Source organism: Aotus nancymaae, unplaced genomic scaffold (assembly GCF_030222135.1).
Source record: "Aotus nancymaae isolate 86718 unplaced genomic scaffold, 86718_ANA_hifiasm-v0.15.2.pri h1tg000057l, whole genome shotgun sequence".
Classification (NCBI taxonomy): domain Eukaryota; kingdom Metazoa; phylum Chordata; class Mammalia; order Primates; family Aotidae; genus Aotus; species Aotus nancymaae.
The window spans coordinates 61,226,922-61,299,010 of NW_026988471.1; the positions used below are offsets into that span (position 1 = coordinate 61,226,922).

Consider the following 72,089-nt stretch of genomic DNA (forward strand, 5'->3'; position numbering starts at 1 on the left):
GCCTCCAAAACAGCTGAAACTACTGGCATGTGCCACCATGACTGGCTAATATTTTTATTTTTTGTAGACACAGGGTCTCAATATGTTGCCCAGGCTGGTCTCTAACTCCTGAACTCAGGAGATCCTTTCACTTTGGCCTCCCAAAGTGCTGAGATTATGGCATGAGCAGCAAGTCTGATATATTTTAAAGCCTTATTATAAATATTGAAGTATAAACACTGAGGAAGACTTAGTAATTTCTCATATTTTAAAGCTTACAATTTTAAAACACTTTGGATCATAGATTCAGAGGGCTGTAAAGGAGTCAAGAAGTTATGAGTTTGTGGCAATGGTTTTCTTATTTTTTAATCTTAATAAACAGAGAAACAAAAAAGTATGTGGGTATCTTAACTGGTATAGAGCAAGCAGAGACTCAAATGGCGTGGTGGCTCATGCCTGTAATCCCAGCACTTTGGGAGGCCAAGGCAGATGGATCATCTGAGGAGTTTGAGACCAGCCTGACCAACATAGGTGAGACCCTGTCTCTACTAAAAATGCAAAAATATTAGCCGGTGGTATGTGCCTATAATCCCAGCTACTCAGGAGGCTGAGGTAGGAGAATTGCTTGAACCCAGGAGGCAGAGGTTTCAGTGAGCTGAGATGGTGGCACTGCACTCCAGTCTGGACAAGAGAGCGAGACTCCATCTCGAAAAACAGACAAACAAACAAACAAACATAAAAGCCTCTTGAGTGCAGGAACAGTATCTTACTCATCATAGAATCCCCTGTGCCTGCCATGCAATAGAACCTCAATTAGCTGGGCATGCTGGAGTGTGCCTGCAGTCCCAGACACTTGCAAGGCTGAGGCAGGAGGATCGCTTAAGCTCAGGAGTTCTGGGCTGTAGTGCACTATGCCAATCAGGTGTCCACACTAAGTTTGGCATCAATATGGTGACCTTCTGGAGCGGGAGACACCAGGTTGCCTAAGGAAATGTAAATCAGCCCAGGTTGGAAATGGAGCATGTCAAAAAATCCCATGCTGATCAGCAGTGGGATCACTCTGCACTCCAGCCTGGGCAACACAGCAAGACCCTGTCTCTATTAAAAAAAAAAAAAAAAAAAAAAAACCCTCAATTGATTTGTAGAACTGAGCTGTGTAGGAAAGCTTTGGAATTAGACATGCCTCGATTTGAGTCCCAGTTCTGCCAATTACCAGCTAGATGATCTTCGTTAACTTATTAGAATATTCCATTTTTCTCATTTTAAAAATGGGAAATGGTATTATAATGTTAATATAATATACAAGTATTATAATACCTTAGAGTAGTAAATAAGATAGCACATAAAAGCACTTAGCATTTCACAAGGACCTACTTCAGCAAATGGTAATCTTTTAAATTAGTCTACCAAAGGGTTTTCCCATTCAAAAAAATTTATCAAATATACATCTCTTTAACTGCCAGTCAGCTTTGATCAACATGAAATGACTGAGGATAATGCTCTGAGTTAGGGAAATTCCAACCAAAGGCAAAGAAACCCTCAGACTTTTTAGTTTGCTTGCTGGGTCTTTCCATAGGTAAACATAGAATTAGATTTTTTAAAAATGGGAGGGGATGAGTGTGGTGGCTCACATCTGTAATCCTAGCACTTTGGGAGGCCAAGGCAGGCATATCATGATGGTCAAGGGATCAAGACCATCCTGGCCAACACTGTGAAACCCCGTCTCTACTAAAAATACAAAAATTAGCTGGGCATTGTGGCGTGCGCCTGTAGTCCCAGCTACTCAGGAGGTTGAGGCAGGAGAATTGCTTGAACCTGGGAGGTGGAGGTTGCAGTGAGCCAAGATCGTGCCTTTGCACTCCAGCCTGGTGACAGAGTGAGACTCCGTCTCAAAAACAAACAAAAAACAATGAGAGTAGCTTTTGGACCTTTTTTTTTTTGCCACTTTCCTTGGCCCCTGAAGTCTGAGGGTCCAAGGCTGAGCAATGTTTCTGCTTTGGCTTCTAGATTGAACAGGTCTAAATCAACCTAAATGTATCTTTAGAGTATGTATTTAGAGAGAGGGAGCACTGCAGAGTAAAAAAGCATGATCTTTGGAGTCAGACAAGGTTAGGTCTAAATCTTGTCTTCTGGTTACTTGTTGTGTGACCCTGAGCAAGTTCCTTAACTTTTCTGGAGTTTTAGCTTCTGTAAAATGGGAATAAGATCTGCCTTACAGAGTTGTCAGGAGAATCGAATGGGATATTGATAAAGTCCCAGCATACCACCTGGCACATAGCAGGCATTTAATTAAATGGTGGCTGTTACTTGCATGAATTTTAAGGATCCAGCAAAATTTGAACATGTATCTTAATATAAAAGTGGTTATTGGTTTTAAGATTAGGATTCTGTTTCATGCCACAAAGATTCAAATATGAGTAAATGTGGCATTTTTATTTTGTAGAAAGTTTATGAAACAAACTACTGTGTATTAAGAACAGGAGGCAGGAACTCTGAGTTCTAACAGCTTGCTTACTCCTTCATCTGTGCAAATTCAGTCAACATTACTACGTGCATAAGCACTGTCATATGCACTGGTGATACCATGAATAAGAGTGGTCCCTGTCCTCAAGATGCTCAGTGGTGATTGTAGGAGAAACAATCAGATTTCCATAGAAGATATGATAGTTGAGCCAGGCATTAAAAAATAAGTGGAGTTTCACCACATGGATAAGATTACTTAAGGCAGACAGAGCAGTTTGAAGGGAAAGTCTGCAGGCAAAACCCAGAATGGTGCACTGGAAGAACTGTAGCTTGGAGTGGGGAATAGCAAGATGAGGTCAGGCAGGTGGAAGGAGGTCTTATATGCCAGGCTAGGGAGTTTGGGTGTTATTCTGCAGGAAATGAGAGTCCTTTTTTGTTTGTTTGTTTTCTTTTTGATACAGGCTCTTACTCTTGCCCAGACTCGAGTGCAGTGGTGTGATCACAACTCACTGCAGTATCAACCACCAGGCTCAAGCAATCCTTCCATCTCAGCCTCCTGAGTGGCTAGGACTACAGGCACACACCATGCCTAACTATTTTTTCTACTTTTTGTAGAGACAGGGTGTCACTATGTTGCCCAGACTGGTCTCAAACTTCTGGGCTCAAGCAGTGCTCCTGCCTTGGCCTTGCAAAGTTTTAAGATTACAGGCATGAGCCACCATGCCCAGCCTGGAAATGAGAGCCTTGACCAGTTTTAAGGAGAGTAGCATCATGATTAGATTTGGTTTCAGATTTCTTGATAAAAATCATAGGGCTGCTATGGTAAGGTTGAGGAGACATTACTACCACACATGAAAGAGCACAGTGAGATTGCTACCCTCTGTGATCTGGTCATTATATTTCTATTAACATATGCCTATCATCTCCTAAGACCACCCAGCTGTTTTTACTTGAAAAATAGCACAGAAATTATGTACTAGTGAACTGACTTTTTGAAAAGTACGTATTGGAGGAGGCTGTGTGTGTGTGTGAGTGTGTGTGTGTGTGTGTGTGTGTGTGTAAAATGTATTTGGGTTTAGCATTTTAGCCTGTTAGGAGATTCTTTTGAAATGTGACTGTATCATCTACCAAATTAGCTCTCCCTCTCAGCTATGATTTTCAAATGTGGCAACAATGACTTATAATGCTGTTTAAATATAGATAGACCATTCATTGCTTACAGCATAAAGTTCAAACTCTTTATAATAATCTATTATTTAAAAGACTGATAACTTCCTGATGCCAGTCTTTTCAGCTCATCTCAACTCCTTCTCTTTTACACACCTTATATTTTAATGACACACAACTACTTTTGGTTCTGTTCAGGCCTTATATTTTCAAATGTTTATACCTTTGCCCATGCTGTTCCATCTGTTGAAAGCCTATCTTACCTTCTAGGCAGGATTCATCACCTAGTTTCATCTTTTACGTAGCTGTATTACAATATTATCATAAGGAATTGTGGTTACCTTAAATTTGTCTCCTCTGCTAGATGGCTGGAAGGGCAAGGACTTAATCTTATTTATCTTTTTCATCCTGGAGTGTCAAAGCATAGTGGATGACATATTGTAGCTAACTAAATTGTTTACTTTGCAGAACAAAAAAAACATAGCGTACTAAAACTACAGAGCATGTCTTTTGCTGATCTGCTTTGTAAAGTACCAAACAACCAATAGTTAAATCTCCAGCCTTCTTTAGCAAGGCCTTATTGACCATAGGGAGCAATAGCTTTTAGGATAGCAAAAATTTTGATTCTTAATAAGCTCTCATTCTTCTTAGGAAAACTATTGAAGCAAAGTCCTAAAACTTCTACTTTCTCTAATGGTCATTTTAGTATTTCTAGGTATTAATGAATCAAGCATTTAAAAATAATTTTTAAATGTGCATATAACTTTAATATCAAATATTCTTTTATTTTATGCTCTAATATTGAGCAGTGTCTCTAATGTGTTTTGAATTAGAATATAAATAACTCAAGATCAGGAACTAAAAACCTTTAAAAATAAATCAATAATACCACTTTTCTACCAGCCAAATATAGTGCTATTAGAGTTCTGAAAAATTAAAGACAAAGCCATCCTTCGTTGATTATTGTTTTTAAAAGTCTACATTTTTAATGTAGTTGAGTGCTAAACACTTAGGGCTGTGGAACAATACATACATTGTGATTGTACACCTTACTAGATTAAAAAGCTCTTTTCAGACAAGGATGTTCAGCTGTGGAATATGTTTAGATAAAGCGTGTTGATAAGATAAATTTCCAAATGTCTTTGGCTTTTCATAGAATATATGTTCTGTGCTGTCCTGTGATTTGTATCTTGTTTTCAGGAGTTCCAGCCTTTCTTGACTTTGGTTAAGATGATTACACACTGATGCCTAGCCTCACTTTCAGAAAAATGTAAATCTGTCAGAATACATTTAAATGTTGAGGTTAAACTTATATTTAAACACATTTTTCTAGGGACTGAATATTTTTAAGTGCTTAAACACTGGGGAAAAGAGACTTTTAGAATGATTCTTAGAATGGCCTCGTAACTATTTAGGTTTGTTTTTTTGATTTAAAACCCCCAAATTAACAGTCTCTTAAAACTAGAATAAAGATATATACCCATAACAAGTTAGTGTTAATTACACTTACAAAATACAGCAGTTAAGTCTTCTGATTAATCTTTTCTATGACCAAAATCTAACATATTACATGCTAACCAATTTACATGGTAAACTCTTCTGTTTGCCGCTTTGTTTTCTGCCTCCATGCCTATTTTGCTATGCAAAAGCTTTATGTCAATTTACTTTTTGAGCCGTTTAAAACCCAACCAAATTATTCCTTCAGCACATTTTAAACAATCCCTTAAAGACCTCTTTTTCTTGGCTATGTTTCCAATCTTGGCTTATCACTATAATATTTCATGCTCCATGCTTCTGAAAAAATTCAATATTCAAGAACAAAGTAATCCAGAGCTTTACTTCATTTCAGTCTTTTTATGTCCTAGGGCTGTCCCAACTCAATGACCCAGTTTTTATTGTGTCACATCTCACTGTCTGTTGCTGACTGCGACCAGCTTGCCTAATCCTTTTCCCGTCCCTTATCAGTTTTCCCTTAATTCAAAAATCTTTTTTTTTTTTTATTCTTTGCAGTTCTCCTTTCATAGCGTTCAGATTTTTTTCCCCTTTCTCACAAGACTCAGTGTTCCTGTGGTAGCTACTCAGAAATACAAAGACAAATGGGTAACTAAAGTTCACAAATCTGTCCTTGTCAGAATTTTCAGTGTACTATTTTTAGAATTGTACGTGGTGAATGGTAGAAAGTGGATATAATTTGGTATTTTGGCCTTAAAAACGTTTTATGACCCAGCAATTTCACTTCCAAAAGTCTGGCTTATTAATTAAAAGGAATCGTCTAAGATATGGAAAAAGCTATATGCATGAGATGTTCATTACGATGTTATATATAAAAGAAAAAGGAAATAACAGAAATATCTAATGATAGGAGAGAAGTTAAATAAATTACGGCCCATCTGCCTGATGAAATAACACACAATCATTTAAGATGATGATTTTGTAACTATGTAGAAACAGGCAAATACTTCTAAGGTTTTCAGAAAAGCAGGGTGCACAATTATAAGTGCCTATGATCACAATTGTTTCTTTTAAAAAACTATTTGCAAAGTAAAAATGTCAAAGAAACATGACATTTGCTAATAGTTGTTATTTTAAGGTGGTAGAATTATAGACGATTTTTCTTTACTCTCAGAATCTCATAATTCTGTTCCTTTTGAGTTTTTAAAAACTATAAACGTAATTCAAGTAAAGAATCATTAAGTAGGTTATGTCAAATAAAACTTAGATTATTTCAGCTAGAGCTGTATTTAAGTCTAATAATAATCTAATGGCTGGGTGTGGTGGTTCACCCCTGTAATCCCAGCACCTTTGGAGGCTGAGGCAGGACGATCGCTTGAGGCCAGGAGTTCAAGACCAGCCTAGGCAACATAGTGAGACCTCAGCTCTACAAATTTTTTTTTAAATTAGCCGGGCATGGTGGCATGTGCTTGTAGTCCTAGCTACTCAGATGGCTGAGGTGAGATCACTTGTGCCCAGGAGTTGGAGGCTGCAGTGAGCTATGATTGTGCCACTGCACTCCAGCCTGGGTGACAGAGCAAGACCCTGTCTCTAAAAAACAATAATTAAAAAAAAAAATAACTGTGGGTGTGGGGGAGATAAAGAAAGTCAGTGAATATATCATTTTGTTAACCATTATAGGTAATCTCTGAAAAGACAAATTAGAAAAAAAACTCTCTTAGTATCTGTTTTAAAATATGAAATTATCTTTAAAACACTATAGTAGGTTCTATTCAAGTTTATTTTATTGCCACTGACTTCATCCAGGCCAGTTTGTTCACTCCTAAGTTACTTAATCACATTCCTCTTGGTATCTCTGCCTCTGGTCCAACCCTTTCAATCCATTTTTCACATTGTCTTCAAAGAGGTCTTTCTGAAACCTCATTCTGTTTGTGATACTCCACTGTTTAAACTATTCAGGGAGTCAGAATATATTCAAAGCTGTAGACAGACTTGCTAGCACCTTCCAAGCTTCTCTGCCTTATTCTGCACCATTTCTTCTCATGTACACTTTCCACTAGCCTCAACAAACTAGTTGTAGTAGTTGAAACAGAACTCACAGTCACTATTTTTTGTTTCTTAACACTGAATTTAATACCCACTCATTCTTCAAATCTCAAGTGTCACTTTCTTTGGGAAGGCTTTCCAGATTTCGTCATTTAGATGTCTCTTCTCTGTAATCCTACAGGTCCCCATCACACTGTGCTATCACTTATAGCTCATCTGCCTTTTCTACCAGACAGTGAACTTCTTGTTTGCACAGGCAAGTGGGATTGAGTGTGTATTCATTTAACCTGAATACCATCTACCCCTCAGACAATGTGGAGCACGGTGAATGCTAAATGGTGTTGATGTAGGGCTAATGTGCTTAATCCTGGGATACTAAGCGCTAGGAACACAGACGGAAGATGCACTGGAAGCCAAGGGCCACTTGTCAGGTACTTAGTAGGTAGAAATTCATTCAATACACTTCCCTGATAAAGTTACCCGCTTTTTTACTTTGTCTTAAGGTTGTACAAATGTTTTACCTCCCACATCATATCCCTGAGAACCAGGAGCATGTCTTGTCTATGAACCTTTGACTATTCTTTACATATACTAGTCATTCAAGTGTATGTTAAATTAATAAGTTTTGATATTTTAAAATAATTTTGATTTAGGCCTGGCGTGGTGGCTCATGCCTATATGTAATCCCAGCACTTTGGGAGGCTGAGGTGGGCGCATCACTTGAGGTCAGCCTGGCCAACAGGGTGAAACCCTGTCTCTATTAAAAATACAAAAAAAATTAGCCAGGTATGGTGGCAGGTGCTTGTAATCCCAGCTACTTGGGAGCCTGAGGCAGGAGAATCACTTGAACCCGGGAGGCAGAGGTTGTAATGAGCTGAGATTGCACCACTGCACTCCAGCCTGGGCAAAACTCTGTCTCAAAAAGAAAATAAATAAAAAAGAAATAAAAAAAAATAATTTTGATTTATAGAAATTTATGCCTATCTTGTCTCTGATGAGAAAAAGCCTCTGGAATTAAAAATATGTAAAGGACAAAACATTTGTGAAGTTCAACATTTTAATTAAAAATTTTCAGAACAGTGTTGTAAATCCTTAGAGAGGATATAATATAAATTAAGGATGGATAAACATTTTCAAATAAAATTAAAATAAAGACTGCCTAACCCCCAAATGTGCTGACATGTAAATATCATCTCTACCCTGATTTTCATATACTTATATAGGGAACCAGGTATATTCCAATGGAAAATATTCGTTCAGCCTAACACAAAAAGTCATGGTTTTATTGTTCACATGAAAGACAGACAAATGACTTGGTCATGGTCTCAATTTTCTATCTTTTTTTTCCCCCCACTGTTACTATATCTGCATTTTAAGCAATATGTTTATTACAGCAAAATTACTTGAAAATGTTGATAAATCAATTTTCTCAAATTTTTTAGTTTAAAAATTTTTTATGATTATGACTGACATTTTGTTATTAATCTCTTAATCTTAAAGTTTAAATGTGCCAGAAGTTCTGCTATTTAAAATAAAACTCTGGAAACAATCTTGAAATAGAAAAGTCTCCATCATGCCCTAATTTATCTGCTTTGTAGATTTAATTTTATTTTATATTCTCTTATAGAATTATCTATCTAGTCCCATCTGGGAAACAAATGCAAACATGTATGTTTTAGAAAACTATTCAAACAGAATTCTATTTTAAATTCCAAATTATTAAGAGTATAACTAGTGACTACTTTGGTATGAAAAAGATTAATCAGCCACTGCATGGAGGGAGAAATATTTGGCTGAACTTTATATATAATCCTAAAGAGCAGAAATAATAAAATTAGCATAGTTCAGTCAGGAAAAATCAAGACTGAGTGGGAAGTGAAGACATTTTTTGAAGTTCAGCAAAACAAGAATGAATAAAGCAAAACCTGGAAATCCTAAGATAAGCACGAATTATAAAAAAAGAAAATTGAAAAGAGCAGTTTTTAATGTAGCTACAACTGTCCCTCAGTAAAATATATTACTTATAAAGGCCCATTTCCCTATAGAAAAAAAGAAAACCTGTAATGAAATATCATATCCTTTAAGACAATCCAACAGTCACTTAAATATAATGTTCAGACACACCCAAGCAACTTTGTTCTTAACCCAATCTCCTAAAATAGATTTCTCCAATTAGCAAGGGAGCATGCTCATTTCGGATCATGAGTATAGTCCCTTTGGCCATCTTAGCTCTCATATGTATTAAGAGGTGCTCTGGTTTCCAAATCAAGCCTCATGTGAATTTAATGGGTATGAAGCGGTTCTTTGGTGAACGGTAACCTAGTAGATGAAATCACAAGCACTAAGTTAAAGTGCCCACTACAGTGCCCACTACAGTGTCCACTACATAGAAAGCTCTCTAGGATTTGTTTTTCTTCCTTCCCTTGCAACTCAGTAATAAAAAAAAAAAAACAAAAAAAAACAAAAAACAAACCTATAGCACAAAAGAATTGCACAAGACAAGGATGATTTGTTGCTGATACTTTAACTTAAATATTTAATAATTTATTATAAAAGCATTTTGTATACCACCATTACAAATACTGAATATGGTCTTATGAAAGTTATAATTTTATGACAAAAATATTTCCTAAATACCATGGCAATCTACGTGTTTTCTTCTTAATCTCAGTATGACAACTAATATTAGGGTTAGAATTTAACCCTAGCAGACATAAAAATTTGGTCTCTTGGTTTATAAATATAGTCAAATACATAGGAACACTGGCTGGCATTTCCATGTCAAGAAACATGGTCAGATGTGCAGCCAAGACAAGGATAACCAACAAGTTTTTTGTTTTTGTGTTTTGGGATGGAGTCTCACTCTGTTGCCCAGGCTAGAGTGCAGTTGCACAGTCTCGGCTCACTGCAACCTCTGCCTCCCGGGTTGAAGAGATTCTTCTGCCTCAGCCTCCCTGGTAGCTGGGACTACAGGCGTACGCCACCGCTGCCGGCTAAGTTTTGTATTTTCAGTAGAGATAAGGTTTCACCGTGTTAGCCAGGGTGGTCTTGAACTCCTGACCTCGTGATCTGCCTGTCTTGGCCTCTCAAAGTATTGAGATTACAGGTGTGAGCCCCAGTGCCCGGCCAACCAACAAGTTTTAAAGAAATGTACACATCTCTAGTTACAGATTTTAACCAGAAATATTACAGGAAGGCTGGCAAATGACAACCACCAATACATAGATTTCTATACTCCTGAAAAAGACAACAACATCCAAAAAGTTAAGAAATTTGGCATCAGGTAGACAACATCTAGGTTTTAGGGTTAATACACTGTTTCAAATACTGTACAAAGTTTCATCATTGTCCTCAACTCTGGAATTTCAGAGTGAGAGTGTATATAATTCAAAACACTTGCTTTGTCCCTTTTCTCATTGTTAGATTGCTGATATTTTCCTAGCTCTTACAGTCTTCTAGAATGATCTGTCAGATTTTCACTCAACAACACTGGGTCAGATCTCTTCTATACATGACCTCATCCTTCTCATGTCTCCTCTGTTTGCAGAGAGCCGGTCAAAGTCTTGGAGGTGAAAACGAACTGCCAACTGATTGACCATTTTCCTCAAGGTAAGAAATGCTACAACAACTTGGAAAGCAAGGAAGAGAGTGAAGATGATATGTATTGCTTTTTCCAAGGGCAGATTTGTTAGGCCTTCATTAAAGAGCAAGAAAAGAATTAAAGGCAACTGCAATAGAAGGCTCAAAAGCCAAAAGCCAGCCAACTCAGGAACCTGTAATGACACACATCAAGAGTAATAAAAATCAGTAAAATACAGGTTTGTTTATATAGATAAACAAGTACGTATCACTACTGTAAACCTACATGATGGGCTCTGTGAGTAATTCCAAAGAAGGTCCTTGTCCTCAGAGAACTTACAATCTAGATAAGAAAACTAATTTATGTAAAACAATCCTAGAATACTGCACTTTAGTAAACATTAAGTGCAATATTTAGAAGTACAGACTAAATGCTACAAGAAATAAGACAGTGATTAGGGTAGGTGAAAGACCTCAGGAATGTAGGCTTTTAAAGTTGTGGAGAAGGAGGAAGAGGCAAAAAGATGAGTAAGCAAACATGTGAAACTAGCATGACTGGAGATCAATACATCAGCCTAGAATGGATGGCTGGGTGAGAAAACAGCAAAACCTATAGTAAGACAGGCTGGGTGGGGCCTTATTATGAAGGGCCTAGAAAACCACAGGAATCTTTAAGCATTACCCCTATACTCTGGTAACCATAAATACTTAGGCAGCATGATAATGCAGAAAACATGGACCTGGCATAGGAAATGAATTTATAATTTTCCCCCATTTTCTTATTCAGGATCCAAATACACATGTTTAAGTGACCATGTATTTTCAAGACTGATGAGGAAAATATCAATTTTAAGTGTTTACTACATTAATATACTTCATATAAATCATTTCACTTAATCACAACCAACCTGTGAAGTAAATATTATTTTCCCCATTTTATATATGAGGAAACCAGGGCTCAAGAGATTAAGCAAACAGACCGCAGTAACAGAAGTGGTAAAGCTGGAGTCAGCCCTTAAATTCAGGCCTGTGCTCTTTCTGCCACATCTCACTGCCTTTTACTTGTTATGAAAACTGATTTCATTTATATCTATCACTGAGAGGAAAAAAGAGCTTACCTTCTCCTGTAGGTTACCCATGTAGCCTAGATACAACCGGATGGCTTCAATTAAGGTTATTAGGATGATAACAGTGATCACAATGAATTTGTAGTAATCAGACAAGATTGAGTACTAAAAAAAAAAAAGCCAAAACATGTTTGTAAAATTTCATGTATAGTAACATTGATCTGAGATAGAAAAAAATTATTAAGAACTTTAATTTTATTGACACTCTAACAACGTCAGGGCAGCAAAAGTATTAAAACTTAGATTTACCTTCACGTGAAGCATCATAATGCTGCTCACCCACCACAGTGGGAAATAGTAGGTATTAAAATAAAGTGACATCTGCAATGCCAAACTGGAGACCATTTCATTTTCTATAGAAGGGATAGAAAAGGAACAAATTATGAATCCTGATCTATGCCCTATATATACATCCTGTTCCCTAGAGTTAATAACTATAATATTGGCTCAGTAAAACTCCAAATTTTAAGCCTATTTGTAATCATTGACAGTAAAAGGAATATTCATCCTAATACCATTTAGATCAAATATTGGCTATTTGGGGGTACATTTCATGTTTTTCAATTATTTTACCATTACAGTCTTCTGACTTTTTTGCATATACTACTGGTATAGATTTAATGTGGAATATCAATATAAATCCTATTTAACAGATAATTATCATTGCCTCCTTTGTAGAATTCTATGTAAAGAGCATATAAAATTAATGCATGAAATAAAAAAAGAATCTCTCACATATAAACTAATATCATACAAAAACAGATTACCAAGATTATAATTAGACACATCCCTCTTTTCAGCATACCCTAATCTTAGCCATTCTTTAAAGTCCAATTCAATGTTGTCTTTCCATCAATGCTTCCTTCATCAGTTCCTCCACCCCAGCAGAAATCTCATTTCCCCTTTAGGTATTTATCACTCTAAACTGTCTATAAAAAGTGCTAGCAAAGAACCACACTCCCCTCCATGAAAAACAGTCTGGTATACTAAACAGATCATGGGCTTCAGAGTTCAAGCAAACTCGAGCTCTCCAAATTTTTGTGACCCTCATTGTCAGATTTGATATAGATTATTTAACCTCTTTGAGCTTCTATTTATTCATCTGTAAAATAGTGAGATTAAAGCTTCCTCACAGGCTGCTTGTGAGAATTAGAGCCAATATACATTATTTCATCCCAGCACTGTGCCTGGCACACTTAGTAGGCACACAACAAATATTAGTCCCCTTTCCTTCTTCTCTTCTACTTATCTACAGGCTCACTGCAAGCACAGACCATGTATTATCCTAATTTGAGAACCTCAGAATCTAGCGTCTTGCTTTACACACAGTGAATATCAAATACACATAAGTAACATAAGCAGAAGGAATGAATTAATGAAAGCATACTGTCATAAGGACATTACTAGTATAGCCATTTGTGATACATGAGTTCCATTTACCTAAGGTTTATTCCATAACACTTTTTGCTTTTATGTAAGAGAGAAGGGTCTTAAATTAAGAATTTGATTTTTAAAATTGAGCCCTATACAATACATCCTAAGTTTAACTAAATTCTTAAGAGCAGATACATATACCGAAATCAGTTGCTCTACACGTAACATTTTAAAGGCTCTAAAATAAATTTCTTTAAAACATTATTTTTTCCTTGTCTCCATTGCTGAGTGTTTTTATCTGTCATTTAATAATTTTAAAATATAAGAATAATCATGGTCTCTCAAAGCAAAATAGTTTCCTTTAGCTCCAAGAATATGCCTGATTATTATGATCTACTTTTGCTTACATCCATTTATTAAATTACCACTGGTAAAGGAGTGAACTCTTAAAAATCTATTAAATTTGGCCGGGCGCGGTGGCTCATGCCTGTAATCTCAGCACTTTGGGAGGCCGAGGCGGGCAGATCACGAAGTCAAGAGATGAGACCATGCTGACCAACACGGTGAAACCCTGTCTCTACGGGGGTAATTTTGTAAAAATACAAAAATTAGCTGGGCATGGTGGCAAGCGCCTGTAGTCCCACCTACTCGAGAGGCTGAGGTGGGAGAATTGCTTGAGTGCGGGAGGCAGAGGTTGCAATGAGCCGGTATCTGGCCACTGCACTCCAGCCTGGGCGACAGAGCACGACTCCATCTCAAAAAAAAAAAAAAAAAAAAATCTGTTAAATTTGAAGACAACTCACCAGCCTAGGATCTTTTTCATAGCAACAGCACAATGCTGTGGACGTGGTAATGATATGAACTTGTTATTACAGCACAAAGAATCAGATCCACAAAGAAGAAAATGTGGGAAAGAATAATAAATTGGGCAAGCTAAACATTTCGGTACCTTTGAGAAGAAACTGTAGTCAAATTTTGCAAAGAATGGTTTTTATGTTAGAAGTATTGTGTGTTAACATCTTAAAGGTTATACTATGTCCCTATTTCAGCAGATCAAAGTTATAATCATGGAAATGAAAATCAAGTTAATATGGAAATGAAACTTAAAAACATAAGTCATAAATTTACTAAATTTTGCAAAAGTTCAAGTTGAATTCTGTAAATGGAATTTAAATTAAAACATACAATATAAATCAGGGATAGATAAACTACTGGCCAGCTGCCTGTTTTTGTACAGTCGAGGAGATAAAAATGTTTTTTCATATGTTTAAATGGTTAATAAAAGTAATACTTTTTTCACACGTGAAATCCATATGAAATACAAATTTCAGTGTCCATAGAGTTTTATTGGAACACAGCCATACCTATTCAAGAACTATTATCAATGGCTGCTGTGGAGACCATATGCCCTACAAAGTCTAAAATATTTACTATCCGGCACTTTTCAGAAAACGACTGTTTTTACCTTTTATCATCAGACGTTAGTGCTCATTAAGTCTCTTCCTTGGAACCAGAAACATCAAAACTTAATTTTTTCACATTTTTCTCTGTACATCCTAAATGATAGAGGCCTACATTTGGGGAACAGGCAAGTGATCAAGGTGACAAAATGCAACTCTGGGAACTGACTTTACTTTTCTCTGTCCCTTTTTAAAATTCGCTAAAACCAAGCAGAGGAAAAGATTTCCATTTCCCAGCAGAGCTGAATGATGAAAACCACATGGGTTTGGTTGACAGTGTGTTGTCTACCATCATGATGTAGGAGAAGGAAACTGTTTTGGAGGAAATTGCATTATCACTTGTCATCAGGTTGAAGGATGCAGAAGCATCGTGGCATTTTGTTACCTTATGGTAAGAGTTACATATAGGGGAGGAGGAGAAGGCAGAGAAGTGGTGAGTTTTGTTGAACACACGGCGAGTATGGCACATGCCAGTTGAGAGTGAATGGTGGTTTGAAAGGACTCATTAAAAATTTTGTTGTTGTTTTAAAATTTCTTCTACCAGCAAATGGCCTTGCGGAGGAACATACATGTTCTGCTAGGAAAAGAGAAAAGGCAAACGTGTTCCCTGGGATGGGGGTGGGGGTGGGGATGGGGGTGGTGGGATGCTTGGGCTGCTGCCCGCCATCCTGCACAGAAAAGCCAGGGCGGGCGAAGCAGAAAAAAAGCAACTTGGGCTTTCGCCCTCGTAGCGCGCGCGGGACCAGCCTGTGCAGCAAACCAGCTTTTATCTTTTTATTTTTGGGGTTTCTGCGGAGCAATGATGGGCCTCGCCTGGCACAGAGGTTGGCCCCACCTCAGCTGCCTCGCTCATAAAGAGCAGGCTGGGCTGCAGCACGCGCAGAACAGGCCCGGTCCTGGGTCATAGGCCCATGGGCCGCCCGCCCCTCAGCTCCCCGCCCGATCCGGCCCCTCCTCCGAAGCGCTGGCTAACACTGCGGAGAACTGGCTGAAGGCGACATCGCCATTTTAGGTCTGGGCAAATTCTGGACGCTTCAAAACCCACGCCAAGCCCTCGGCAGGACACACCCCGTGCGCCGGGCCTCGTCCACTCACCGGGACCCTCATTGTACTCCGGCCCGGTCCGATTGGAATCACTGAACACGGCCCGGCTGAAGTTTCCCAGCCTCTGGCGTACCGGATCCGGCAGCTCCATGCCTGGGCCTCACTATCTCTCGCCCCCTTAGACACAGGCTGGTCTGCGGGCGCAGTCGCGCTCCGTGGTTCCCACGGCAACCGGGCGGGGCGGGGGCGGTGGCGGAGGGACCCGGGAGCGCGCTGGGCTGTCCGGCTAGGCTGGGTCTGATCGGGAGCCTATGCACCTGGAAGTGACCGGCTAGCCCAGGGCGAGTTTCAGGCCCCGGGAGCTGAGTGCCTTGGCCATGTCCAAAACGACAGATCTCTTATTCCTGCTTTGAGCCCGATCATCCTAAAAACAAACCTATACTAAGAAATGGGCTGGGGTTGGACTGCGATACAAGGAGCCCTCACATCTTGCCAGTGGAACTGTAAATCGGTGCAACCTTTCTGGAGGGAAATAGAGAATGAATGCAGAACTTAAAGAATGTCTAGAGGTGTACGTGTGTGCGTGTGTGAGAGAGATACTGTGACATTATTAGAAAATACAGCAATGGGCAACTGATTAAATGTACTGGAGCACATGCATTCAATGGAGTATGTTTCAGCTGCTTATAAAATGCTGGCAAAGAATATTGAATGATATAGTATGTGTAAAAATTTAAAAAGCAGAAATACAACTAAATGAAAATGAACCTAATTTAGCAAAATTTATATGTGTAAATATGGGTGGAGGAGAGGAGGGAGTGTGTGCACACTGACTTGAAAAAAAATGGAAAAAATCTAAAATGTTAACAGTAGTTAATCACTGGCTAGTGGGATTGTGGGTGATTTAAAAATTGTTAAACATGTCTGTATTTTCTAGCTTTCTCTCAAATAAGATACATTACTTAAAAAAAAACCAAGTGTAATATACATACAGAAAAAAGTATACTTTTTTAGTAATAAAGATATATTACTAAAAAAAACTTAGTGTAATATACATACATACACAAACTGAATCTACATGTGTAACCAGCACCCTGTTCAAGAAACAATGTTACAGTATTCCCAGAAACTCCCTCTTCCTATTCCCTTTCAGTCAATAAACTCCTTCCCTACTCCTAACTGACCTTTCCTGAATTCTAACAGCAAAGGAGAGTTTTGCCTTTTTTTTTTTTTTAACCAAAGCATTTATTTTGTGACTAATCATTGATTTTTGATTTTCGATTTTTTTTTTTTTTTTAAGACAGAATCTTGCTCTGTCTGGAGTGCAATGGCGTGATCTCGGCTCACTGCAATCTCCTCCTCTCAGTTCAAGCGATTTTGGCTCACTGCATCCTCTGCCTCCTGGGTTCAAGCGATTCTCCTGCCTTAGCCTCCCAAATAGTTGGGATTACAGGCACCTGCCACCACACTCGGCTAATTTTTGTCTTTTTAATAGAGATGGGGTTCCGCCATGTTAGTCAGGCTGGTCTCAAACTCCTGACTTCAGGTGATCCACCCTCCTCAGCCTCCCAAAGTGCTGGGGTTACAGGCATGAGCCACTGCGCCTGGCCTGAAATTCTTCAGATGAACTGGATGCTGCAACAGCTGCTCTCTTGGGTTTAGGTGGTGTTCTGTCACAAAATCCATGCCTTAACCTGCTATACACAATTTTTAGGTGCCTCATTCAATCAGTCCTGGTAGTATTTTGTTTTTTAGCCTCAGCACTCCAATCATACTTTATTTTGTGCTTGGTGGAGGGGGTTAGCTGCATTTGCCACAGGCAGACTTTTGAAGGCGGTAGATCTTAGAGCCACAGGGCAGCACTGGCTGTGCGTTTTATTGCAACAGTTTCTAGATGATGATACTCCCTTTGTCATCTCGCTTCTCAGTTTTGCACATTTATATAAAAGCAATCATATGGTAAGTACTTTTTAAAAATAAAAATCTGATACTCTGGTTTCTCTTCAGATCGTATAAATCTTTTGCCTTCTAAAAACAAAAATCTGACCTTGTCTTCAACGTTACTTTCATGAAATTCCTTCATATCATTGAGTATAGATTCTTTTGCCTTGTTCTATGTGATCGTACCATAATACGCTTACTCATTCTACTGTTGATGGGTGTCTGTGTATTTTCTAGTTTGGAGCTGTTATGAATAGTGCTGCTTTGGTGAAAAGATGCCTCTTGGTGAACATATGCATGCATTTTTGTTGAGTGTATATTAAGAATGGAATTGCCACATCATAGGATATGGAAAGTCCAGCTTTAGTAGAGGCCACCAACAGTTTTCCAGTGATTGAACCAATTCCTGCTGCTTCCAGCAATGTATGAACATTTCCATTACTCCATATACTTCACCAACACTTGTTATTTCCCATCCTTTGAGCCCTTCTGAGGGTATGTGGTAAAAGTAGTACTTTTACTATCAAAAGGAAAATTACACATTTATAAAATGCAAGAAGAATATATGGGTGGAAATAGGTTCATGACTAGAATTTTAAAATAATTACACAAACATTTATTGCATTCTTACTGCTTTTTTTGGTACTGTGCTAGCCTTGTTAGGGATATGGTCCCTCCACTTCAAGAAGCGCAGCTCAGTGAAAAAAAGACATGGAAACAACTAAGTGCAAACACTGTTACAAGTGCTCTATTAAGGGAACACTGATGAAGAAGCAATTAATTCTGGTTTGGGATGTCAGGGAAAAGCTGGTTAACTTCTTCTTCATTTCAAGATGGAGCTCAGACCTCAGAATCTCCAAAAAGGCTTCCAGAACCTTCCTGAAGTAGCTTAGGTGGCCTCTTCTGTGTTTCCCAAAGCATCTTCCTTTTGTTTCTTTGGTCACAGTGCTGGTCACTCTATACTAAAATTGTATGTTTATGTGTCTGTGTCTCTTGATAGTCCTTAAGCTCTTAGAGGTCAAGAATGGACTTTCATCTTTATATCCCCAACACTAACGCAGGATGGTACCTGGCTAAGAGTAGGAGTTGAATGACTGTTGAGTGAGTAAAATGAAGAAAAAACATAATGACCACTCCCTTGTCTTCCCTTTCTGGTTCAAAATCTTAGCCTGTCCTGTATAAGGTTCACTTTGTAGAATGGAGAATTGGTGTATTAAAACATAATGAATTATAACAGTTTAAAAAACTTAGCAACAAAGAATCACTTTTTATCTATCAAATGAACCAATGTTTTTTTATAAAGGGAACAGTGAAGCAGGAGGCCTCAGGCTCAGCTGATTGAATTACAATTTGGCCAACCCCATTGAAACAAGCAATTGGCAATACATAGAAATAGCCTTTAAAATGTTCCTGCCTCCTTTAACACAGTAACTTAAACACTCTATTTGGGGAAAATAATCATAGAAACAAAATTTTATACACCAAATGCTTCTCCAACATTATTGCTAATTGTTTAGAAAAGAGAGAGGGGAGTGGGCATTTGAAGTGCCCAACCACAGGGCCTCCTTAAGCAGATTATGATGTTTATGGCGAGGTGTTGGGCTGTAGTAGAAAGAATGTCCTTGGAAGCTGAGAGGGCAGCATTCAAATACCCTAAAATTCTCGATATACCACTTACGAGCTGTGTGACTGATTTTGGATCCTTGTTTTGTAAAGTAAGAAAAATATCTTTCTGTGGTGGTTGATATGAATATATCATTAAATAAGGCTCTCCATACATGATAGCTATCATTTACACATCAATTAAAATGAAGTTTATGAAGAAGCAACACCTGGAGCAGCGTCAAATAATGCCAAAAACCTATGTGAATTCTTATCAAAAACCTAAGTGAATTATTTTAAAGATATTTTCCCCTTGACATGGAAAAAAGATGTAAGATACATTCTTCAGATTGTAATTATTTTATCAAAATCCTGGAGGGAAAAAAATTGATAGAATTATGGGTATTTTTCCTTTGAATTTTATTTATTATTCAAATTTTCCATATGAGCATGCATTTTCTTTTTTCTTTTTTTTTTTTTGAGATGGAATTTCACTCTTGTTGCCCAGGCTGGAGTGCAATGGCGCGATCTTGGCTTACCGCAACCTCCGCCTTTGGGTTCAAGCAATTCTCCTGCCTCAGCCTCCTGAGTAGCTGGGACTACAGGCGTGTGCCACCATGCCCAGCTAATTTTTGTGTTTTTAGTAGAGATGGGGTTTCACCATGTTGACCACGATCATCTCGATCTCTTGACCTTGTGATTCACTTGGCTTGGCCTCCCAAAGTGCTGGGATTATAGGCGTGAGCCACCGTGCCCGGCCTATATGAGCATACATTTTCTAGTTAGAAAAAAATCTTTAAATTGAGAGGAAGAGGCAATGATGGTACAAAAACATTAGAGAAGATAATTTGAGAAGAAAAAATGTGGTTTGGAATGAGTCCTGCCATTATTGATGTATTATAAGTGGTCCAAGGGGCTCAAAAAATCTTTCCAAATATTATCTTATTAGTCGATGCTCCCAATATTTATAGGCAATCAGAATATTGCTCCCAATATTATAGGCAATACTGAAGGATCTCCTTCAGCATTTCTAATGTGATTGCCTATATAGGAGAGGATCCACATTCATGAAAAATGAAGACTAGTATGATTTGGGTTTCCCATCATCTAGACCTATTACTTAGGATCTAAAGAAAGAAGTATGAAGTCCTTATACTTAAAATCATGGGAATTTATTTTTAGGTTGATGAATAGTCCTATAAAGTTAAACTACTTAGTTCTTACACCAGTGTTGATGTTCAGAGTAATAGCTGTTTCTCCAATAGTTGTTTAATGTATTTATTGGAGTTTAATTACATTTATCATTTTCTTATTTGTTTCACAAACATTTTGAGGCTGATGCAATGATTAGCTTCCCTTTGATAAGGGACAATGTTGTCTGGTAATAATGTATTATCTTATATGACAAGAAACTGATTTGGGGAGTTATTTATTTATTTGTTTATTGAGATAGGGTCTTACTCTGTTGCCCAGGCTGGAGTGCAGTGGTACAGTCATAGCTCACTGCAGCCTCAACCTCCTGGGCTCAAATGATCTACCCACCTCAGCTTCTCTCTCTCTGTCTCTCTTTTTTTTATATATATATAGATGGGGTTTCACCACGTTGGTCAGGCTGGTCTCAAACTCCTGACCTTGGGTGATCTACCTGCCTTGACCTCCCAAAGTGCTGGAATTACAGGCGTGAGCCACCGCACCCTGACAGCTTCTCTAATAGCTGGGACTACTGAGGTATGCCACCATGCCCAGCTAATTTTTTTTTTTATTGTGTAGTGGCAAGATTTCCCTATGTTGACTAGGCTGATCTCCAACTCCTGGTCTCAAGTGATCCTCCCACCTTGGCCTCCCGAAGTGCCAGATTACAGGCATGAGCCACCATACCTGATCTGAGTTATTTAAATTGCTCCTTGGCATAATAAAAATATTCTTTCCACTTGATACTAATAAAGAGTTTAGAAATAATATTATTCATTCTTTCCACTAGATACTAATAAAAAATTTAGAAATATTTTAAAGTAAATATGCCATTCAATTTATTGCTTTAAAATGAACTGTGAGAAACATTTCTCAGAATCTAGATAAATTTAAAAGATAAATTATATATTTGGGTATATATATGTAATTATGATTATGATATAATTATAAGATATAATTCCACATGGCATCCACATTTAAAAAAAATCTTATTCTAAATTACCTGAAATGTAATCTTATAATCCTCAAATTGTTAATGGATAATCAAAGATTTTTGATACAACTCCGTAGTACAATATATTCTATTCACAGCACTCCTCAAAGGTTTATAAGAAAGAATCAGACTATGAATTACACAGAAAGCCAAATCTCATGAAAGGAATTTTTATACCATATTAAGTGATATTTCAAGGCTGACTTTAATGTTTTGTTTTCAGATACATTCCCATTGAGAAAAGGGAAAATTCTTTCCCCTTTAAAATACTGTTTCTATAATAGTTTTTTGGTTCTGTGGCATTTCTTTGTGTTGGTCTACCCCACTGCTCACCTGCTATATCAAGCAGCTGCTCCATGCGTCAACCATGTGGGAGGTGGGAATGTCAAGCGGAGGAAGAAAATCAGTAAAGGTTTTTTACTGATTTTAAAGGTTTTTTACTGAGGTTTCCTGCTTAAGGAAACCTCAGATCTGTCAAGTGAATTATGATACTGATTAGAAGCAAGTGGTCATTTTACTGAGTAAGTAACATGTTCCATTTTTAGCAGTGATAGTCTTACTGAACTAAAAATATTTTATATATTACACTATGTAAAGTATAAATTATGTTTCCCTTCCTGGAAGAAAATTAATCTTGACCTGTTATTGACTATAATAAAATATTGCTTTCCCCACACTAAATGTTGATGCGTTGTTTGCTGTTCCCTCTGGCTTGTTTTAAATTGTGATTCTGTGCTTTTAACAGATAGTATGCTTTGTCTTCAACAGTATACTTTGCATTGCTTAGCTATGTTCAATTTTGATTCTCAATCACATCAAGGTTGTAAGAGTAGAAATGTTATAAATAGACAAGTTAGTATTAAAATGAAAGGTGTACACACAGATAGAGTTCAAATACATTTGAATTATTTATTATACTTAGGTAGATGAATAATAAACTCTAAATTTTCTTGAAGCTGTTTGCTTTGCAAAATAGAAAATCATTGCAATTATTCCTGTATCCCATTTCCTTTCCCACTGTACTTTTAGTTACACAGGATTGTTCTTATTTTTTTTTCCAAAACATGGTGTGAAGATTAAGGGAAGTTCAAGGTGATTGGAGACAAGTGTAATACGATGTCAACAGGGATGTTCTCTGAGCCCTGACTGAGGTTCAAAGCTGTGCACAGAAGGGGTTAAGTTCACATATCCTAAATTGTGAGACCACCTATAGTTAGGCCAGCCTACTAATAAATGTTGATCCAGGGAAACAGTGCTACCACAAACATTTCCCAACTACCCCATTCCTACTCACGGAAGTATAAGGAATGGGTGCATAGAGAGGAGTAGCAGTTTGTGAAGTATAATACTCATAAAGATATTCTCTTCCCTTCCTTCACCCCATTCTCACTCTAAAGGAGAAGATGGAAGCACTTTTCCCCTTCAAAGTCTAGCAAGGAGCCCTCAGGAGAATTACCTATAAAATTTAGAGATATCCAACCCTCCCCACTCTACAAAGCAGGAGATTGGTGGTCATCTCATCTCTGACCTCTCCTGGACCAGCTGAAGGCTCTGTGCTTGCAGAGCAAGGAGAGAGGATGCAGAGAGATGGCCTAGCTAAGGGAGGAGGCACCACAATAGTCCACATTCCTATCTCCAAGAGAGGCTACTAGCTGGACCCCTCATGGGAGAGGTCAAGTAGGTGCAAGATATACACTCAGTGGAGAGGCACCCCAAGGATCTTTGCCAATGAGGGAGCCAGTACTTGGATTCCCTCCAGTAGAGAGGACATCGAAAGTCTGACAGGACTAACTAAAGAAGCAGCAACATCCTACACAGAAGAAACTGCAACCTTTCTAGGAAGCCATACGAAATATCTACTTCCCTATTCTTCTTGCCCTAATTTCAGAAGGGAAGCAATTGAAAGAGTAGAGCACCTGCTGCTCCACCTTCACACACACGTGCTCTCCAAGCCACTGGCAATAGACGTTACTTTTGGACAAGTCTGGAGATAAAGGAGGAAAAGGAAGGGAGGAAAAAATAGTTTTAAATCCTATTTGAAGCTTAAGTTGAAATGAACAGAACTGAGTCTTACATGCTGGAATGAGATGATCCTAATAACTTGAAGATGTTGATAAATGGAATCAAGCCAGGGTGTGACTTAAAGAGTTGATACCCAGAAAAAAAAAAGGGTGGCATAGTATAATTAGTGGGCAGATTTTAAGAAAAATAAAGCTATTTCATATTTATGCCCCCAATGAATTGAGAATCCTCAAGAAAGTAGTTATGTAATCCATCAGAATTCTGATTTTTAGAAGGGGATGGCATGATCAATTCTGAATATCACAGACAGATGAGATTAATATCAATTCAAGCAAGGAAATAGAATGGTTTTATTTTTTAAGAAAACTTTTTAAAATTTTATTTGAAATATGACGTGCACACAAAAAAATGCACAAATCAGAACTGCGGATGTCCATGACTTTTGCTCAAGTGAGCCCACATGTGCAACCAGCACCCAGATCAGGAAATAGAACACTACCAATGCTTCCAAACCCCATGCTTATGTTGCCACTTAGTCATCAGCTCTCTTCTGCTCCCAAAATCATACTCTCTTGATTTCTATACCTGCGGATTAATTTTGCCTGATTTTATTTTTCTATAAATGAAGTCCTACATTGTTTTCCTTTTGTGTTTGCTTCTTTCACTCAACATTACATTTGTGAGATTCATCCGTGCTGTTACATGTTGCAGTAGCCTGTTCATTCCATTGCAGCACAATAGTCTGCTGTTTGAATATACCATGAATTTTATTTATACAAATGGTAATGGAAAAAATTTTTTATCCAGTTTGGACTACTACAGAGAGTGCTACTGGATTTGCTTGCTCATATTTTACTCAGGACTGTCACAGTTACATTCAGGAGAAAGATTGACCTATAATTTTTCTTCCTCGTGATATTCTTGTTAGCTTTTGGTATCAGGGTTGTACTGATCTCATAAAATTGTTGGAAAAGATCCCTCTTTTTCTGTTCTGTGGAAGAGTCTGTGGTAAGGTTGATGTTTTTCTTTGTAATGTGTCTGGAAGAATTCACCAGAGAAGCCATCTGTGCCTGGAGCTTTCTTTGTGGGAAGGTTATGAATTCAATTTTTGTTCATAGGTATAGAACTCTTTAGATTTTTTACTCCCCTATCCCCCAGTCTGAAAAGTTGTATGTTTCTAAGAATTTATCAATATCAGCCGGTGTGGTGGCTCATATCTGTAATCCAAGCACCTTGGGAGGTTGAGGTGGGCAGATCACTTGAGGTCAGGAGTATAAGACCAGCCTGACCAACATGGTGAAACCCTGTTTCTATTAAATACAAAAATTAGCCGAGTGTGGTAGTGGGTGCTTGTAGTCCCAGCTCCTCAGGAGGCTGAGGCAGGAGAGTTGCTTGAACCTGGGAGGCAGAGGTTGCCAGGAGCCAAGATCAGGCACTGCACCCCACTCTCTGTCTCAAAAAAAAAAAAAAAAAAAGTATCCATTTCATTGGCATGCAGTTGCTTATAATTTCTTATTGTTATTACACACTTAATGCTGATAGGATCTATATTAAGGGCTCCCCTTTCCTTTCTGATATTGGTTATTTGTTTTGTTTTTTTTCTTGGTCAGAGTTGACAGAAGTTTCTCAGTTGTATTAGTTGTTTGTTGTTTTTTTTTTTAGGCAGAGTCCTGTTCTGTCACCAGGCGCTAGGCTGGAGTGCAGTGGTGTGATCTTGGCTCACTGCAACCTCTGCCTCCCAGGTTCAAGCAAGTCTCCTGCCTCAGCCTCCCACCACACCCAGCTAATTTTTGTATTTTTTAGTAGAGACAGGGTTTCACCATGTTGGTCAGGATGATCTCGATCTCTTGACCTCGTGATCCGCCCGCCTCGGACTCCCAAAGTGCTGGGACTACAGGTGTCAGCCACCGCGCCTGGCCAATTGTATTTGTTTTTTCAAAAAACCATTATTTGGCTTTTTGGTTTTCTCTGTTGTATATTTGTTTTCCATTTCATGAATTTCTTTTCTAATCTTTATTATTTCCTATTCCTAACTTCTGCGGGTTTAGTTTTTCTGCTTTTTCCCCTTTGGGTATGACTTTTTATATTTTATTTTATATTTGAGACAGGGTCTCACTTTGTCACCCAGGCTGGAGTGCAATTGTGCAATCTCAGCTAACCACAACCTTGACCTCCCAGGTTCAGGTGATCCTCCTGCCTCAGCCCCCAAGTAGCTGGGGCTACAGTCAAGTGCTTCCATGCCTGGCTAACTTTTCTATTTTTTGTAGAGACGGTGTTTCACCATGTTGGCCAGGCTGATCTCAAACTCCTGAGCTGAAGCAATCCACCTGCCTCGGCCTCCCAAAGTGCTGGGATTACAGGAGTGAGCCACAGCATCTGGCTGGATATGACTTTTTAAGTAGATATTACGAATCGTTACTTTTTAGATTTTCTTCTTTTTTAAATATATACATTAAAGATTATAAATTTTCCTTTAAGTTTGGCTTGTTTTTATACTCCATACATTTTTATAGGTAGTATTTTCATTATCATTTTGTTTAAAATATGTTTTAATTTCTATTAAGATATCTTCTTTGACACACAGATTATTTAGAATGTATTGTTTTTATTTCCAAAAATTAGGAAATTTCTAGTTATCTTTTTGTAATTGGTTTCTAACTTAATTCCATAATGGTTGGATAACATACTCTGTATTACTCTGTATTATTTCAATCCTTTGATATTTGCTGAAACTCGTTGTTGGCTCAGCATATGGTCAATTTTGATAAATGTCCAGGTACACTTGAAAAGAATGTGTTTCCTTCATTTTTTAGGTGTAATTTCTATATAAGTTCAATAGGTCATGTGTGTTAATTATGTTGTTCAAATCTTCTATGGCCTGATATTTTATTTGTCTACTTGCTGTATCAGAGATGTGTTAAAATCTTCCATTCTGATTGTTAATTTGTCCATTTCTTTTTTTAGTTTTATTTCTTTATGAAATTTTGAAATTACATTATTAGGGGCTCAGAAATTTAGAATTGTCATATCTTCCTGGTGAATTGACCCTTTTATCATTATGAAATACACTGCTTTATCTCTAGAAATACTTTAAAGTGTGCTCTGTTTTTTAGCTTGCTTTTAATAAATGTTGATAGTATATACTTTTTCATCTTTTTACTTTCAAATTCTGTGTGTTCTTAAGATGTATATCTTGTAAGTGGCAAATGGATTTTTTTTCAATCATTCTGAAAAATCTTTGGATATTTTAGTCCATTTACACTTTTAATAATTATTGAAATAGCGGGGTTTAAGTCTATAATTTTACTACTAGTTTTCTATTTGTCCTACTCTTTCTGTATTCCCTTTGCTCTCCTTTCGTGGCTCTCCTTTCTTGCTTTCTTAGGATTTATTTTTAACTATCTTATATCCCCTTCTAATGGCTTGTTAATCATACATTATTGTATTATTATTTTTGTAGCTATTCTGAAGATAAAATGCCTCCTTGAATCTAATAGAAACTAATCTTATACTACTTACAAGACAATGTAGGAACTCCAGGACACTCTGCTTGCCCCTGTTCTGCCTTTTTGTGTTAATATTGTCACATATTTTATTTCTGCATGCAGTTGAAACCCCACAGTTTGTTGTTATTGTTTTACACAGTTAATATTCAGTCGATTTATCCAGATTTTTATGCTTTCTGTTGTTCTTTATTTCTTCCTGCAGTTCTATGCTTCTCTCTGGGATTATATCTCCTTGTTTCAGTATCATTTTACTAACAATAGACGCTCTTAGGTTTGTTTGGGTTTTTTGTTGTTGTTGTTGATCTGAGATATCTTTAGTTTGGTTTCATTTTTGAAAGCTGTTTTGCTGGGTATCGAATCTTAGGAGGACAATTATTTCCTTTCACCACATTAAAGATGACATGTATGAAAAGTCAGCTGTTAGTCTTATTCTTGTTTCTTTGAAAATAATGTGTTTTTCCTTCTGGCTACTTTGAAGATTTTACTTTGTCTTTGGTTTAAAGTGTTTGACTGTGATATACCTAAGATGTGACTTTTAAAGTTTTTAAAATGCAAATTTCTCGAGGTACATAGCACTTCCTGTGGCTTTACATATTTTGGAATTTTGTAAAATCTTGGCCATTTTCTATTCAAATATTACTTCTCCTATGTACTCTCTCTTTATTTCTGAAACTCCAGTTACATCTAAAATTAGACTTCTTTACATTCGTATTATGTATGTCTCTTATGGTTTAAAATTTTTTTTTTTTTTTTTTTTTTTTTTTTTTGAGACAGAGTCTGGCTCTGTTGCCTAGGCTGCAATGTGGAGGCAGAATCTCTGCTCACTGCAACTTCCACTTCCTGGGCTCAAGCCATCCTCCCACCTCATCCCCCTAAATAGCTGGGACTACAGGCACATAATACCATACCTGGCTAATTTTTTTTTTTTCTTTAGAGATGGAGTTTCACCATGTTGCCCACCTTGGCCTCCCAAAGTGTTGGGATTACAGGTATGAGCCACTGCACCCAGCCTTTAAAATCTTTCTTTTTTTCTCCCCATGCTTTGATCCATGAGTATATTTAGAAGCAAAATTGGTGATTTAGGCAGACTGTGTTTACTATGAGCAAGTTATATCTTTCTAACCTCACTTTCTTCTTTGCTAGAATTAGCAGATTAGTGATACCTGTCACATTAGTCATAGTGCCTATCATACCCAGTGTTTCTTTCTAGGTGAAAATGCCTCACCCACAGCCCTCTGTTCATGAAATTAGAGTTGGGCTATTCCCTGCACAGTGGTGGCCAATCAGATTAGCTCTCTCTGTGATTTGGAATAGGACAGTGTAGGAGGGACTGGTCAGTCAGTAACGAAAGCAACAAAATAAGAAAATAAGATCCTAAAACGGAAGCAGATACTTAAGGGAGGTACCACGTAGGCAGTAAAACAGAGATGCAGAGTAGATTTTGTCTAGAACTGCCTTGGCTCCTGCGAGCTATTTAATTCTAGGTATAGTATGTATGATCTTATGAAAAAAGCCCATTTCTTGAGGTGACCTGAATGAACCTCTCTTCCTTGCAATCAGAAGGAACTAATCTCTCCAGGAAATATAAAGAAATGTGTATCTGGGCTGCAGCAAAGTATTTTATTAAGACATGCAATATCTTACGGACAAGATTGAAAAAAATTTCATTAAATGTGAATATATTTAATAAATCAGTTAATTAGAAACTTGTTACGTGAGCATACCCAAAGGATACTAATTAATGAATTGCTTCAGCCTGTAAGGAGGGTTTTATTTAGTGGTTGTTTTAAATATAAGGTTCTTGCCTTGACCCTGTTCTTTTCAACACTGTTATCACCTTTGTTGAAAATAAGGTGCTTGTCTAACGGAAAACATATTATTTAACAGGAGCTTACAAGCTGGAACAATGGCTACTTCTAACAAGAACACATTTAAAACACAATTTTGATTACAAAAGTAATATATTCTTATTGCCAAATATTGATAACATTATCAAGAAAATTCTTTTTCTGTCATACTCAGAAAGATATCCTCAAATTATGTATCTTCTATAATACAATATTTAATATGAATAGATTAAAGACCAGCTCTTAGGTTCAGAATACCAATTAGATAATCTCTGGATGGGAGAGCTTTGAGGCTGCCAGCATCAGTGTGCTTTGGCTGCTGAAAAACTACTGGGATTTGGGGCAACATTGATAAAGGTTAAGTTCCAGAACCAGAGAGGCTATAGTCCTACACTACTGTCAAAGGGATCAGGCTTCATAGTATGTTTGATTTAGATATGCTTGAGATTATTTATTTTATTGGCTAATATTTGAACAATTGTTGAGTGGGGAGTCTTATAATAAAAATACTCCCTTGTCCTCAAAATATGGCAGAGACAAATTTTCATAGTGAAACAAGGCAGATAAAAAGTACAGCTTCAACTGTTCATTTTTTATGTAGACTCCTAAATTTGCTTGAGGTTGTCTGATACAAATATCACAGGCACTGAAGTTAGACATTTCTCGAGAAACCTTTGTGCTTCTTAAAACTACACCTCCATTTCCAAGGAACATAGTCCAAGTTTAGCTAGAATTTGCTTGACATAAAGTAGAACTTGCTGACAAAAAAATTCAATGTTAGAAGCATGCTTTTTAAAATCAAGAAGACAAGACTATCTACTACTGCTCCTCTCTTTTATTCAGCACCAAACCAGGCAAGAAAAGAAAAAGAAATAAAAGGTATAAAGATTGGAAATGAAGATATAAAAACTCATTATCCATAATTGAATTTCATGTGCTTTTAACTTCTTAGTCTCTTCCTAGGCTGTTTCATTAGCTGTGTATATCACACTTATTCCACGTGTTGTGAGGAAATAACTAAAACAGATTTGTAGGAAAATAATTGTGGTGGTGATGAGGGGACCTTAAAAACATGGCACATGAAGAAAAGATTTGGGAATATTTCACTTGAGGTAAAAAGACTCATAGGAGGGGAAAAAAGAATCAAATTAGTTTGTCTTCAGCTATTTAAAAGAAGAATTGTTATTCCAAACAGGGATTATCTAAACCCTCCCACACATCCCACATCCTAACCCACCAACCCCAAGGCTCCGGGAACCAGGGTCAACAGACAGGCAAGAGGAAGAGGCTATAAGCTCTGGCAGAACTTTAAGAGTCAGAGTAATTCCAAACTGTGATAGGGATGCCTCAAGAGGGGGCCAGTTCTTTGTCACTAAGAGGTTTTCAACTAAAGGCTGAGTAACCATGTGGTGGGAATGTGGTAGAATTCTTTAAGGCTTAGGAACTAAAAAGCTCATAGTTCTTTGTTTTGAGACAGGGTCTTGCTCTGTCACCCAGGCTGGAGTGCAGTGGTATGATCGTGGCTCATTGCAGCCTTGACCTTCTGGGCTCAAGCAATCCTCCTGCTTTACCCTTGAGTAACTAGGATTACAGGCATGTGCCTCCAGGCCTGGCTTTTTTTTTTTTTTTTTTTTTTAAGGTTTTTGTTTGTTTGTTTGTTTGTTTTGTGTGTGTGTATGTGTAGAGACAGGTCTTGCTGTGTTGCCCAGGCTGGTCTCAAACTCCTGGCCTCAAGTAATCCTCCTACATCATCCTCCCAAAACATTAGGATTTTAGATGTAAGCCACCATGCCCAGCCAAGAGCTCATATTTCTGAACCATGCACTGCCTCATTAATCATGGCAACCCAATGAGGGACATTGGGTTTCATCCATTTATCACATGAAACAGAATGTTTGACAAAAAGAGTTGTCTGATACAACATGGGGGTAAGTATGAAAACCTGAGTTCAAGCCCATGTAGTCTGTTTCCAGAACTTTGACTCTTAACAGAATTTAGTGCACTAAATTGCCTGGAAAAGAGTGGCTGGTTTCAGTAATCTTCAAACTTTCTTTAAACCCTGAGACTGTATAATTGTATGAGGGAAAAAGTCATGCCTAAAGGGGTTTGTATTAAAGATAAATTTTGCTGGCAGTGTTGTCAGTTCTTGTTTTAGTATCTAAGCTTTAAGTTATGAATAAAATAAAAGTTACTGAAAATCCAATTAATCTAAATTTAAAGAACTATTCACTATTCACACATCTACCAAGGTACAAATAAGTTGGTAGACAATGGCTGGGATCCCAGTAGATGCTCTTGGGGCTCTGGCAATAAGACTAAGCCCATAAATACCAGATGTAGTATGTCTTACAAAACCAAATATCAGCAGTTTTGAAGCATCGTGGTATTGGGTTTTTCTTCTAAAGCCAGCAGTTGATGTTAGGCTACTTTTATATCATTTCTAAACAAAGTTGTTTTATTTGGCATTTTTGAATGTTATATCACTGAGTTATAGATTATATCGTACCATCATAGTCACAGAATGTTTAAAATTTGTAGTGAGGTACATTCTTTTATATATATATTTATGCAATTCCTTCAAGTATAAAAACTAGATCAATATAGAAGTAATGTGTGTGCAAGAGATAAGTACAGAGATTGGCCATTTGCCATTGTTATTAGGAAGAAAGGCATGCACACTGAGAGTTTTAACAAATTACAAATGCCAGGAAGAAAATAACATGGCTGTGTTTGAAAAGATCATGCTATTTACTTGACAGGCTCTGCCAGGGCAAAGTTACAGCTGTGGCCCTGCTTTGGAGATCATTTAAACAGGCTTTTCTTTATGTCACTGGCACTTTGGTCGCATCCGCAGAGCTTTGCCATCAGTAAATAATAATTATTATGTGTGAGAAGATAGCCGACAAGCAGCTCCAGTGTCAACACCACCATAAATGAATCAACAGAAACACACATTCGTTTCAATGGGTTTTGTGTAGTTTTTAGTTTATGAACACTATCAGCCTTGTTAGAAGAAAAATAAAAGAAAAATCTATAGACCGTAAGATTGAAAAATTATAGTGATGTATATTACACACATATATATTTGTGTGCATGTGTATTCTAAAAAAGACTGTCTCTTAATGTATTTTATTTCAATACTCTTTTTAATCTTTTTGTATTCCTTATATTTGAACATTTCTCATATTAACATACCTCATGTCATATTGTCTTTATATTCATCTACCTGGGGAAACATGGGATGGTGAAAGGAGTTGTACAGCCTGGTTTTAAACATCACTGAGTTACTTGAATTCAGACTCATTTTCTCAATCTAGAGTAATACCTACTGAGCAGATGGAATGAAATTATGAACACAAAGATGTTCTGTAAACTGTGAAGTATCACACCAAAGTCAGGTCCAAAGGTCCATTTCTTCTAGTTTTGTCTTTGATGGAAACTCAAAAGATCTATAAACCATCTTTCAAGTAACTAGTGATGGAAATAAACATGGATATGAATCATGGTAGGGCACAGTGCAAACATTTCACTGAACCCTTTGCTATTTATCCTTATGTTAGTTATCATGGTGAACTACAAGGCTATTGATTACTTTTATTATAGTAAAAGTTCCTGCAGTTGTTACTGTAGCTATTTATCTAGTGTTATAAGAAATACTATAACAGAAGCAAATTGTAGTCAGTGAAAAGAAGAAAGGGACAACCTGTGTAGGTGTGGTTGGCATTTAATAAACATTATTTAGTTAACACATGCAAATGTACCCAACATTCCCATCTTATGCTAATCTTTGGCAATTTAAGGGAATGAGAAATGGCTTGGCAATTGTTTTGAAGTTTCATTTCGCAGAGCTTATTTGACATTTTGGCCCTATAGGAGTAGGTGGGGCTGCAAATCCCAAATTGAATTTCTGAAGCATTCTGCTGCCTGAGCATTCTGGAAAGTCACACAAGGCATTAGTAGGAGGCTCCTATGGAAAAAAAGACCTCTTGACTTTTTTCAAGTTGTGACTAGAATTTAAAATTTCTTTGTTTATAGCAAGTTAGTTGGGTTTTCCTTGCTTTGTTTTGTACTTAAATAAAGGAAACACTGATCCTTTAAAAGTTCTGGGGAAGGATAAACTTTTTTATTTAATGGTCTGCCACTGAGGTGGGAGACTGGTTTAGGCTGAATGGTACAGTGCTATTTGGTGCATAGGTGTCTGTCAGGATTTTTCGAGTCTGAGAACTCCAAGGCAAGAGATGTCATCCCGAGTGGCAGACAGTGATCCCTGCAAGATGCCAGGGAGGCCAACAGTGCATAATGTATAGGGATGGAGGGGGGCAAAAGAGGAGGCTGGAGGAAGACTGGCTTCTTTTCTAGTCATGAGTGTATTGTTCACTTCGTGTGACTCTTCTGTGATTACTAAAATGCTTCTTTAACTCAGCAAAAAGCCTATGATTTTTAGGGAAAAGAAGTGTTCCAATTTTAACCACACAGAGTAGTATGAGGACAGCATTAGTGCTGTTTGGTTTGTATGTCTTTGTATGTATTATATGGATTTGGATTACAATAATTCCTCCCTTTTGTATGTTTTGCAGTTGTTAAAGCATTTTATACTCTAAATCTTTACCATAAACACTGATAGGAGGGTACAGATGGCTCTTCACTCACAATGGCTTCAATTTAGACCTCTGCTTTTATGACCTTTATTATTGCAAATATGACCCTCCCAGTTTTGGCTAAATCTCACCATGATGCCTGCCTATGACTCTCACTATAGATGATAGGAAAAATAAATCTGCTATTATGTTGATTGGCTCTAGGAGTAACGTGGAAAAACTTTTGATTTTATGAATGCAGCTGTAGATGAAGCAAACCTATATGTACTTGAATTAGGCAGCACTCTTGCAAAACCATTGTCTATCTATATCTGTCTGAAAAAGAGCTGCCCTAAGACATCAAAGGAGGAAATTTTTATTGCAAGCAAAAGCATTTTAGAGCACTTCTGGAAGATAGTTGGAAAAACATTAGCTGTTCAGGGAAGAAGCCACAAGAACCAACAGAGTGGCATCAAATAATTTGCCCACAAAGTCTGCTAAAGATGAAGGGTATTGTGTGCTATGAGTATTCAGTAATAATGAAATTGGGTGCAGAGATGGGAAGAGGATGAGGAATAGTGGGAGAAGGAGAAGAGAACACAGCAATATGGAAAACTTTAACATTCAAAGAAATGTCTACCCACTGGATTTGGGGATACAAATTTTAGACAGATGGCCCTAATTTTGATCACAGTTTGAAAGTCCTTAGAGCACTGAAGCATTTACTTGCTCCAGGGAGATTTATCAGAAAAATAAAGTATCTTTAGTTGGAATTTCTTTGGATTTGTGTTTTAAAAAGCATTAGCCAGTTAGTTGATAAAGAAGAATCTTCCAAAGGATCATTTACAACATTGACTTTTTCTTTTTAAACTTAGAAAATCATTGTAAAAGCACATCTTTGTTTTTACATGATTGATTTTGGTATTTTATAGTGTAAAATGGGTTTCCAGGAATACTCTCTTCACTTATAACCTTAGAGATAATAAAGGTTTAACTTATAGAAACTTAGCTTGTGACCGACACCTAGGAATAAAGCTTAAGTACCCATCATATTAGCCCCAGTTTATAAATGAGAAACAGATTGAAAAGTAAAATAATTTGCCAACTTCCCCTAAAAAGGCAGAAGAGGTCACTTAATGCCAGACTACCAAACTGATGATGTTTCCTTTTATCTCCCTACCTGAGAAAGGTGTTTTTCAGACCATGAAGCAAATACCCATATAACATTTGAAGGACTCCAATTTTCATATCATGGCAACACCAAGTACATTCATTGATGGACATATTATATTTGTTATCAAGTATTATAAATGTTTAAATACTGTTAAAGTCTAAGAGATAAAGACAATTTAGAGCAAGATAAGTATAAGTATACAGTTGAAGTGGGAAAAGTTCCCTTGTTCCCCTTGTAGGGCATGCGATGGGGGTGTGGCTTGCTTCAGTGCCCCACTGCTCAAACCTCTAAGGGAGCATACAGACAGGCAGGGAGCCCCAAGACAGTGTCTAGGGTGAATGCTTACAGCTCCTGAAGCCCCAGTAGGTGTGTGTTACAGGGTGCTCTTTTAGTTTAGCCATCCATAGGCCACTTGTGTTAGCTCAGTTATACCCCTGCCTTATAGCAAGGGCAGAGGTCTTTCTGTATCCTGGGGTTCTTACCTTGGTATACCAGAAGAATTAGATCACACATAGGCTTGGAGAATGAGTACAAGGTTTTATTGAGTGGAAGTGGCTCTCAGCAGATGGTGGAGCCAGAAAGGAGACAGTTTTCCCCTGGAGTCAGGCTGCTCAGCAACCTGGGTGCTCCTCTGACTGTCCCAACCAAATTCCATGTAGTTCTGCTGGTAGGTGGTTGGTGGCCTGCCACGTGCCAGTGCCTGTCGGCGCATTCCTCTCTATGTCCAGCTGCCCCTGCGTTCCTCCGCTGATGCACTCCTCTCGATGTCCGCCGGTGTGTCTGCCTGCTAGAGTCTCAGGGGTTTTTATAGGCACAGGATGGGGGCATGGTAGCCAGGGTGGTCTTGGGAAATGCAATATTTGGGCGGGAAAACAAAAATGCCTGTCGTCACCTCAGTCCATGGGCACAGGCCCAGGGTGGAGCCATAGCCAGGGATCATGCCCTCCTCCCTCTGCATCATTTAAAGGGACCACACTTCCCTTTCCAGCACTTCCTTTCATGTATCACAGTTACGCTTTGGAATTAACTACCTAAACATCTTGAAAATAAGTAGCCACTTTATTGTTTCAATGGAAGACAAGTTCCTTCTTCAGACTCAATCTAATCTACCTGGAATCCATCCTTTCCTGCCTTTTCCAGGAAATCATTAGGAAATCATTCAGGAAATTATTGTTCCTCGCTCTCCCCTATCTTCAATCTCTTTCTCTGTCTACTGCTGTTTATGAGCCTAAATGGTCAGAACAGGCTCAAGCCTCTCCCACTTTCTCACACACACACACACACACACACACCCCCATCATTCAAACAGCGCTCCTCTGACTACCCCAGCCAAACTCCACCTCTTTTTCTTTTACTTCTTAAAACCAAGCTTCCTAAAATAGTTCCTCATAGTCACTCACTCTCTTTATACTCTTTTTCCACTAAACACTCCACTCACTGTAACCTAGCTTTTGCTACTTCATTCTTAGAGTCCTTTTCTCCAAGTCATAAACTACCTGTATTTGCTGTATCTGATGGCTACATCTTTACACTTGCTTTTGCTTCTCAGTAACATTTGACACTATCAATCATTCTCTTCCTTCCTTTCTTTCTCTCTCTCACTTTTTTTTTGAGACGGGGTCTCACTCTGTCACCCAGGCTGGAGTGCAGTGGTACGATGTCAACCTCTACCTCCCAGGCTCAAGTGATCCTCCCACCTCAGCCTCAGCCTCCAAGTAGCTGGGACTACAGGTGTGTGCCAGCATGCCTAGCTAATTTTTGTATTTTTAGTAGAGACAGGGTCTCACTATGTTGCCTAGGCTGGTCTTGAACTCCTGGACTCAAGCAATCCATCTGCCTTGGCCTCCCAAAGTGCTGGGATTAAAAGGTTGCTTGAGCAACCATTTCCATCCTCTTTCTCTTTTTTTCTCCCTTTCTCCTTCTCACTTGCCCTCCTTCCCTCCCTTCTTTTTTCCCCTTCTTTCTCTCTTTTTAAGTATCTTTAACTGGCTGAATAACAATTTCTTTTTCTTTTTCTCTCCCTCCCTCGCTTTCACCTGCCCCTACTTCCTCTCTCCCTTCCTTCTTTTCTTCTCCTTCTTTCTCTTTAATTTTAAGTATCATTTACTGGCTGAGTAATAATTTCTTTCTTTATCAGAAGAAAACCCTAAACACATATTTACAGGGATATTGTAAAGGGTCAGTAACAGTAAAGTCGCATTGCTTCCCACACATAAAGGGAATGTTGATTATCCTTGGATGCTCCCCCAGACACTTCCTGTGGAAGTTCTTCACTCCCATCTGAGTTTCTTCACCTTCTAACAAATTTCCTGCCGAACTGGTTGCCACTCCCACTTCTCTTCCCCAGTCTTGGGAAAAGGACATGGGTCACCCAGATTTCAGGGAGAGCTTGCCTTCATCTCTGAGGAGAAGGAATGCATTGCCATCAACTTTTAAGTCTGCTTGTTAAAAGAACTGTGAAACCAATCTAGACTTTTCCTTTGCATTGAAGTTTATGGCTGGGCTGAGACTGAAGGGGCCATAAGTGATACTGTAAGATATTCAGGCATAGGATGCTTGCAGAGCAAGCTGCAGGGCAGGGAAGGCCATGTGGCAGCAGGGAGGGGATTTGAATGGGGGCTCCTTGGACAAATTTGGGGCCAGAAGCTGGAGCAAGGGATGTCTGGGGGCAAAAGAGAGGCTGCCAGCGCAGGGCATGAGCAACTTACTGAGGTGATGCCTCTCCATGCCTCAGAAAATGGGGTGTCCCAGGTCAGGGGGTCACAAAGACAATCCTCAGTGTCCCAGAGCCAGGGTGGGGCTGTAAAAAATAAAGGATTCTCATGGCCTCAAAGGCTGATGAAGTTGGGAGGAAGCCCACCTGCCTCAGCTGTCTCAGCTGCCCTGGGGTCTCTCCCCGAGACACCCACTCCCTTTAGTTGTTGCTGCTGTTGCTGCCACCATCGGGTAGTCACATCCCTGGAGTCCACCACCAGGATCCGGCCTCCCTGCACTGCTGGGGGCTGTGGATGCTTGAGGGTCTCCTCAGCTGCAAGATCCAGGAACTGGCTCTGGCTCCAGCGCTGCTCAGGGACAGACACCCACCCTGGCTGCTGCCGGGATAGATTCACCCCCTCTTTCTTGAAACTTCCTCCTCCCTGGCCTTCCATGTTGCAAACTCTCTTTGTTCATTCTGGTCATTTCTGTCTCCTTGTCTCTTCTCCTGCCCATGCTGGAAATGTTGTTGTTCCTCAAGGTCCCTCATAGACCCCTTCTCTTCTCACTGGAAAATTCCATCTACTTCTATGTTGTCAGCTCCCATTAGGAAGAAAACATAAGTTGATACTTCTACTCCAAATCTCTTCTCCTGAAGGTCTAACTTGGATCTTTACTTTGAAGTCCTACAGACACTTACCTTAGTTTGGATTCCCCTACCCCCGAGTGAGACAGAGAAGGAGGAAAAGCCAGTAAAGGGTACATTGCTGAGTGGATAATCACTGTAGGCATAGACTGCTCATCATCATCCATGTCACTCAAAATTGTTTCTCTGGAGGCTGGGAGGCTGGGGCATTGCCCACCAATTCCCAGCACCCATTGGTTGAGGACTGCCACCAAGAAATGGTAGCTGAGGCACATCTGACCTACACCTTTCCCAGGCTGAGGGATTTCCAAATTCTAGAGAAAGCTGTGAGGAAAAAAGCAGAAGTGATAGTGTCAGAGTGCAGGGACATGTCCCCCACAGCTGCACTGACATCAGAGGTGAGCCAGCAGGGTAGAAAGCAGGGCACAATGCACGTTGCTGTTCAAAATTCCAAAATGGAACCAGCTCCCCAGCATCTGGTTCTCTTTTTGTCACCCTCAGCTGGCACATCCCCTCAAAACCCTTCAGTGGCCCTCCTTTGCACTTAGAATGCCCAGCTTCTGACTATGGCCTTCTGATAGATGCAGGAAGCAGATAAGGGTTGGTGTGGGGGGAGGGGAGGTCCCTGGAGAATCTCCCAACCACCCCACAAGTGTTTACATCAGAGGCTTTTGTGCAGATGAGGGAACCTGCCCAGAGTCTCATCTGTGGATGCTGGGGACCCACCTGCGCACTGAGAGACTGGGCTGGAGCCGCAGGAATTTCATGCCTCCTGCAGCAGGGAGGAGCCCGCTCGCCTCCCCTCATGTATAGTGGCCTGGCATTCAGTCTGTGAGGTGGGAGCCTGTTAGTATGCCCCCTTCTTTCTTCACTGAGAGCTTTCTTTTAATAAATTTCACTCTCCTTGCCTTTCAATGTGGCCACGTGCCTTATCTTTCCTGGTTGTGTTACAAGAACCTGGTTTTAGCTGAACTAAGGAGCAAAAAATCCTCCTTCATTTCTGCCCCCTGCTCACCTCACCATCCTCATCTCTCGACATTCCCACCCCACTGTCTCCATTCCAGCCGTGCTGATCTTTCAGTGCTGTGGGTACACTGCTTTCTCTCACATCTAGGTTTTTACACACATCATCCCTCGTCATGGAACATTCTCTCTCCAGCCCTCTTTTCCCTCAATTCTTATTTGCTGCTTGGTTTCAGATTAGCTGCTACTTCTTGATGATCATACGTATGTGGATTACCTGCCCCTCCTGTCTCTTCCTATACCATCTTATGCTTTCCTGTCAGAACACTTGCCTGATATTATAACAGCCTGTTCACTTGTCTGGAGCCCCCTCTAGACTATGAGCCCTGTGAGGAAAAGATCCGTCTGCATCCTGTTCACCATTTCATGCCCAATGCTTACTATAGAGTCCTAGACATAGTTGGCCCCTAGTAAATAATTGAATCAATATCTCAAGTGTAAACAAAGCATTAGTTCTAACTGTGTGGCAGAGCCTCCCAACATTTCTCAGAAAACTTAAGCATTCAGCTGCTTCTTGAAGAGTCATACAGGCCCCAAGGGGGCTTTTTCAGGAAACGATAAAGTTTGGTTGCCCAGAACACACAGTATTCAGTAGAGCACAGAAAGATGAGACTGGGCTCTCACTTTATGGCCAGATTGCAAGGATTCTTGAATGATTTTGGATTTTATGGAGTAGACAAAGGTAGAACCACTGAGGAAGTTTAAGAAGAGAGTTCCTAGTCATTTGGGTTGTAGAAAGATAACTCGGCTGGGTGCAGTGGCTCATGCCTGTAATCCTGGCAGTTTAGGAGGCCAAGGCAGGCAGATCACTTGAGCTCAGGAGTTCAAGACCAGCCTGAGCAACATGGCAAAACCTTGTCTCTACAAAAAATAATAATAATAAAAAATTAGCTGGGCATGGTGGCCCGTGCCTGTAGTCCCAACTACTTGGTAGGCCAAGGTGGGAGGATCGCTCGAGCTCAGGAGGTCGAGGCTGCAGTGACCTCAGATTGTGCCACTGCACTCCAGCCTGGGTGACAAAGTGAGACCATGTCTCAAAAAAAAAAAAAAAAAAAAAAAAAAAAAGGCAACAGGTTAATGGCCATAGAAAAACAGAGGTAAGAAATTCAGTTAGGTCACAATTATAGTAGTTAGCAAGATCTGGAAAGCAGTGGCAGTGGAAATAAGGAACAGGACTGGATCTGAGACCTTTTAGAGGTAGATTAGACAAGGACTCAGTGGCTGGTTGGATACAAAAGGTGAAAGGAGAAGCAGTAGATACTGACTTTGCATTTGGATGCTTGGAAAGATGGTGATGTCACTAACAGCTGGTGAATATAGTTCAGTTTTAGATAAAAGTGAGTTTAAAGCGCCTGGGTAATGAGTGACGTTCAGAATGAAACTGAAAATTTGAGTCTGCAGCTGAAGATTGGACGTTGTGGTAGGTTGAATAACGGCCCCCAAACATATCCAAATTCTGATCCCTGGGACCTGTGGATGTTACCTCACATGGCAAAGGAAACTTTACAGATGTGATTAAGTTAGGGATTTTTTTTTTTTTTTTTTTTTTTTTGAGATGAGAGTGCAGTGGTGCAAACACAGCTCACTGCAGCCTCAACTTCCTGGGATCAAGCAATCCTGCCTCAGGCTCCTGAGGTATGCACCACTACATCTGGCTAACTTTTTAATTTTTTGTAGAGATAAGGTCTCATTATTCTTTGTAGAGTTATATCTCATACCCTGTCCAGGCTGGTCTCAAATTCCTGAGCTCAAGCAGTCCTCCCACCTAGGCATCCCAAAGCACTGGCATTTGAGGGACAAGCTACCACACCCAGCCAAGTGAGGGATCTTGAGATAAGGAGATATCCTGGAGATCCAGGTAGACACTAAATATAATCTCGGGTGTCCTCATAAAAGGGAGACAGAGGAAGATTTGACTACAGAAGAGGGAGTAGTAGATGTAACAATGGAAACAACAGGTTGATGTGATGTAAGGAAGAAATCACAATCCAAAGAATGCAATAATCTCCCAGAAGCTCCCAGGCAGAGAAGGGATTCTCTTCTAGAGCCTCCAGGAGAAACCAGCCCTGCTGATACATTGACTTTAGCCTGTTGGAACTGATTTCAGACTTCTGGGTTTCCACTTGCATCTAATACTTGACCTCTGAGTATTCCTTACTTCTGAGTATAAGCAGAAACCTGGAGAGGCTTTTGTCTTGATAGTATCTGCCAAATTCACATGAGTGAATAAGTGAATACAGTGGTCAAGGTGTACACAAAGTAAGTCTAATTGTAGACCCTTCCACCTCTCCTTAGAGCTGGGTCTGTTCACAAAAGACTACACCATTTGTATAAGGATGAGCTACAAATTAACTTGCTGCCTTTCCCCCAACCCCTAGAGAATGGCAAAGAAAATTGCCTGCCTTGAGACTTGATTCTAAATGGAGGTAGGAAAAAACATCTCCCCTGAGAACTCATAACATAGTCGGAACTCACATAGTCTTGCAGCTCAGATTCACACTGTAGAGTCCAAAAAATTCAAGTCAAGAACTAAGTTTAAAGTAAACCTTAATTTGTAGTTTCCAGGCAACTGACAGAAACCAATGCAAATCTATTCTAGAAGTACCCATCTTCAACACAGGTCTCAATAACTTCTCATCAGTAAATTCTAAAGAAATATAAGCTCATGGTCAAAATCACAAAATGCAAAAGGAAATAATTGCTCTAGTCAGTTTTGTGTTGCTATAACAGAATCCCTGAAACTGGGTAATTTAGAAAGAAAAGAGGTTTATTTGACTCACAATTCTGGTGGCTGAAAAGTCCAGGTATGAACAGCTACATCTGGCAAGGGCCTCGGGCTGCTTCCACTATGGCTGACAGCAGAAGGGGAGGGGATACCTGCAAAGAGATCTCGTGGCAAGAGAAGCAGTCAGACTTTAACAACCTGCTCTCTCCGAAAGAATTCATTCCCACAAAAGCAAAAACTCACCCAGCAGGAGGGCATTAATCTATTAATAAGGAATCCACCCCCATAATCTATTAATGAGGACCCAAACAACTCCTGCTAGGCTCCCACTCCCAACACTGCCACATTGGGAATCAAACTTCAACATGAGTATTGGCAGGGACAAACCAAACTATAGCAATAATGTAGCACGAACAAAGGCCAGCATAAACAACAAGTAACAGAATCAGACTGCAAAGCGTTAGCTATTGAAATTACTAAACACAGAATATACAATAAGCCTATTAAATATATTAAAAGAAAAAATGGAAATATACATATAACACGACCAGAAGATTTGAAGAAGACCCAAAAGAACTCCTAAAAGTTTAAGATATAATATTTGAAATTAAAAATACAATAGACAAGTTTAATGGCAGAATAACCACAACTGGAGAATAGATTCAGATGGATAGATCCAAGAAAATTCCAGAATGTAGCCCTAAGAGATGGAAAATATGAACGAGAGGTTATAAAACATGAAGACAGTCTTGAGAAAAATTTAACAATTATTTAATAGGAGTTCCAGACAGACAGGAGAGAAAGAGAGGGGTAAAAGTAATAACTGAAGAGATAATAGCTGAGGATTTTTTAGAAATGGCAAACCACAGATTTTAAAAGCCCAACAATCCCAATAGGATAAATAAAAGGAAATTCACACTTGGACATAATATAGTTGAACTACAGAATACCATAAACAAAAAAGTTTGAGAGAGATAAGAGAAATATAAGACAGATTAGCATACTTTTAACAAGACAACAATTAGACTTTATAATTACAGAAGTCAGAAAAAGTTTAAAATCTTCAATGTGTTAAAGAAAATTAGTGTCAACCAGAATTTGTATATTATCTTTCAAAAACAATGACAAAATCAGACACCTTCAAACAAACAAAAACAGAGTTTGCCATCAGTAGGCCCTCACTAAAGGAAGTTCTAAGGGCTGCTCTTCAGGATGCTTTTTAGGCAGGAAGAAAGGGAACAAGGAAGGTCAGTGATGAATAAAAGAATGAGGAGCAAGGAGAGTGCTGAATATGTGCTTAATTGTGAATAAGTATTGGCTACAAAGATCAATAATAATCTCTTTAAAAAAAAAATAACTTTAAGGGCTAAAAAAACAAGATAGAAATGAAACACACGGCTGTCAATAGCATATAACTGGGAGGGGAGGATTGGAGTTAAAGTGTTTATTGTGTGGTAGGATGGTAAAGATATTAAGTTCCCAAGTTAAAATTTCTAGCATAACTACCAAATATGTAGAACTTTTTAACTATTAAGGGAAAAAGTGGAAAGAGAAAAATAATGCAAAAGTAGATGAGAATAGAGGAAAAAACAAAATATTGAAGGTTCAAGATACATAAAAAGCATAATGTAAGATGGTAAAAATACATCCAAATGTATCAATAATTAAGTAAAATAGACTAAATACTCAACTTATAAGCAAAGACTGACAGGTAGTATATATTGTGTTTGAAAGAATGCAGGTATATTCTCTTAAGTCACATTTAAAACACAAGGATTCAAAAAAGTTGAGAATAAGAGCATGAAAAAAATTACATCATGCAGGTACTAACCAAGAGGAAGTTGGTGTTGCTATATTAGTATCAGACAAAATAACCCTTAAGGCAAAAACCTTCACAAAAGATAAAGAGAACGTTTCATAAAGAGTATCATAAATAAAAAAGGTTGAGTCTTCCAGGAAGATGTAAGAATTCTAAACTGTTAAGTACTTAGATCAAGTTGACCAAATCAGTAAGGAAGATTAGAGTAACACAATTAACAAACTGGTGCTAATTAAGTGCAGTATATAGAACACTGCATTTAACAGCTACACAATATAGATTATTTTCAACCAACATGGAGTATTTTTGAAAATTGACCACAGTGCCAGGTTAGAATACAAATCTCAACAATTAAAAACTGAAATCATATAGACCACAGTTTCTGAACATAATGCAATTAAGTTAGAAATTAATAACAAAAGGATAACTAGAAAAGTCCGTATTTGAGAAATTAAGATATCTTCTTCTAAATAGTGTGGGCTAAAGAAGAAATTATGATGGGAATTAGAAAATACAGTGTGTGACCAAAAAGGCACTATAAATAAAAACATATTAAAGTAGACAAAGTAAGGTCTAGTGAAAAATTATAGCATTAAATGCTTTTATTAGAAAAGATGAAAGGCTAAAAATAGGTAAAAAGTTAGAAAAACAATAATGACATAAAAAGAAATGAGTAGAAATGATAAAGATAGTAGAAACTAATAATATAGAAAATAGAATAGAGAGGATTCATGAGGCCAAAAATTCTTTCTTTGGAAAGCCTTTTATAGGTAAATATTAGAACAAAAGAGAGGTTATAATTACAGCTGATGCAAACATTAAATGGCTAATTAGGAGGAAAATGTACGCCAGGGCTATAAATTGGAGAACTTAGGAAAATGGGTAAGTTTGTAGAAAAAATAGAATTTACTAAAACTTCCTCAAGAGGAAACAAAAATTAATATTCCAAAAACACATTAAAGAAAATGAATTGGTTTAAAATTGTCCCACAAAGTAAATACCAAAACCAGATAGTTTACTTTAAAAATGTTTTAATTATAGAAATTTTAATAATGCACAAAAGTAGAGAAAATTGTAAATGTACTATGTACCCACCACTCAGCTTCAATGATGGTCAGCACTTGCCTTTCTTTTTTATTCAATCTCCACCCTCATTTTTAAGAAACTTTTTGCTTTGAAATAATTTTGATCTTATAGAAAAGTTCAATAAATAGTACTAAGCCTTCACACATATCATTCATCCAGTTTCCCCTATTGTTAACACTTTACATAGCCATAGTACAATTAATCAAAACTAAGAAATCAACTTTAGTACAATAGCATTAACTGATCTTCAGGCTGTATTAGAATTTCCCCATGAATGTCCTTTTACTTGTTCAGGATCCAAGCAGAAAGCTTCATGTCTCTTTATTCTCTTTCAATCTTGACAATTCCTCAAGACCAGATCATTCTACTGGTGAGTTAAAACAAATATTCAGGGGAAAATAATTCCAATTTTTCACAAACTACTCCAAAGATAAAAAAGAGAGAACACTCCCTAGCTTGTTTTATGAAGTTAGCATAACTTTGATACTTGAAGCCAACTCATTTATGAAGATGGATACAAAAAATCTAAATGAAATATTAGCAAACCAAATGCTGAAATGTATGGAAAAGTTAATAAATCATAACCAGGGTAGATTTATTCCAGTAATGCAAAGTTGGATTACATTGGAAAACCACCTAATGAAATAAATCTATTAAAAGAGAAAAATCATATAATTATCTCAATAGATATAAAAATGATAAAATTCAGCATTTTCTTTTCTTGATAGCAATTCTTAGAAAGAAATTTTCTAACCTACTAAAAAGTATCTACTTCAACATACAGCAAACATTATACTTAATGGTGAAACATTGAAAATATTCCCTGTAAAATACGTAAAAACAAGGGTGTCTAACTATTACTACTTCTATTCAACATTGTATTAGAGAACCTAGCTAGCTCAATAATGGAAGAATAAAAGAAATTAAAGTATATGCATGGAGAGAAAGGTACAAAACTTTCATTATTCACAGATGACATATGACCACCTATAGAAAAAACCCCAGAAATAAACAAATTATGAAAATTAATGAGAATTGTTTGGTCAGATTGCTCATTACAAAATCAAGATATAAAAATCCATTGCATTTTTTATCCACTAGCAACAACTTGGTTTGGAAATATAAAACTGAAAACTGTATCATTTAAACAGTATCAACAATGTCAAGTACCCAGAATAAATCTAGCAAAGTAAGTACCAAACCTTTATGGAAAACACTGTAAAATTTTATTAAAAGACATTAAAGAAGGCTTAAATGAAGAGATAAATGATTTTCATGGATTGTAAGGCAATATCATATAGATTTTGATTCTCTTCTAATTGATCCATGGATTCAATGAAGAAGCAAGAATATATACATTTTATTTATATGATGTTAACAAAAAAAAAAAACCAATGTCTTATTTTATTTTATTTTTTTAATGAGACAAGGTCTCACTATGTTGCCCAGGCTGGTCTCAAACTCCTGGGTTCAGGTGATTCTCTTGCCTCAGCCTCCCAATAGCTGGGATTATAGGCATGCCCCGTGATGCCCAGCAATGTCTTTTTTTTAAAGAAAAGAACACAAATACATGTGGTAAAAAAAAATAATAATAAAAATAAGGAACATTTTGATTTCCTTTTCTTTGTCTCGGAGATAAATCTGTTAATCTCTGAGTATGAAGTGCTAGTGGTGGGATCAGGAAGGGGCTTACAGAGAACTTAGAAATGTTTATTTTTTTAAACTAGATAGTTCTTGCTGTACCACTCTTGACATTCGGGGTCTCTGCTCTGGGCCCCAGGCTTTGGAGTGCCTTGCTTGGAATGTTCTCTCTCTCCAGTGCAGGAGATCAGCTAGGGAGTGCAGTGCAGTCCTGCACCTGAGCCAAAACCTGATCTTACATGGGTCCCAGTCTTCAAAAGCACTTTTCTCAAAAGTTTGTGAGTACTCCAGTGACTAGGACCATTGTGGACTGGGAGTGCTATCTGGGCAAGGCACCCAGTACCCAAACTGGGACTCAGGATCCCAGGTTTCCATTTCTCCCCAGGGTACATTTCTCCTTTGGGGCATTCTCCGACTCTCCACCACCCCATCTCTTCACCACCATGAGGTTGACCAGATGCCTAGAGGAGCTCTGACACTCTCCCCCATGAGATGGTTCCTGAGTTCTGGAGGGTGGCCTGGTGAGCAGATTACTCGCACTGGCCAGTGAGATATTTCTTTTGCAGGATCGCTGAGCCACCAGAAAGGTGAAGACATGCTGATTTGGCGTGATTTTCATTTGTGCTGGACTAAAGGTCAGGCCTTTGGGGTACCCATGTCCATGAATGTTCCCACTACAGTGTCACTTCCAGTGCACAGCACCCGAGGGCAGCAGGGATGGCAGTGGGTATTGTGTACCCTGTGCACACCCCACCCCTCACCCCTGGCATGCAGGACGATCTGCAGGCTCCAGGCCACCCTGGGGGTGGCCGTGCTGGTCTCCTTGAGGGATTTAGAGGCCGTTGCCCCTCAATGCCAATGGGCCTTTTCTATCAATGATATCATGGTCTCTCAGGTCTATCTTAAACCTTTCGGGTCAAGGATCTGACTTTTTTGTGCAAATGGGACCGATTTTCTGGCTCTGCCCGGGGCCCCTTAACTTATCCTTCCTGCTGGTGGTGGGGTTTGGAAGGCAGAGGTGTGGTCAAGATGGAAAGAGATCACATTGTAGGAATGCAGGAATCATGGAAAATGAGAGATTAAATTGGAAGACGTTTTCTAAGTTTTTGCCGTACAGTTCCTATCAGTAAATTTAACATGATCAGAAAACAAATTACAGTTCACATTTTCTTGCATAAGCTGGGTAAGAATCTCATTTGTGGTCATCATCAATGAAGCCCTTTGAGAGACTGGCAGCCCTGCGGCATGATGTGTGGTAGAGTCATGAGTAATGATATCACCAGTATTAAATAAACTATAATCAGGGAACTTCAGAGGTAAGAAGATCTATATTGTTTAAATACAAGCAGGTTTAAAGAGCCATGATATTGTGAGAATTAAGAGCAGAGCAACTCTTCTTTTTTAATGTGAAAGATAGGAAATTAGCCAGGAACAGTTCTTTCAATAAAGAACTTGAAGAAATGGTTTCTGAATCTGAGTAAGAGGAGTTGGTGCCTGGACTCTAGGAAGAATCTTCGTCTGTGCTGATTAAACAATAAAGAAATAATGTCTTTTCTATTAGTTATTTTAAATCTTCATGGATAAATCACCATTCCTCACATTGGCCCATAAATTTTGGAAGGCAATTTTTAAATCAAATTGTTCATATAGACATGGACCTCACAAAAAAAATATTTACTTGTGGCCTCACACACCCTAGGGGCAGCAGTGGATACTTGGATGTTTTTGCATTCTTCATTCATTACCTGTATCTTAGAAATGTTGTTTCATGTCTACTCAATATTTAATAAAAACTTATTTCTAAAGTAAGAGACACAAGTAGAGGAAGTGGAGCTAGCAAAGAAGGCACAGAATGAGTAGTTAGAGAGATCAGAAGGGACCTGTGGTACCTAGAGGAATATAATAAATGTTTCTAAATTAATAATGGATTCATGAACCAGGAGAAAGTTGAGAGAATTTTGGGGCAGGAGATGTGACCATATTTGTAACTCAGTTTGTCAAAGCATATCATATTGGTTATGCACAATATGAAATCTGATCTCATTTAGAAAATCCTGCTCCCTTTGACCCAAAGCATCTAACACTATCTATAATACCAATCCAAGGTGTTATATTCCAATATAACATTATAATATTCTATAATATCCTGTAATCCCTTTTAAATGTGAATTTCTGTGAAAAAGAAAGAGCTTATTAAATGTAGGGTAATGAAGAAGTCTAGGGGGACCCTGTTCCATAACATCTCCATCATTTAGGAATTATGTACATTTTTTTTTTTTAGAAAGAAAGAGAGAAAGAAAAAAAAATAAATAAAGGAGAGAAAGAAAAAGGAAGAGAAAGAGGGAGAGAGAACGGGTGTATTGCTTTATTACCCAGGCTAGAATGCAGTCTAAAAATGGGAATTGAAAACCTCTTTTATGCCAATAATTGTGCTTAACAATGGAGACAGGAAGGAATAAGGGAAGAAAATAACAAATAAGCAGCCGACCAATATTTCATTTAAACCTATGGAATACTATGCAATTACTGAGGAATGATTTACTTCCAATTACATAGTCACTTTTAGAATAGGTGTGATATGATACTGATAAGAATGTATGTTTTATGTATTTGAAGTGGAGAGTTCTATAAATGTTTATTAAGTTTACTTGTTCCGGGTCTGAGTTCAAGTCCTGGATATCCTTGTTAATTTTCTGTCTTGTTGATCTGTCTAGTATTGACAATGTGATGTTACAGCCTACCACTATTATTGTGTGGGAGTCTAAGTCTCTTTATAAGTCATTAAGAACTTGTCTTATGTATCTGGGTGCTCCTGTATTGGGTGCATATATATTTAGGATCGTTAGCTCTTCTTGTTGCATTGATCCTTTTACCATTATGTAATGTCCTTCTTTGCCTCTTTTGATCTTTGTTGCTTTAAAGTCTATTTTATCAGAGACGAGAATTGCAACTTCTGCCTTTTATTTATTTATTTATTTTTGCTCTCCGTTTGGTTGGTAAATCTTCCTCCATCCCTTTGTTTTGAGTCTTTGTGTATCGTTGCATGTGAGATGGGTCTGGATGCAGCATACCGATGGGTTTTGGCTTTTTCCTGTCTGTATCTTTTGATTAGGGGATGTAGTCGATTTAAATTTAAGATTAATAATAATATATGTGAGTTTAATACTGCCATTTGATGCTAGCTGGCTGTTTTGCCCATTAGTTGATGTAAATTCTTCATTATGTTAATGTTCTTTACTTTTTGATAGATTTTTGGAAAGGCTGATACTGGTTGTTCCTTTATATGTGTAGTGCTTCTTTCAGAAGCTCTTGTAAAGCAGGCCTGGTGGTGGTGAAATCTCTAAGTACTTGCTTGTTCCTGAAAGATTTTATTTTTCCTTCGCTTGTGAAGCTTAATTTGGCTGCATATGAAATTCTGGGTTGAAAGTTCTTTTCTTTAAGGATGTTGAATATTGGCCCCCACTCTCTCCTGGCTTGTAGAGTTTCTGCTGAGAGATCTGCTGTAAGTCTGATAGGCTTCTCTTTGTGGGTAACCTGACCTTTCTCTCTGGCTGCCCTTAGTATTTTCTCCTTCATTTCAACCCTAATGAATCTGACGATTATGTGCCTTGGGGTTGGTCTTCTTGAGGAATATCTTTGTGGTGTTCTCTGTATTACCTGGAGTTGAATATTGTCCTGCTTTTCTAGGTTGGGAAAGTTTTCCTGAATAATATCCTGAAGAGTATTTTCCAACTTGGATTCATTCTCTTCGTCACATTCAGGTACACCTATCAAACGTCGATTAGGTCTTTTCACATAGTCCCATATTTCTTGAAGACTTTGCTCATTCCTTTTTATCCTTTTTTCTGTAATCTTCTCTTCTTGTTTTATTTCATTAAGTTGGTCTTCGACCTCTGATATCCTTTCTTCTGCTTGATCAATTTGACTGTTAAAACTTGTGTTTACTTTGCGAAGTTCTTGTGTTGTGTTTTTCAGCTCCATCAATTCACTTATATTCCTCTCTAAATTGTCTATTCTCATTAAACCTTTTTTCAAAGATCTTAGTTTCTTTGCATTGGACTAGAACAAGTTCTTTTAATTCACAGAAGTTTCTTATCATCCACCTTCTGAAGCCTACTTCTGTTAATAGAACACCCTCGTTCTCCATTAGGCCTTGTTCCATTGCTGATGAGGAATTGTGATCCCCTGTAGAGGGAGAGGCATTCTGATTTTCAGTATTCTCTACCTTTTTAGGCTGGTTTCTTCCCTTCATTATAAATTTATCCATCTGTTGTCTTTGTAATTACTGACTTTCTAATTAGGTCTCTGAGTGGACATCCAACTTGTTGATTCCCAGCGCCAAAATCTGAGTAATCCACCGTGCCAGCGAAAACAGCGGTGTTAAAATTGATGGTGCTTTTCTGCTCAGGAATCTCTGGTCTGGCTCCTGGGGATCTCCGCCACGCCAAGGTGCCAGCAAAACTGCCGCGCAGGCCACAAGAGTTGCACTGGCGACCTGTGGGGCTCCTCTGTTGGGAATCTCCTGGTCCGTGAGCAACAAAAATTCGTCTGAAAGTGTGGCGTCCTCTCGTTCTCTGAGCTTTCACTGGGAGCTACAATCCTGAGCTGCTAGTGATCAGCCATCTTGGATCTCTTTTCTGTACATATGTAATTATATAAATATCTTAATGATTTTCCTTTGAAATTTTTGTCCTAATTTAAGTGACACCATAAAAACAAACATTTCTTGGTTGACTATTAAGTTGTCTTTCACTTTCTTGGTTGACTATTAAGTCATCTGCTTATAGATATACTTAATTAATAATTCTGATTATTTTGCCTCTGTAGTAGATTACTAACCCTACTCATCTTTTCTCAGAATGAAAAGAATGCTTAAATGAATTTTTTCAGGATTTGTTTTTAAGCTTTGCAGAGGGTTGTTTCCACTATGAAGTCCTAGTCTCTCCTATATGAGGGGACCCTCAATACCACTATAATCTTTTTGCATGCTTGATAATCTCCTCTTTCATTATCTTCAGTGGCTGTTTCAAACTTGAAGCTTTCTTCTCCATTAAGTCATTCCTTTCTCCCCTATCTCCCATTTACTCAGAGTAAATGAGTTTTTCTCCTCCTGTTCCCATTACCTATATCACTATTATATTATATACACACACACACACACACAAACACACACCCCTTCCTGATAAATCCCCAGTCTTTACCACCATCAAATTATCTTCTCCCTTGCTTTCTTCCCATTTCACCCTAATTGGTGTTCTTCATTCTATTCATGATTAAGTACTCCAGTGAGTGTTGAACAAACCCTTCCTAGTCAGAAACCTCATGCTCTCAATCATTCTCTCCCTCTTCCTCTCTCTTAAGTACACATATGCACACACATACCTCTACAACTTCCTCCTCTCTAACTTTTTCCTACCAGTATATAATCAAGTTAAATCTTTCTTAATACTAAACAAACAAACAGCTCTTCCTTAACTCAGTGTCCCTCTGAAAATTAGGCTACCCCTCCTGTTGTGAACTGCTTGTCTCAGCAGGCAGCATTTGCAGAATCAGCATAGTGAATAAAATCCCCTAGGATATACCATTACACACCTGAGCATCTACTTATAGTGGGCCTCCTTAGATTACCATTTGTCCTCTTCCCATTATAGTTACTGGGGGAAAAAAATATGCTTGTTTCTTTTTTCTTACTCATTCCTTAACTGACTACAATTGGTGTCTACACCACTAGTTTGATGTAATGTCTGGGGCTAAGGTCAGTTTCTTATTGCCAAGTCTACTGAACATTTGTCTGCCTTTATTTTACCCAACTGTTATTTGAAGTCATAGACCAAACGGTTCTCAAAACTCCTACCTTAACTTCCGTCTTCTTCTGAGGCTCCTTCCTCCTACCTCACTGGATAATTCTCTACAGATTCCTTCAAGGACTTTGGTCCTCCAGGCCCTCCTTAGATGTGGTGATCTCTGAAGTCACATCATAGATTCTCTATCCTCTTCACTTTTTCCAGGTTGTTTAGATGACATTGTTGAAATACTTGGCATTAGCTATACTGGGATCACATTTTGAGACAGGCAGTTTTGGGAGTGGGGATGGAGAGGAAGGTTGTAAAGTCAAGGGAGCAAGGTATAATATAATTTACCCTTAGAAATCCTTTGAATAGCCCATGGACACAGAATAGCACTTTCTCCCATAAGTCTACACAGTTTTCCTCCAGTGTTAGAAGAAAATATTGAACTTCAGTGAGCAAAGGTTACATGTACTTGACTTAGGTTTAGAACCATGACATTTTAAGGGGAAAAACAATCATCATCATTATGATGATGATGATTTTTAGAGACACAGTCTCACTATGTTGCCCAGGCTGGAGTGCAGTGGCTATTCATAGGAGCAATCATAGCACCCTGCAGCCTTGAACTCCTGGGCTCAAGCAGTCCTCTCACCTCAACCTTTTGAGTAGCTGGGACTACAAGACTAGTGAGCTTGGCTTGGCACAGCATCCTTAAGCACAAGACCAACACCCAGCATAGGAAGATGTTCAGCCCAGGGAATCGGAAACCTACCCCTCTTCTCATGTTTGTTTCGGGACAGACACTGAGAGGAATGGTGGAAAAAATCACATCATTTAATTATTGATTTTTTTTCTTTCTCCCTATTTTTTTTTCTTTGGCCGAAAACAAAGATGTGTGGTTGGATTTGCATAAGCTAAATGTCCGTGTGCCCTATACTGTCTGTATGTAAATAACTCTCCTATTTTTTTCTCCAGTCTGGTCTCCCTTCTGAGATCAGGCCCACATGTTAGAAATCCCTTTTCTAGGCTGATCATCCCTTCATATTAACACTCTGTAGACTGATATCATTTCCCCCTACCTTCATCCCCAGAACTACTCCCCTTCTCCAGTCCTGCCTGGAAGAATGATACCTTTGTTCAATCACCCACGCCAAATACCTGAGAAGCATCCCTGGATCTCCTTTCTGTGAGCATCCACGTTCCATCAATAGCCAAGTCATATTCATTCTTACTCTTTTCAAATTGCTCAAATTCAAATTCATCTCCTTTTCTACCTCTCCATCCCACTTTATTGCCTTCACACTCTTGCCATCTGCCATCTCTCTCTAGAATTATTACAGTAGCTTTTAACTGGTCTTTCTGCTTCTGTCTGATTTTTTTTTTTTTTTTTTTTGAGACAGAGTTTCTATCTGTTGCCCAGGCTGCAGTGCAGCAGTGGCACCATCTCAGCTCACGGCAACCTCTGCCTCCTGGGTTCAAGTGATTCTCCTGCTTCAGCCTCCCAAGTAGCTGGGCCACCACCACACCTGGCTAGTTTTTGTATCTTTAGTGGAGACAGGGTTTTACCATGTTGGTCAGGCTGGTCTTATAACTCCTGACCTCAAGTGATCCACCCACCTCGGCATACAAATGTGCTGGGTTTACAGGTGTGAGCCACCGCACCCAGCTTGTCTTATTCTTGCTGCATTCCACAGTTAAGGATACATGTGCAACACTTGGAAATGAGGCTAAGACAGTACAGTAGAGCCTTTCAATGTGGTGCTGAAGCATTGTTAAGTAGATCTACTCAGTAACTGTTTAATTGTGAATGTATCTCCATTGGACTTAATTATTACTGTTACTATTATTGGAATTTATAAATTAAGGACTCATACTAGGCAGTTAGTTACATATTAACTTGTAGGTTTTTGGATGGTGGAGATGCAAAGTTTTTTTCTGATAGAAGAGGTAATCCCAATGTTTCATTTATTTGGCTTATTTTATTTTTATTTCAATAGTTTTGCGATAACAGGTGGTGTTTGGTTGCATGGAAATGTTCTTTAATGGTGATTTCTGAGATTTTGGTGTGCCCATCCCTGAGCAGTGTACACTGTACTCAACGTTTTATTACTCTAACACTAGCCACCAGATCTGTCACTAACTTGAAAAAACTAAAAGCTGACATTGACTCCTCTCTTGATGGTCTGTATAAACACTCATTCCTTTAGTCTCTTAGAATCAGCTTAACCAAATTACTAGTTTCTGCAGTATTTAATGAATTCAATAAAATCTTTGACAATTGGCCATTTTTTAAAAGTTTTATTCTTAATTGATGAATAATTGTATATTTTTATGGGATACAATGTGATGTTTTGATACATGTATATTTGGAATGACCAAATCAGGCTAATAACATATCCATCACTTCAAATGCTTATCATTTCTTTGTGATGAGAAATGATAAAATTCACTCTTCTAGCTATTTTGAAAGATATGATACATTATTAGTAACTGTAGACATTATGCTGTGCAGTAGGTCACCAGAATCCATTCCTCCTGTCTGAGACTTTATACCCTTTGGCCAATGACTCCACTTTCCTCATCTGCCCTGGCCTCTACTCTTCTACTCTCTACTTTTTTGGAATTCACCTTTTTAAGATTTTGCATATAAGTGAGATCATGCAGTACTTTTTTTTTCTGTGCTTGGCTTATTTCACTTAGCATAATGTCCTCTAGGTTCATTCATGTTGTCACAAATGACAGAATTGCCTGCTTTTTAAAGGCTGAATAGTATTCCATTGTGTATGTATATTTTTTTTATCCATTCATCCGTTGTATTATTTTTAAAGATGTTCTGGGACTTTCATGTTTTTCACATGTTCTACATAAAATATTGACAATAGAAAAACAATAAAGGAAAAGACTCTTAAGCAAAAATCTTCTAGAACTCACAGTAGTACTCTGGCCACCATAAAGAAAACAGTCAAGTAAACAAAGGATACTGGAGTTTAACAGTGATTTTTACATTAATGGCACAATTAAAAAACAAATAACAAATCAACCAACCAATCTTCTCTTCCACTATTGAAAGGCAACTAAAAGTGAATCATGGTACTAGATCTTTTGTATGAAGCAGCTTAAAAAAGGAGGTGGGGACTGCAGGAGAGGGGAACAACTGTTGCTAATGTAATGCTATAATGTGCAAGGTCCAGGACGCTAACAAATTTCTAAAAGTCTCTAGATATATTAGTGAGAACTGTATTATTAGAAAATAAATGCATAGACTGGGTGCTGTGGCTCACACCTGTAATCCCAGCACTTTGGGAGGCCGAGGCAGGTGGATCATGAGGTCAGGAGATTGAGACCATCCTGGCTCACACGGTGAAACCCAATCTCTACTAAAAATACAAAAAATTAGCCAGGTGTGGTGTCAAGCGCCTGTAGTCCTGGCTACTCGGGAGGCTGAGGCAGGAGAATCACCTGAACCCGGGAGGTGGAGGTCGTGGTGAGCTGAGATCACGCCACTGCACTCCAGCCTGGGTGACAGAGTCTTACTCTGTCAAAAAATAAAATTAAAGAAAAGTAAAGTAAAAGAAAATAAATGCATAGAAATATAAACTATATGGCATTAAAACATACCCTGCTATATATACATACAGTATGTCACTTTTATCTCTTTATGCATATAACTGTATAAAGAAATATCAACAGTTGTTTGACCTTTTGCCTGAAGCTCTTAAATACTCACAAAATGGTCAATTTGACCTTAAAATTAGCTGAAGAACCCAGGAGACTCCACTGCTGTCTAGAATCCAGAATCTAGATTCACACCTAGAGGGCCCCACCTATTAACCAAGCTGTGTGCTCCTACGCCTCCAGACATAATTAACTGCAACTTGCAAATTAAGTCAACAGACAAGTCTGAATAATAAGATTTAGCTAGAAAAAGAGCAGCAAAGACAAACGAAGCTGGAATTCATGAGACAAGGAACAGGAAGATTTTAAAACTGCTTCCAGTTCAAGTTGGAATTAAGGTGGCTGTTAAGTTCCATGACTTTCCCAAACTAGTCATGTTTTGCTGTTCTCTGAAAAAAGAATCTATCATAAGCACATTCATTCGAGAAAAATAGCATGTTTAAGTTTTCATACCTATTCCCAAGTTACTTTTAATTTTGTTACGTTTTTCAAGGGCAGAGTATATGTTGGTTAGAATGTATTCATGGCTGGCGCATCTCTAAAATATTTTTCACGAGGGCTGCCAGCTTCTAAACATCTTCACTCTTGATGGTATTTTACAGAGAGGAGATATGTGCTCTTCCAAGGAGATTAAAGTTCGAGAGCTTTTTCAAGAAATCTTTTTTTTTTCTAAAGCAAGATCTCCTTTGACATTGACAATATGGAATGGAATATTCGTTTTCCTCATGATGGAATATTATGAGGCTCTACTGTACATTCATAGAATCCTTGAGAACTATAAAAAATATCATAAATTATTATTTTAGATTTGATGGAGCTAAGCTTCTCCATCACTGCTGCAGTGCCATCATTCTTAATCTACACCAGGTACAAGCCCATGACATAGTTGCTGAAATACTGTCTCATGTTGTACAAGAAGTTGTTTCCAACATGTACTTTGTATTCCAGGATGGAGGGCCACCCTCTGAGGGTGACCCCAGCAATCATTGCAGATAATCACTACTGTCATCTCAGAACAACCAATGTGCTTCTGCGTACCAGCAAAAATCACACCAAACCTGGAGGCATCCACTGCCTTCAATAGAAAGTTTGAGGATAAGTGGCAAACCAGTAGTGTTTCCTTAGATCAGATATAAAGTCAAATGCCACTCTGAGCCAGTCATTTGTGCAGTGTTACACATAGAAGCTGTAAGGGTGAGGTTCCAGATGCTTGAATCTGGTATTTTCATATAACTCCCACATTTAGGGTAGCTGATAATCACAATCTCAAACTTCTTGGAAGCTTCTGCAGCTTTAGCTGACCAAGCTCCAGTTACTACATAGTTGGCACACCTTCCCGCTTTCAGGCACTTTGGGTTTAAGAGGACAGCAGTGAACTGCCAGACCCACCTTCTTGCACAAAAATGACCTTGTACAGTAGTCATCTGGAGTGGCTAACAATTCCCACATCAGATTCTCTGTGGTATTAATAATTTTAGTGAAATCAGATGACCTATGACTTATTTCAGGAACATGAATGCCAATTCTTTTGCGGTCTAATAATTATTTTTCTATCTTTAACAACACTGAGCTCAGCATCTTGGTGGGCCCAGGGCTGAAGCTGACCACCTGCCTCCATGGTGTGATGGAGGGTGGGGAATCAGCCGGCGGGGACAGATTGTGTGGGCAGCGTGCATCCCTCCACCCACAGTGGCAGGAGCCTGTTGACCGGTGTCCATGCTCTATTAATGTGACTCATGTTTTTTAACTCTTTGGAAATTATAATTTGACATTATACTGCTACTAATGAATTGTTTCTAACATGCTTATCTGGTCATATTATTTCTCTGCTTAAATCCCTTAATGGCTGCCTGTAGCCTTAATAACTGATGCTCATACTCCTTAGTTTGACAGTTACGTTTCCTTCACGTCTACTTTTCTAGCCAAATCTCTTCCCATCCCCTCACAAGCACTATATTTCAACCACACAGCCCTAATGTGCTTTTCTTTTTGTACTAGCTGCTTTCTTTTTCTTTTTTTTTTTTTTGAGACGGAGTTTCGCTCTTGTTACCCAGGCTGGAGTGCAATGGCGCGATCTCGGCTCACCGCAACATCCGCCTCCTGGGTTCAGGCAATTCTCCTGCCTCAGCCTCCCGAGTAGCTGGGATTACAGGCACGCGCCACCATGCCCAGCTAATTTTTTTGTATTTTTAGTAGAGACGAGGTTTCACCATGTTGACCAGGATGGGCTGCTTTCTTTACCTAGACCTCCTCTTCCCATTCCATCCCCACTTCCCTTTTCCCCTCTTTTCTCCTTTCTATCTTACTTATCCTTCAAGATTCAGCCCAGGTGTCATCTCCTCTGGAAGCCTCCCCCAATCACCCTTGCAGGATTAAGGTGTTTCTTTCCTCTGCTCTCCTTGTGCTTATACACATCATACTCTCTCCAATTCTTCATTTACTTGCCTGTTTCTGAGACTAAACACTAGAGTATAAGTTCTTGAGCTAGGAACTGAATTGACCATCTCTGAAGTATTTATAATCCTGGATTTTCTAACTATTACAAAAATGAACTATTTGCCTCATCTGCCTCTGTAATTAATCAATTTATATAGTAAAATTATGTTAAGTGTATTGACTGCTAGCATCGTGCTAAATATAAGCAGAGTTAGATGTAGCCTCTTCCCAATGGCCCTAGCTCCTAAATTTAACCATTATTAGATAGGCTGTTTTTCTTGATGCATTTTTAATGTTATAGTCAATGAAAAATAAAATTTTCAACCATGCTGTTGTTTAATAGAGGTTGTTCCACACTTCCCCATCAGATAGTCATTAATATTCTCAGAATTTTATCCATACCTTAAACTTGGCCTACAGTGAAACAGTATTTATTAACATAAAGTGTTCCCATTTTTCCCAAGAAATATAAAGGAAATTATCACTTGCTGGATTTAAGCCAAGTTGTCCCCTGGTAGATTCAGTGTTCATGGCCCTCTGACAATAGCATGTGCTGCAACCTCACCCAGTGTATTGTGTGGGCCCTTGACTGTACTACTTCCAACTGTGGGTCATCCACAGTTGGAGACATTTCACTGTGTGATTTCCTATTGGCAAATGTCTTTCTTGTGCATTTTGTAATGCTGTTCTGTTTGGAGCAAGTTTGTTCCCTTTGGCAGAAAACACTATTCATGAGAAAAATTTCCTAATGAAAAGAATCCTAGACTTCAATGCTGAGTATCAGCAGCGTAAGCAAAAGAGCAACTGTATGAGGGTTAGAACTTTATACATGTAGTTGACTTCAGGCTCCAACCAAAGGCAGCATCAGGATAAATCCTCTTATGCTTTAACTTGCTCTGAACCATCTCCCAGATGTCCAGATTCGTGGTAAGACATGTTCCATCTGTGCCTGAAGTATCTTGATGCTCTAAATCTTTGCAAGTGTATTTTATTCTCTCATCCATATTAGAAAAACATCATCAGGAAAGCAAATATAGTTACCTGATGGTCTCATGTTAGACTTTTTGTTTATTTAGGTAAACACCTCTTCCTATCAGTGGACTCATCTCAGAAGATTTCAAAAACAAAAGTCTCAAGTGATATGGCTATTTCTGCCTGGTTGTAGTGGAATTAGCTGGATTGATTATTTTCACACTAAGCTCTGAGTGTTCCAATGAGTTCCTTGGAAGTCTCTCAGGATCAAGGGGGGTGAGTGGAAGGGGCTTCCCACTCCAGTTTCAATATGAGGTGCTCTATTTTTATCCATTTTATATAAATTGATCTCTAACATGGATTTCATTTGAAAAAAGCATTCCACTGTTAAAAGATCAGTTTAAAAAGAGAACAGAACTAGAATATTTTTTTTTAATTCAGTAGTTAGCTTACACTGCATACAAATAATGTAGGCATGCGATACTGATATTGCTGTTAGTTCAAAGCAGTAGCACATTAAAAAATTCATTTATTCTACAAATATCTATTGAGTTATGATTGCTGCTAGATATGTTCAGTTTGAGATTCTACCCAGTATGATGAGGTAGTATTTTTCACAAGGTACATGGCACTTTGCAGATGTCCACCACTCTGTAAACTACGTAGCTGGAAGGGAACCTGGGAATTATCTAGTCTACACTCTTCCTTTCATAATTAAAGAAGCTGGAGTAGAAAGAAATGAAGTAAGTTGAACAATGATACTTCGGCACCAAGTGGCAGCTGAAGTAAATCCACATGCAGTTTGCCCTGTGTTTATAAAAATAATGCATCTTGGAGATGACAGAGGAAGCTAAAATACGTTCTGTCTTATTTTATATTGCAAGACTAACTCTGTTCATGTCAAGTTGCTAAACCATTAATATATAAAATAAAAAAATTTTACTTTTGTATGATTGAGAAACATTGTGAGACCCAGTCCTAAATATGAATTCTTTTCTTTCCTGTTTCACTGCACTATGTGCAAAAATTTGTTTCCAAAGAGATCAAGGAGGCATATACACTGATTTATCCTATGGTTGTTATTAAATTCTGCCTAACCTCAATCTTGCTCCGAGGTCCTTTCCACTGCAGCAGTCAAGTTCATCTACTATCCCTGTCCCACTAGTGTCAATACTTTGACTTTCCCATGAGATGTTAGGAATCCTTGTGGCTGCAGGGATAGGACTGGCAATGGAACAGGGAAAGACTGAGCCAGGCAAGACTGTTAAATCCAGCTGTCCCTGGTCCAGGTTAGTGTAAGAAGAGAAATGGCTTTCTGTGGACAGATGCAATGCTGAGTGGCCAAGAAGTTTGATGGGACGGTAGAGGAGGTAGCTTTCTAAATATTGGAAATCCCAAGCCCATGGAAGGTGATGGCACATAAGGAAAGACCTCACACTTTGGAGCCGATGGACTTGGCTTTAGAATCCCAGCTGCACCTCTTACTGGCAATGAGACTTTGCAAATTTATTTTAACTTCTCTAAGACCCCAGTTTCCTTCTCTGTAAAATATGGTTGTAAAGATGCCATGAAAAAATGAATGTAAGGAAATTTATTAGCACAGTGCCTAATAAATTTTAGTTTTTCTTTTCTTTGCCTTAAATTCCTTAGTTTCCTCCTATCTGAGGCCCTGTCTCTCTTCATCTCTGAGACGGCTCTGCTAAAGAAAGATGCAAGCTTTTGCTAATCTACCCTTGAAGAAAAGCTCCTTGGAATTTGAACCTACAGTTTCAAAATTTGGCATGCTAAACCAACACTACTGTGACAAGGGAAAAAATTGTTTGTGACAGAGAAAAATTACCTGCAATTTACAACACCCAGCTGCCTCCAAAGGAGGTTCTCTGCTGAACAGAGTGATGGGAATGAGGATGCAAGGTTAAGACAGTTCACCAAATTGTTCTGCATAAGAAAAATCCTGTTTATTTATTTATTGCAGGAGGTAGGTGGGGGTAGGGGTGGGGGTCTGGGTGAATGGAAAATGAATGAGATCCAGAAGAACCAGGGAAAACGTGGAGTTTATGTGTGGGCAAGATTGAAGGATGGAAAAGTGACTAAGGGGAACTTTCTGAGGAGACCCCATGTGTTAAACAGGAATTTTTACTAAAATTTGCTATGTGGTGCACCATATAATCTGTTCATGCCTTTCTCCACAAAACCTACAAAAAAATCTGTATTTCTTATCAATTTGTTGAGTGGAGTTGATTTTTTCTTGTTGAGAAGTACAACAAGAACAAATTGAAGTGTTAAGTCCCACTTCGAGGTGTTTGTGAGCCCAGGACAGGGCTGCCTATGAGGTCCAGGAACATCTGGATCACGTAAAAATTGGCACCCTCTCCACTGGTGAAGACATGTATTATTTTTAAAAAGCAGAAAGAACAAACACCTAGAAACCATTGTCATGGGGCCCAGGACAACACAGCTCAGCCCTGAAGGATAAAGGTGTTTTACCAGCCAAAGGTACACAAAGTCCAAAAGATTTGCCTTAACTCAGTGATGTAGTTTGGATATTTGTCCCTGACCAAATCTCATGTTGAATTCTATTCCCCAATGCTGGAAGTGGGGCCTGGTGGGATGTATTTGGGTCATGGGGGTGGATTCCTCACGGCTTGGTACTCTCTTCATGGTAAGGAGTGGGTTCTCAAGATATCTGGTCATTTAAAAGTGGGTAGCACCCCTATACTCTTTCTTTTGCTCTTGTTCTGGCCATGTGACTGCCTGCTCCCCCTTCACCTTCCAACATGATTGTAGGCTTCCTGCAGCCTCTCTAGAAGTCAAGTAGATGCCAGCACCATGCTTCCTGTACAGCCTTTAGAACCATGAACAATTGAACCTCTTTTCTTTATAAATTGTCCAGTCTCAGGTATTTCTTTACAGCAATGCAAGAACGGCCTAACACATCCAGAACTTCCCTGTCTGTCTCACAAAATGGTTATAAGGTCTTTAACTCTTAATCTTTCTGTTCTAAACATTGTTGATTATTCACAATATTTACCTGATGCTGCAAATTTTGTGTGAAAAGTCAAAGAATAAAAGTGTTCGATAAATCCCAAGGCAGAGACTTTCATTTGACTGAGAATTCTTTCCATGCCCAGAAAATAAACAGCAGCAGCTTTCTGAGCTCATCTGTGAAGTAATGGGATAATGGATTAGATTTTCAGAGCTTCCAGCTTCCAGCAGAGCTTGTGGTCACATTTAGCTCCATTGCTCTACTTCCCTCACGATTCTCTTTGTTTTTTCACAGTGGAACAGGGCCTATTAGCAAGCAAGAAGTAGCTTTTAAGAAAAAGGTCACATTGCGGGGGTGGGGGTTGATAAAAAAAAAAAAAAGAAAAAGAAAAAGGGCACATTAAAAAAAGAGGAAAAAAAAGTTTACAGAAAAACTCACCTTGAAAAACTGATAGGAGTAGAAATTGGATATGGAGAAAGATGACAGAGTCCAAGAGAGCATCCAGGAAGCTTTTAAGGTTTGAGAGTGTTACATAGTACACTACTTTGAAATAATGGCTATTCAAATGAATAAAGTCATAGGAATTTGTTGTGGAAGCTTAATTGCTTCAAGTTGTTGGTCCACATCCAGAACAGCTACCATTTTAACTGGAAAACTGGTTTCTACAAAATGATCAACAGGTACAAATGAATGAATGATGCTCTATTACAGGGTAACATGAAGATAGCCCTGAACACGGTACAGTGAGCTGCCACATAAGCCAGCTCTGAGAATTGAGTGTCATAATGTGGAAAAAGCATAAGGTTTAGAATTAGATGGCCTAGATTAAAACCCAAGCTCTAATACTTGCTACTTGTCAAACGGTAGGTCACTCAGTTCTTCTGAACCTCAATAACATCTTCTATAAAGTGAGGTGTTATACCTCACATGGTTGTTAAAAATGCATGAAGAAAAGGCTGATGAAAGCACTTTTAAATTTTTTTCTAATGACATAAGTAATACATGTTCAAAGCAAGCAACTTACAAAGCAGAAAAATACTAAGAAAAATGCCAAAGAAGAACTCATAATCTAACCAATCAAGGAGAACAGATAGTATTTCAATATGTCTTCTCAATTATTTTATATGTATGGGTATGTGCACGCATGCACATACACAAATACACTTCTTTTTAAACAATAATAGCATCTTGAATGTTCATACTATTTTTGTAGCCTGCATTTCTACTTAGCAATAATATACTGCAAAAAATTTCCCATGCCAATAGTCTTGATCCACATGCTTAGGAAAACACTTAAAACTGTAAATGGCCATTCAACTATCAGTAGTTATTATGAAAATATGAATGAATTACTATATTCATTTCTCCCTCAATACACACGAAATCTGAAGTACCCAAAAAGTCTCCCTGCATTATTTTGTTGGCAGTTTTCTAAATAAGCTATAAGATAGTGAACAGAATCCTTTTCTTCTTTTTTTTCTTTCATGATCTTTCTTTTTGATAACTAGGAAGACAAAAGTTATAAGATGAGATTGCATGCCAGCATATTTTACTTTAAATGACTTTGATTTATTGTCTTCAAATTTGCTTTTCCAGCAATGCATAGATTCTTCTGGGATGTGCTACATATATACCCTCATGCTTTCCATTAACATAAGTTACAAATAATTACCCAGAAGTCTGGACCCACTGCCCTTTTGTTTTCCATTTCCAAGATCTTTTGCTCTCATGAAGAATATATACACATTTTTTATGTACACAAGTAGAAAGTAAATTGAAAGTCTGATTTGGAAGTGGTACAAAAATGATGAGTGGGCAAGTCAATTTGGTATGAGGATGTTTGGCCCACCTCAGCTGACCTGGATTGAGATTTGGCGATGTAGGAACTCATTCTGACTCTCATTATTCATGCATCTTGAGCAAGCCACTCACCTTCCCTCAACCTTGGTTTCTTCATCTATAAAATGTCAGTAGTAGAGTAGATAATCTCTGAACTTCTAAGATTTTAAGGCCACATTTGGAAAGTCATGTGTGCATTCCGATGGAACACAGGAGATACAGTGGACAGATATGCCTTAGAAGAGCTCTAACCAGCTGCTTAAATAGTGAAACTCCTGTGCCACTTATGAATTGCACCCCTACTGGAGCTTCCCAAGTGCTCTCACTCCCTAGTCCCTCCCCCTTCAACTTCCCTAGCTTATATCCCCCATTCCTCTAAACTCCAGCAACTAAGGGGCCTCCAGCTGTCATTCATACTGATTGGTCAGTGCCCAACTATGTAACCGTTTACAAATATTTTGAATATCACCATGGATATGAGAAACTCCTTTGCATCTCCACTGCATAAGACATACCTGCTCACCGTAGAGGCTAAATCCATGTAACCAAACCCTGTGGGGCTCAAAAATTGGAGACTATGTTTGAAATAGACCATTGTTATGGAAGTTGCAGTGAGCCAAGATTGCACAACTGCACTCCAGCCTGAGTCACAAGAGCAAAACTTCTTCTCAAAAAAAAAGAAATTGGCCATTTTTACATGTAATGGGTAAAAGTAAAATGAAAACCTTAATTGAATTTTATGAGTTTTAACAACAATCATAAATTAGATATATTTATTTTCTATGTGTACAGGTGTTTTATTGTTTTAAAAAATAAAGGGAATTTTTAAAAAAACTTTAGTTCTAGACTTCAAAATAACAGAACATACGAATGTGTTCTCTTTTTTAAGCCTCTTTATGGAGGTATAAGTCACATACCATAAAATTCATCCATTAATAATGTGCAATTCAATGATATTCAAAGAGTTTTGCAACTATCATTGCAATCCAATTTTAGAATATTTTTATCCACCCCAGAAAGCACATATTCCTGTGCAGCCACTCCCCATTCCCTTCTGCCCTCAGCCTCTTGGAAACCTCTAATCTACTTTCTGTCTCTATGGATTTGCCTACTCTGTGTATTTCATATAAATAGAATCATACAATGTCAATTTTGTGATTAGTTTCTTTCGTGTACCATATTGTATCAAAGTTATGAGTGCATTTTTGATATCCGAATCAAGTTGAAACCAGAAGCAGTCTTGGGCAAAACTTGAAGCACACAGTAGTAACATTTGGTTTTGGTACCTTCTGACCTCTTCTTCTAGATCCAGTTCCACCCTAGCCCCCAGGGCCTTCCCTCCCCAGGCAGATTCCCAATTTTGGTATTATCTCTTTCCCTACAAACAAATCTCTTGTCAAATATCTGGACCTATGGAGATCTGTTTTATTTTAAAACTCCCTGTATGTAAGGAAGCATGAGCAGTAAGAACTCAATGTACTACTCTGCCCAATGTTAATTGCCTTTAGAGAATAGTTCCTTAATAGCAATAATAGTTTTCATTTTGAAACCCTAACTAATGACTGGGTTCTGCACTAAACTTGTAATACCTCATTCTTGGTAACCAGGAATTAGGTAATAGGTCATTCTTGCTAACCAGGCAGGTGTGTACTAGTATTTTTATTTCACAGGGAAGAAGGTATGAATTCAGAGAAGTAACCCACCCAAGGCAACCCGTCTATCAAATAGCAGAAGCAGGATGTTCATCAGGTGTATTTGATTTCATGGTCCAAGCTCTTCATTGCTTCAGTTGCACAAACCAAGACACAGGTTTTTCACATGTTAGTATCTCTGAAATTGGAATGTTTCTCGTAATTGATGGAGTCTTATTATACTAGTTTTTCTTTCTTGGTTTTTCTTTCTTAGTAGCATATAAAATGGTGGTGCATCTTACAATCCTTTATGTCTTTGATTTTGATAAAAGCTGGTACCAAACAATATTGACTTTCTAAAGGAACTAGCCTTTAATAATGGAGTTTTAGGCATTAGTGACAGAGGTAAAAAGAGAGAAGGAGATGGGTTTTGATGGGAAATTCCTTCCTCGATATAGCAATGTCCCACATATACAGATCCTGATCTGCTTCTTCTGTGGCTAAAAGTGACCTGGTAAGTGCTAACCTCATGATGCCTTAATTACAAACACTGCTCCTTTGAAATATGTAAGTTTTTACGTTTCAGCGTAGAGTGGTGATGGTCTTGCAACATCAGTTTACCATTGGAGTTATTCAAACAAGTTGATTTTAATCGAATTTAATTTTGAAAACATCATGACATTCTTAAATGAGAGGGAGAGAAAAGGACTATCATTCACTTGCAATTACTTTTCTCTTCCTTATTTTCTGTTTCTAATAGCACATATAGATGATAATGTTCCAACTCTAAAAAAGTTGAGGAATCACTGACCTACAGCAAAGTGACATCAGAATGGATTCCTATTTCCAATGCCTCATGTATTTTCTTCTCACACTTTCTGCCCACATTTTAAAGAAAGTGATTATAAATAAATATAAATTTTTGTGCCCAAATAATTCCCCTCCCCACATTTTGCTTTCTGCTTTCTAGCGGAGGCATTTGAAGTGTCCTTGTAAGGGCAGAAACTGAAGTAGAAGAAAGGAAGGAGGCAGGAGGAAGCACCTAAGTATTCATTGGTAGTTAGTGAGGTTGCACTCACTTGTGAAGGACAGGTGAGTACAACCTGATCAAGCTGTAAGTCACAGGACTATTGGTTTTCTTGTTCTCTACGGACATTCACTCAGATGAACTGGAGTCAGGGCTGTCTTTTTCTGGACCAATTCCAAATAGAAACTTAAGAGGAGGCAGGGTGTGGTGGCTTACACCTCTAATTCCAGCAATTTGGGAGGCCGAGGCAGGCGGATCACCTGAGGTCAGGAGTTCCAGACCAGCCTGGCCAATGTGGTGAAACCCCATCTCTACTGAAAATACAAAAATTAGCCAGGCATAATGGCGTGTGCCTGTAGTCCCAGCTACTGAGGCAGGAGAATCACTTGAACCAGGGAGGCAGAGGTTGCAGTGAGCCAAGATAGCGCTACTGCACTCCAGCCTGGGTGACAGAGACTCTGTTTCAAAAAAAAAAAAAAAAAAAGAACTTTAAAAGGAGAGACAGAGAGAGAAAGAGGGGCAGGGGGGAAGGGAGATGGAGGAGGAGAGGGGAAGGAGGAAAAGGAGAAAGAGAAAAGGACTATGATTCACTTGCAATTATTTTTCTCATTATTTTCTCTGTCTCTAACAACACATATAATTCGTTCAACAGGCATATTTTCAATGCTAAGTGTCAGTCATTATGCAGAAATCAGGTGACTCAAAGGAGACAGGGTAGATCCAGTTTCTCTCCCTTGGCACTTTCAGTTTAGTGGAGACGACAGACACCAGAAAAAATGATTGCACAAATATATCATTACAAAATGTGACAAGTTCTACGTAAAAAAAGAATATAAGCATGAGCATAAATAGCAAGGGAAGAATAATAGCCTGGGAAGGCCTGCCTTCCCTGAGAAAGTGCTATGTTGGGCTGAAACTGAAGGATGTGAAGATATGGTCCTCTCTCCATAGAGAGAGAGGAATCGAGGAGGAGGCCCTTGGAGTGGGGAGGTGGGTTCTGTTTAAGGAACACAGCCCAGAAGTGTCTCAGGAGGGCAAGGATGTTCTGAGAGGAGCTGGAGAACTGGGTCAGACCTGCAGGGTCTCGCAGGCCGCATGAAGGATTTCTCCCTTTATCTTGTGAGCACTGGAAAGCCACTGAAGGATTCTAAATGGAGATGGGGAGGGGGCTGGCGGTAACATGATCACAGAGTACTTCTAACAGCTCCCCGTGGTTGCTGTCTGAGAGCAGATTGGAAGATTGTTCATGAAGGTAAGGACAAGACATGGATGCTTGCCCCACTTGACCAGACACAGGATGACTGAGACAATGCATTGACGTTACCTAGTTGTTGGTTTCTTAATGAGGTTAATCGTGTCTGTTATACCTAGCTTACAAGGTTGCTGTGAAGTTAAAATAAAATGGTGGCTAGAGAGGCATTTTGAAGAAGCTCAAAGTGAGACACAAATAGAAAAATTAATTTAGGATGGCAAAGCCCCACATAGTGAAGCTTTTGTGGTAATAATTACAACAAAACAGCTACCACTTATTAAATACATATTTTGCAGTTAGTGCTCACAGTCACAATATGAGAAAGGTATTATTGGCCCTAATTTAGAGCTGAGCAAACAGACTTAGTAAGTTAAACAATTTTCCCAAGGTTGCAGCTGTCTAGCATTAGAACCAGGATTCAAACGCAGGTGTGCTGACTCTTAAACCCCATCTCAAATCACTCTTGTTACATCTTCAGTGTTTTTCTCTTCATTGATCACATTTATTGTGAGAACTGCAGAAAGAAAAAGTGCTTAAAATGGTTAACTCATTTTGCCATCACATCCTGTTTATGAATATGCCTTAGCTGGACAACTGGAACAATAGCAGATAAGAGTCAAATGTCAACAAGTAAGCAAGTCAAGCTCTTCACTAGACTTGGGAGAGACTGGATAGTATTTTAGCAGTGAAACAGCTGGTTATGATTATTCTGTGTTATTTACATGACACCAAGTAAATTTGCTTAAAAATTTTTTCATTTGAATGTTTTGGCAAAAATGCTGTCATCCAGACAAGCAGAATAGGACAGATACACACACACACATTCACAATGGAATTAGGATATATATATATATACTAATTTGGATTATATATATTATATATATATATCCACAGTGGAACTTGGCCTGGTATATATCCACAATGGAATTGGGCCTGGGTTCTGAGCTTTGGACTATTCATGAGCTTAAATGTACAGCAAAGGGTCAAATATCAGAAATTCTGAGTTGTCATATGCTCCTGTTTCCTTACACCAAACTAAGCCAGTTTTGATGAAAAAAAAATTATATGATGTGGAGTGTAGATAAAAGAGCAAACAGACTTCTTTTAATAACATGAGATTTAGGAATTAAACATAGCAGGCAGAAGATCCTGTAGGAATTTCAAGTGATATTTTATGATGGTTCACTAAAGGATGTTTTAAGCCTTGGTTTACATAGCATGCTACTTTATATAGTACTCTTTATTCTTGGGATCCCTGCAAGAGGAGATATTGTATTGAAATAGATAATCATCTCTGCTTCCTTCCTATCTGGCCACATGGGAAGGGAATAAACAAAAATAATATCTAGCTTATAGGAAAAGTCGGAAATAAGTTTTAGAAGAGTAAAGGCCAGTACAAAAAGAAATATGATGTAGTGAATATTTTGAGTAGTTCAGTCTTATACAATGGATCTCCTAAAAGATAAATACAAGTTGAAAATATATCTGAATGTTTTAATAGAACTCTCTAAGAATTACTAATATTATGGCCTTTTCAAGGAATTATCTACCATATTTCATAAAATATCCAAGGGTCTTATATTTATTTATCACTTACTCTTTCTTTAGTCACATAATTAGTGGTTGTTCTATTCATTACACATTTATGAAGCAGATGCCAGAGACTTCCGGCATTTAAAAGCTACAAAAAGAATTTTTGCCCTTGGCTACTTAACATTTGGTTGGAGGGACCAGATATCTAACATGATTACAGGACAAAAGCAATACAACAACTCAAAAACAAATTCCAGCCTCCTCTGAACAAGGAGGTATAATGGTTTAGAGTTTGTTGTAACCAGATCACTTGCTCTCTAAGTTTTTAAATATTTGTTTCTACTTGAAAAGAAGTAGTGATATATATATACAGCAGGAGGAATTAGTAATAACACAAACACCATCTCGTTCTGCTAAAATATAGTCTAAAGCTATTCTGTTATTTAGCACTACTTGTATTAATGAAAAAAAGTTTTTTTTTTCATTTCGTAAGACAAGTACTATGAAGATATTGGCCATACGATGTTGAGGCCACAAGCTGGGGAGAGCAGAATTGCAATATTTCATAGAAAAAATAATTAGAAGTTCTTGGTTCAATCCAGAGGGGAGTGGGTGCAGATAAAGAACAAAAGGAGAGAAGAGCCAGTGAGATGAAAGGGAGCTGGTGGTAGACTAAGGCCCCTGTGATGCTTACATGCTGTCTTGAAATAGTTTCCATCCTTGCGACTCAGATTCTTCTTCCTTTGACTCTTTCCCCAAGTGCCGTCTGTAGTATTTTACTCTTTTCAAGGATACTTTGTGCAGAGGAGTAGTTTGTTTTTGTTGTTATTGTTGTTTGTGTGTGTGACTGCCAAAGAAGGAGCTGAGTTTTACATAATGGATCTTAAAGAGGACACCTAAGGAAGCAGAAGGGAGAGGAGGCCCTGAGAACCTATGGCTAGGAGGAGCTCCCAGAAGTGTTAGAGGATCATTACCATGAAATTTTATCCAGGTCTCAGAGGAAAGGAGGAGCAGCTGACATCCAGTTTATACAAATAAAGAAGATATGATCCCCACTGATGGTGTGTGTGCATGTTCGTGTGTGTGCGTGTGTGGCATTTTCATCTAAACCTTGGAGGAAATCATGTTTTGGGATTGGTTGCAGGATGTCAGGTGGGCAACAGAGAGAGGCCTAGCATGAACAAGAACATCTGCAGACACACATGCTCACACACAGTGTATAAATGAGAATATTTTGGCTACAGCTGAAGATTCATTGTTTCCATATCTCTTCTTTGCCTTGAAGGAATACATTTTTAATTCTTCTTCAATTTGCTGATGATTCAATAAGAAATAAGTCCCCAGATCAGTGATTTTCAAACTTGTTTTTAAACAACAGAATCTTATCTTCAAACAAAATCTTATTCCAAACTGCAACATGTAAAACAGATAAACTCAGTTGCCCTGGTTAAAAGGGTGAAGGTCTTGTCCTTTTGTGCTCCCTCACACCTATCCCTCAGCATTCCTGGGGCTCTATGGAGCACAGCCCCAAAACCACCACCCTAGAACAAGAAAAATGAGACTGTCTCATTGGTCTCCTTTCTTGATTAAAATATGTTGATCTTGCCAGGAGAAATTCCATTCAGAAGTTTGTGCCAGAAAATGAAAAAGGTCGATGATGTCTAGTGCTGGCAAGGGAATGGAAAAATGGGCACACTCAGACACTCTTGGTGAGAGTATAAATTTGTGCAGACAGTGCATCAAAATTGTAAATATATAAGTGATGTGATCTTATGGTTCTAGAGACTGATGATATAGATGGATTTCTATAAAAAAGTATATGTACAAGCATATTGTATGCAACTGTAAAATCAGAAACAAATAGAAGAACTGTTAAATAGAAATGCTACCTCTTTATAATAGAATACTGTAGTCATTAAAATGGAAGAGATGTATATAGAGAGATAGAGAAGGATGTCTTTGATACACCATAAAGTGAGAATGCAAGTTACAAAGAATATAGTTAATATAATACTTTTTTTAAAGCAAGCAAATAAAACCAAAATTCTATGTAAACTGTAAGTACTTTTAATTGCACAGAACAAAACCCCTCTAGAAATAAATTGTCAGTCTCCAGGGGTAGGGTTTACTTCTAGATAAGGGGAATAGAGCCATAGGCAAGAGGGACATACACTTTTTACCTTATAGATATTTGTGTTATTTGGATTTTTTACAAAGGACATACAGTAACTTTATAATTTAAAAAGCAGTGATGAGAAAGATTAAAAATAGCACCATAAAATAATTTGCTTGTTTTCAAAAATGGATAGGTTTCTTCTTTTCTGTCAGTAAAGTGCAAATAATGTATCCTGTTTCCCTTTTTTGCCTTGGCTGCCAGGAAATCCAGAGTCAACTTTGAAGCCTGAACCTAGCAGTGGCATTGACCTTTAGATCTAGAATATTTACATTTTCTCTCTCTCTCTTTCTCTCTCTCTTTTTTTTTTTGGTCCTACTTTTCTATTCCCAGTTATCCAACTTTTTTCCAAAGCTTTCCAGGCTCTTTTTCCAAAACAGATAGGTTATATAGAAAGAAATGAACTCTGAACCCCTTACTCTCAGCAGCCTGCATTTCTCTGTGAGTACCAAACTCTCCAGGGTCAAATGTGAGCTAAGAAGTGAAGCATTTATACTTCATTCAGCTGTGGTTATTCTCACATAGGATCTGAGGTGTCTGAGGGCAAGAATCTGTACTCTTACAGATACATCAAACGCTTGGCTCTACCTTGGGGTT

The 72,089-nt window shown here is 38.4% G+C and overlaps 1 protein-coding gene across 1 annotated transcript; it reads right to left on the reverse strand.

The window, feature by feature from the left end:
• Positions 1-9,615: 9,615 nt before the first annotated feature.
• On the reverse strand, positions 9,616-15,901 carry TMEM17 (transmembrane protein 17). Its single transcript, XM_012477268.3, has 4 exons — positions 15,743-15,901; positions 12,063-12,166; positions 11,805-11,918; positions 9,616-10,880 (listed from the first exon to the last, which is right to left on the reverse strand). Exons 1-4 carry the CDS (start codon positions 15,840-15,842, stop codon positions 10,602-10,604), a joined length of 597 nt encoding a protein of 198 aa, XP_012332691.1. The 5' UTR covers positions 15,843-15,901; the 3' UTR covers positions 9,616-10,601.
• Positions 15,902-72,089: the final 56,188 nt, after the last annotated feature.

Coding starts and splice junctions, on each gene's coding strand:
- TMEM17 (XM_012477268.3), bottom strand. CDS start 15,842: ATGGAGCTGCCGGATCCGGTACGCCAGAGGCTGGGAAACTTCAGCCGG. Junction 12,167..15,742: donor GGAGTACAATGAGGGTCCCG/GTGAGTGGACGA, acceptor TCCCTTCTATAG/AAAATGAAATGGTCTCCAGT. Junction 10,881..11,804: donor TGGGTAACCTACAGGAGAAG/GTAAGCTCTTTT, acceptor GTGTCATTACAG/GTTCCTGAGTTGGCTGGCTT.